This window comes from Carettochelys insculpta, chromosome 8, assembly GCF_033958435.1.
Source record: "Carettochelys insculpta isolate YL-2023 chromosome 8, ASM3395843v1, whole genome shotgun sequence".
Taxonomy (NCBI): Eukaryota; Metazoa; Chordata; order Testudines; family Carettochelyidae; genus Carettochelys; species Carettochelys insculpta.
The window spans coordinates 31917934-31990022 of record NC_134144.1 but is presented as its reverse complement, the minus strand read 5'-3'; the positions used below and the strand labels follow the sequence as shown (position 1 = coordinate 31990022).

At 44.1% G+C, this 72089-nt stretch overlaps 1 protein-coding gene across 1 annotated transcript; it reads right to left on the bottom strand.

Moving 5' to 3' along the window:
- Window positions 1–12502: 12502 nt before the first annotated feature.
- Window positions 12503–62350, bottom strand: NFE2L2 (NFE2 like bZIP transcription factor 2). The gene is made up of 5 exons (XM_075001310.1): window positions 61951–62350; window positions 18324–18590; window positions 18055–18150; window positions 17561–17743; window positions 12503–15269 (listed from the first exon to the last, which is right to left on the bottom strand). Exons 1-5 carry the CDS (start codon window positions 62320–62322, stop codon window positions 14079–14081), a joined length of 2109 nt encoding a protein of 702 aa, XP_074857411.1. The 5' UTR covers window positions 62323–62350; the 3' UTR covers window positions 12503–14078.
- Between the last annotated feature and the right edge of the window lie 9739 nt (window positions 62351–72089).

The following is a 72089-nucleotide window of genomic DNA, read 5'->3' as shown; positions in this document are numbered from 1 at the left end:
GGCAGAGGTGTCACCTGCCAGTTGTAGCCCCAGGGTCATCCTTAGCCACTGGGAGCTGCTGCTTGCCTCAGACATCCAGCCTAACTCACACAGGCACTCCCCCCACTCCATTACATCATAGGAAAACTTCAACTGCTGCTGACTGCAACTTAAATTACCCGAACTCTCCCCTTGGGGAGAAGGGGCTTTGCATGGTCAGACTGCCTAGTATTTTCCTGTGCCCTGATACCACTTTTAAACTGGAAAGGTGGTGGGATTTTGTGGCTCTCTGAGCTCAGCTGTTAATGGTTGTATGTGGAAATGTTTTTTGGAGAGATGAGGTAGAAGGCATTAGAACTCTAACAGGCAGGGTTTCTTAGGTTTAACACAAGACCTTAACATGCTGGAAAACCTTCAAAATTTCTTCCATAAATCATGTGATATACCCCCCTCCTCCTACCCCCCCCCGCATCTATGGTCTGAGCCTGACCATCTCTCTGCTAACCAGTTGATAATAGAAATTATGATCACACCTGAGGTGGGGCAGGAGAGAAGAATTAGCCCAAGCAGCTGTGGATTGGATTGTAACGGGGGGGTGATGAGGACCCTCTCTTCTGTGAAAATGCAGAGAGCTTTGTAGGTGTGATGATTTAAGTGCTGAGCAAATGAACGTACATTGTGATCCCATAGAGAAGTCTACACAGATACAGTTGTAATCAGCACAGTTAGTGTAGTTAAAACACTATCTCCAAATAGCCTTAAACTCCTAAACTACAGCTTCAGTATCTGAAGCTGTTCTGAGTTTTTTCCATAGAAATGTTAATTTAGTATGTGGTGGTTAATAATGAACTTGGGTGAATTTAGCACTAGAAACAAACCAGTTAGAAAGTAATCAACTTTACTGTCTATAAAATGGTTCTCAGTTGTGTTTTTGTTGCCAAACACTATTACAAATTTTCTGTAACTTCTCATAATCATTCACATTGAGCTTCTAATATGCGCCCATGAGAATGTCCCTGGCTGAAGTGCCTTTTATTTTTTGCATGAAGTTGCATTGTAGCTGTGCTACTCCCATCATAATATATGAATTGGATGGGATAATATCTTAATGACTAAACAGGTGAGAGTGCCAAGCTTTTGAGCTACACAGAGCTCTTCCAGTCTGGAAAGCGGTACTGTCACCACTGAAAGACTAGACACAGTGATTCCAAGCTTCTTGGCATCACGCAGGCCCCCCCCTTTTTTTTTTTTGGTTTTTGAGAAACCCTCATGCCCTTACCCCTTTTAATAAAAAATTTAATTCATAATCCCTATATGTCAAAAGGCAAAAATTGCATTTTGTGGTTTGAAATTTAAAAAACCTTTTACTGGCAGTGGTCTCCAGTCTTTTTACAACCAAGAGCACTTGTCAAATGTCAGGGCAACCCCTAAAACCCCACCCCTTTCTTGAGGCCCTGTCCTGTCTATTCTCATCCTCCATCATTTGTTGTCCCTAGTCCTCAGTCTCACTTGGCTGAGACAGGTGCTTTCTCTTAGCTGGGAATGAGGGATTTGGGTGTGGGAAGGGGTGAAAGGTGCAAGCTTTGGGAGGGAATTTGGGTGCAGGAAGAGGTGGAGAAGGGGCTGCTGGCTCAGGAAGAAGCCTCCAGGCTGGAGAGTGTTGCAGTCAGGTGGAGTGTTGGGCTGATGGATGTGAGGGTGCAGCAGTTCAGGTTGTGGTGTATGAGGGGCTCAGGGCAGGGGGGTTGGATGTATGATGGGCTCAGGACACAGATTTGCAGCATGTGGATTGTGCAGTAGTGGCAGAAAGGGGATGTGAGAGGCTCAGGATGGGGGTCTGGTGTATTACAGGCTCAGGATTGAGGTGTGTGGGAATGCAGCAGTGTTGTGATGTGGCTTGGTGGTGGCTTGGCTCTGACTGGGGGCTTCTTGACCAGGCTTCATTTGTAAATAAAATACGTCCAGCACAAATGTTTCAGCATTGTCTTTATTTATGAGAGGGGCAGGAAACCTGCTTTGGGTTAGGGACCACTGACCCACAGAAAAATAAGTCGGGGACCATGCAAGTTAGATTGCCCACCCCAAAAAAAAACCTTTTGAGCCCCCCCTTCTACCCCCAAGAAAAAGCCCTCCTGAAGTGGCACCAACTGAGCAGTTGGAGCTGGTGCGGACCTGCGACTCCTACTCCCACCGCCCACTGCATGGGAAAGCAGCAGGCAGAAGGAAGTTGCCAGCGGGCAACAGACCTAGCTTTTCAGCAAATGCGCTGGCTGTTTGGGGAGGAGAAACAGTGCACACGCTTGCCAGCTCTGGCATGCAGCTGCAGGACTTGCTGAACACCCGCCTCCCCACAACACGCATACACACTGCATCAAGCTTGCAATACCTCCATTTTTGCAGGAGGTAACACCAGTGTGGGTGCTTTCTTGGGATGGGGGAGTGGATGGGAGGGTCTGGGTTGCCTCATGGTCCCCCTGGAATTTGTTCACACCTTCCCAGGGTGGTGCACTCCCCAGCTGGGGAATCGTACAGACTAGATGGAACAGACTGTTTAGCATAAGCACTTGGTGTGCATTCTGAGAGGACATCTAGGTTGGTGAAATGGGAAGCACTATGTTCTTGAAAGAAAAACAACGTAAAACAGCCACACTTTATCACGTTGATGCAGATGCCAAAAAGGAGGGTTTCTATGTTAGCTTGAATTCAGTGATCTCTTCAGTACCTTTGAAATCAATGAGCTGGATTTCAGTGCTGGAGTTGGTCAAGTCTGCACCACTTGGCTATGAGAATATTGGAAGTCAGAACTTAAATGGCACTGTCTTCAAACTTGTGTACAGCATGAGCTTACTATTGGAAGCACATTTTTCCAGCAGGCAAAGAAAACAACTTGGATGCGCCCTTGGTGGAAGCATTGGCATATGATTGACCAGTTCATCACCAAACAGATCTGATGACAAGTTGACTCATGCAATGTGTGGTACTGGCTCCTGGTCTGACAACTACATGGTATGCAGTGTTGTCTTGAGCCTTTGTCCACTAAAAGGTCTTCATTCTGCTGTATGCCAGAAAAAGCTGGCTGTAGATAAACTTGAATTAACTGAGACACAAGTGCTGTTTCAGCACAGTCTTGATGCTTGTTTAATCATTGACAGTGAAAGTTCAGAACGGTCAACATCTGTTGAGGATGATTGGATTACCATCAAAGAAACACCCTACAGAACTGTTGTGAAGGTCCTTGGTTTCCAAAAATGCAGGCACAGGGACTGGTTTGACACCAAGGACAGAGATGCCCAAGCTCTTCTTGATAAGATAAGATCCACATGACACACTTGGCTTGGATCAATGATTAAGAGACTTCCTCCAGGAAATCAGCATATATTCGAGCTAAACAGGAGGCATGAATCAAATTATGGAAAATCAAAGAGGAGTGGTGGAAATATCAAGCAGTTAAATTCCAAGATGCAGCTGATAGACATGATTTTAGAGCATTCTATGATGTGCTGAAAGTAGTCTTTGGGCCACATATACCAGTGTATTGTGCTGATGGCCTCACATTGATCACAGTGCTAAAATCCTTGACTGCTGGGCTGAACAGTTTCACGAATTATTAAACCAGACCTGAACTTTTGATAGCAACATTTTTGAAGACATTCCTCAGAGGGCTAATGATTTGCATCTGGTCATACCACCAACTCTTGATGAGGTAGAAAAAGCTGTTAAATGTGAAATCTGGAAAGGCACCTGCCAAAGATGCAGTTCCATCAGAAACTATAAAGCTGGTGGTGGCCAGCTGATGTACTGTCTCACCCATTTATTTGGTGCTATTTGGGAGAAGCAGCTAGACCCCAGGACTTCAGAGTTGCCCTGATAGTGTACACATAAAAGAGAAAAGGTGACCATGTATGTTGTGATGACTATTGAGGCATCTCTCTGCTCTCTATGGCTAGTAAAATCCTGGCCTGCATCCTTTACAACCGGCTTCCACTACATGCGTTCAAAACTGGTATTATTTCTGAAAGCCGGTGCAGATTTCGTACTGGTTGAGGCACTGCTGACATATTTACAGCTAGACAGATACAAAAGAAATGCAGAGAGCAACATCAGGACCTTTATGTGATTTTTGTCGACTTGACCAAGGCATTTGACACAGTCAACAGAAATGGGCTCTGGAAAATTGGCTTTCCTGAATAATTTATCAACATTGTTTAGTCTTTTCATGATGGCATGCTTGGTCGTGTCCTTAACAATGGAGAGACATCAGCACCTTTTGAAATACCAAAAGGTACAAAGCAAGGATGTGTCCTTGCTCTTCTCCTGTTCAACATCTCTTTTTTCAGTGATGCTGTTAAGTTGCTTTTAAGGACTGCGTGCTGGGCAAACCTATTCGGTTCCAAATACATGGCAGTGTTCTCAGTCTTTGGAGACTTCAGGCTCACTAAAGTGGTACAACTATCTGTGACCTTCTGTTTGCTGATGACTGTGCACTGTTGGCTCAGTGAAGAAGCTAAAGGAGCTTTTTGATCGCTTTGTTTACTTCTGCTTACCACTTTGGACTCACAGGGAGCTTCAAGAAGACAGAAGTTGCATCAGCCTGTTTGGAAAAAGCCCAGCACTCCAGTGATCTCTGCTGCTGGTACCATCCTTAAGGCTGTTGACAGGTTCTGCTACCTTGGAAGTGTACTGTCCTCTGGCATAAACATGGATCATGATGTATCTGCTTGATTAGTCAAAGCCAGTACTGCCTTTCGTAAATTGACCAAGCACCTATGGAATGACCAAGGTATTAAACTGCTACCTTAGTATGGAGTTTATCAGGCAGTTGTCCTGAATATTCTGCTTATGGTCAGAGTCAAGGACAATGTCATCGCCGTGTTTTGAAACTGTTTCATATGTGCTGTCTGAGGAAGATTTGTCACACTAATTCATGTGGGCAATCATTTTACATGCTCTTAATTGTTCTGCAAATCAGTTTATCCAGTCGCTACAGGAAAAGCGTAGGATCTGAAAAAAACGTACAGTGCCCACAGTTGGCAGTTTGTGACATTTGTAATAGGCTGTGCTGATCAAGGATTGTTTGTCACCCACGGCATCATAGAACATGAGATCCATTGATCAACATGTCAGATCAAGAAGAATTTGTTCCATCAGGTATTTAGCTGACATACTGCAAGTACATTTCCCAGCCTTGAGAAAAAGCTCTATGTAAGCTTAAAAGCTTTCACCAATACACCTTTGTATTTGTCATCTTTGAAGTCCTCTGTTTGGTCCAATACAAAATAAGAGATGTAATATCTTTTGTCTTCACATTCTGGGAATAACAGTGCCAGAAAACACTTCATAAAAGCTCCTAGTTAATTAAGAAGGCAAACCTATTCTGTATCTAGTAGGCTGTCTGATCGCTGTTCTAACTTCAATTGTATATTCTCAGTTAGGCTGAAGAAATGTAGGCAGTGAAATGTTGCAGTGGCAGTACAAAGGGATAAACTCAGCCATATGCTACCTTTGTGGGATTTTGTTTTGTTCCATATTGTTAGGGGTAAGAAAAAGACCAAGTTAAGTACAAGGTAAAAACTATGACAAGTAGCTTATATAGAAGTCTCTCTTTCCCTATGTAAAAATATATGCTGCATCTTTCCATACATGGTAAATGTTCCACCCTTACAGGATTTTCTGATAAGTAAATTATGTAAACTAATTGAATTGAAAATAGGTTCTTCAGGAGACTGTCAGAATTCTTGTCTTTAATGATTAATGCTTTTAAACTTTCCATAGTTCACTACATTCAGGTATACCAATCTTCAGTTTTCCACCATTCTCCTGTTTTGTTTTTACATAAGATTAATTCAGGTTTAAATCTGCTAACTTTGGGAGGTCTGTAAAGTGCTGAGAGAAAATGAATAAGGAGGTGTTTTACTCCTTCACATAACACAAAAACTAGGGGTCAGCCATTGAACTTGGCAGGCATAAACACAAGGAAGTACTTCACATACTGCAGCTAAGCTTGGGTTTGCTTCCAGGGATATTCTAAAGGTCAAAACTATAATGGGATTCAAAAAGAACTGGATAAGCTTATGGAGCACTGGTGCTCTTTTTTCTAGCTTCTGGTTGCTAGAGGTACAGCATGGATAATGGAATCTATGTTCAATTGCACATCCTGTTTCTTTCCCTCTGAAGCATGTGGCGGGGGCCCCTCTCAGAAAGTAGAATATAGGACTATGTGGACTGTAGGTCTGACGCACTGTCCCCTGTGCGTGTGTGTGTACAGATGTCATTTCCACACATTAGCATTGCAGCAGTTGGAGGTAACAGATTTAAGTTCTATTGAGGGTCTGAGAAGGCAAACTAGTAATTTTTGGGGAGGGGGGTTGGGGTGCTGTTGGATTCACAAGCCATATGTTGGGCTCCAGCCCCCTTTTTGGACTCTGTTAACACATACTTGAATATCTAGAGTATGCCATCTGGTTCCACATGGGGTAGTCAGAATACAATGTGCAGTTTGTGTCTTAGACTGTGAATCTAGCACTCCTCTTCCCCCTCACTCTGACCCCACAATTAATTTGGCTTGATTCATTGTGCTCCCTGCAGTGGAGGAGAAGCCAGATATGGCAATGGTGAAGGAATATGTCAGCAGAAGGAAGGTTAGTCCATCTGTGCACCTGCTAAGGTAAGTAAGAGTTCTAGGCACATGAGGGCAGCTTTCCTAAGTCAATCCATCTCTTTTTGGGGTCTGGGAGGAAGGGAAAGGCTGATCCCTTTTCAACAGAAGAGCATTTTCTGGGGGTAAGGTGGAGGTTGAAGTAACCTGGAAGTGCCAGAACAAAGTTGGCATTTTTGCTAAATCTTGGGACCAGATGACCACCGAAGAAAATTTTGGGATTAAATGTATGCCTTAGCAAGACTAGCATATACAATTTAGTCTTTCAAAATGAACCATCATCCCTGTTTTATGGGAGAGTGAGACCCCCCCCCCAAGCATAGATTTCTTGCAGCCTGGCATTCGATGCAGCATGAGAAGGGTGCTAAACTGGACTAGTTGGGTAATGACAATTTTGACTTCTAGCTGTGGGGATTCAGTTAGTTAAGGTTGGTCAGAAAGGCTGATCCTAGAAAGAACATTTTGAAACTTCATTTTTACAGACATATTTTACACACTCCCTTAGAGTTTATGGACCTTCAGGGACCCAGGCTGATTACCACTGTGCTAGGTCCTGTGTTGCTGCTGCACCTCCACTTGACAGGGAAGTACAGAAGAAATGTTTCCTACTGATCATTGAGGTCCTACTACCCTGCCATGCAACTCACACCCTTTAGGAGCAGAATCCTCTCATTCATAATTGGCAAAGGGCTTTCTCAAAATTTGGTTCGAACTAATATCAACTCTAAAACCAATAGAGCAGAAATCTGTATTTTTGTCCTATCCCCACCACTCTTCTAAAAAACTCACAATTTGTTAGGGTATAAGTAAAGACTCCACAGGGCACATCTAGCGTTTATATTTTCCATACCAGAAATCCATCACCAGCAACAAGTAACTAAGGAAATACACAATCCTTGATCTCTCGGCCCAGGACTTCTTGAATTTTTTGTTTGGGTACAATCTAAGGCATGTGATCCAGTAAAACTGCATGCTTGGTTCCCTCTTACTTCTGAGCAGGGAATACTTTAGTATAGCCCCTTTCAGGGCACAATCTATGGGCCAGTCAGTTCTGCCTCATTTGCTCTGAGTGGCCAGGGAATATGATGCATGAGAACCTTGTTCTTCCACAGCTGGAGCTGTAATAGGTTTGTCTTAAGGTAAAACAAATCCTGTGTACCTGGTAACCTTACTCCCCTAAAGGTGTAGTTTGTGAGAAACATACCTTCATTTTACTTTCTCCACAACCCAAGTCCAAAGGCACCTGGGCCCCTCACCATAACTGTAATCCACACATTAAACAAGGCAGCATCATGCCGCTGAAAGACAACAAGATGGCAAACCTATGTTAACACAAATACACAAGCTACTGGGCTTGACTGTTCATGTACATGGGGGAGAGATGCTGGAGGGTGGACTTCATGACTATAATGGTCCCTTTGTGGTCTTAAAATTAGATATTTAATAGTGAATCATCCAGTGGTGCTTTAAAGAACATATCACATGGAAACCTCATTTCTTACCTATGTGTTCTCTTAGGGCCACTGATTTCATCAGTCTCAGTTGTCATAAGGGAATCAGCTGCCTCTTAACTGCTCCTAATATGGTTTCATTCCAAAAGCTGAAACTTGAGGTGTGCTTATAGTTGACTCAGTACCCACAACAATGTATGTTTATCAGAGTCCATGGACAAGGGCCATTGTATGCTGAATTTATGAGCAGGGTTGACGAGTCTCATAATAGTTAGTGGTTCTTTTCAGCACAGTTCCTGGAGTCAGGTGAATAAAGTCCATTTCTAACCCTCACAGTTGCAGAGAAAAGTTCAAAAATATGACCTGAATGTTTTCCAAAAGATCAGAAACCAGAAGGAAAGTAAAAACCCAAAAGCTATTACTAAAAGTCTTGTAATATGGGGGTGGAAAGACATGAATACTGAGATCCTAATCTCTGTTCTGGCTGTCGTAACACAAGTAAAGGAACTGATGTATCGCAAACAGTTCCAGTTCCAGGTGGCAAAGGATTCTCCCAAAGCAGGCTCTGTCTGAAGAGGAACACAGAAAGCTGCCTTTCATGGCTACCTTGCAAGCTGTGGTGTAGAAGGTGTGCTGGAATAGAGGCTTTGTCAAAAGCACTGTGGAAATTTCAGGTAGGTCTGACCTACTGGGGCAGTCTAAGGTGGCTTTGCCATTTAAGTTGCATCAATGCCTCTACAGCCCTGGGAGCGGCCTAGAATTAAGAGTGAACAAAAAAAAATGGCTGGAAATTACCATCACAGCTTAGGTTTATTGTTGTCTATCATGCACATTATAACAAATCTCACCCTTTGCTTTTTAGGAAGTGTGCTCAGCACTTTACAAACCAACATAAAGAAAAGGCCCACTTTCAAGGAGCTTATAATTTACATAGGTATAGGCTACCTCAGTGCTTGCCACATTCTGAATGCAAGTCCTTTGCGGGCTAGCCTGAGATTTTCTACGGTGCACAGTCATAGTGTTCACCAAGAGTAAGGGTTTACAATATTGCCCACTATCCTGTTGTTATTTCAGCTAAGCCTGGGGCAGTATTGCCAATTTCAAGCAATCAAGAATTACAACATTAAAAAAAAAAACGTTTAGTCTTGTCCGGTGACTTTTTAATGCCCCTCTATTCTGCCAATGTATGTGATGTTTCCAGATTGTAAAGTCAATCTCTAATGCCCACCAAAATCCACCTCTCTGCCTGGTTGCTCAGGTAGAGATTCCATTTACCCTCTCTTCAACCCTAAAATAGGGAAATTACTTTCCTAATACTGGCCTAATTCTCCCCTTTCAGGTTGTTGTTCCTGCTTGAAAGCATCATGATTCACACTGTCGCAGAAGTTAACATGATAGGAGTTACAGATGAGCATATTAAAGAATGTCAAACATCTCACTCATTCAGCTAAGTGATGGCACAGTAAAAATAGTATGGGATTGGTTTAGCCTTTAGCAAATAACACTTCCCTGCCCTTGACCCACACATGTCCTGCCTCTCTGGGCTCCTCAGTTCTGCCTCAGTCACTCCAGCCCCACGCCCTGCTCAGACCTTGCCTCGTCCTATGCCAGTCCCCTGCCCTGCCCTGCCCGCAACTAGAGCTGCCAACATTCTAATCACATCAAACCGAACAGCCCTGCCCGGACCCTTCTCCCGAGGCCCTGCTACTGCACCACCCCTTCTCCAAGGCCCTGCCCCCACTGCTACTTCCAGACCTTTGTCCCCACTTTGCTCACCTCCCCCACTGCCTCGCTCACAGTCACTGCATGGCACAGGGGAGTACATTGTGGTAGGTGTGGCAGGACTCCTGCTATAGATACAGGTTGTAGGCTGGGGGTGGAGATGAGGGGGCTGGCATGCATGAAGGGCTTGGCCAGGTGTTGGAGTGTGTGTGGCGGGGGGGGGTGAGGGATTCAGCTGGGGGGGGCAGGAATGCAGCATTTGGGGGTGCAGGAGGGGGCTCAGGGCTGGGTAGTGAGGTGGGGGGGGTGCATGTTCCAGGATACCAGGTGCATATGAGCGAGGACTCCAGGTTGCAGCAGAGGGCTGGGGGGGGGGGGGGTCAGGGTCCTGGTGACACATCACAGCTCCCAGGTAGTGGCCACCAGCTTACTGAGCCCCGCCCCCCTATCATATGGGTGGCCAGGGAGGCTTCATGAACTGCCACAGTGGCCCCAGGTTACCACTCTCCCCCATGCAGCCCCCACTGATGATGGCTCCCAGCCAATAGGTGCTGCAGAGCCAACACACGGCAGGCCTGGCCTTAAGGCAAGCCAGGCGGTTGTTTAGGGCCCTGGGCCTTCAGGGCACCGCACACCCTAAGGCAGGGCTCTGTTGTCAGCATGCCACCTTGGGCCACACAAACTCTTTGGCCAGGCCTGGTGCTTGGGGTGGAAGCAATGCATAGCGCCTCCCTGTGCCTAGTGCCTAGTGCCAGGGAGCGGCACTGAGCCAGGGCTAGTAGGGAGCCTCCCTTAGACCCAGGCCTCCTTGCTGTGCCACTGACAGGGGGCTGACAGAATTGCTGGATCCCTCCCAGGGCAATGTGGGGTGACGACTCCATGCTCCTAGAAATGGTGGGGCCTTGAGTGGAAGGGGTGGGGCTCAGGCAGCCAGCCCTCAGAACCATCTAGATTTCCCCTGCCCCTCCCCCGTCCTAGCCCTGTGCCCTGGGGCAGTTGCCCCACCCCATCTGGCCACAGATTTAATGGCCCGGTTGGCATTGCCGATTGGATCCACCTGGCTTTTTTTTTTGAGTGTTCTGCTTGAAAACCAGATGCCCGGCAATACTACCACCCACTTCACCCCTGCTCTGCTCTGCTGCTCCAAGCCCCTGCCTTCATTTCCATCCCCACTGCATCCACATCCCCCTGCAACTCCTAAAACTTCCTTCTGCCCCCACGTCACCTCTCATAGTGCCTCTGCTGCTCCTACCAGTCCCCATGTCATATCTAGCCTCCATCAGCCTTAGCGGCACCCATTTTGCCTATAGGGATAGCTTCAGTCTCACTGAAAATTGAGCAAGGCGGTAGCCAACATAATGGCCCATTATGAAGGGCAGCCATTTTGTGGCTTTCAACCCATTTATGATAATAGGAGATGGCGTCCATTTTGAGTAAGGGAAAATTCAGGAGTTGTCACTTTTCATCAGGCATTTGTGAGACATTGCAAGAGTTCGCAACACAGCAGTAGATCCCAGTCTGCCAAGGCGCTGAGCCCTTCCAGGGGCAGGAGGGCAGCTCCCTGCCCCCATTGCCTGGATGCCCCACTTACCCACCTGCTGGTATTGAGCAGCCCAATCAGAACCAAAGGAAGGGGACAGTGGCTCTCTCGCCTCCCCCACTCCCATAGCAACTCAAGGCTCTCTCTTTGTGGAGCCAAGGAGTCCTCCGCTCCCACTCCTGTCCTGTGAGCAACAGAACAGTTCCTCTGCTCTTCGGCCCACTGGCCTGGACAGGGCAGGAAGCTGTCTTCATTGCTTGGTGGGGAAGAGGAGGTCCCACTCTAGCCCCGCATGCCTGCAGTGGGTGAAGAGCCCAGTAGAGGCACAGGAGAGCTGACCAGAGGGCAGAGAGTGATCAAAGCAGTTGCGTGGGATGGCCTGATGGACTGACAAGGGGACAGCTGTGGGTTGGAGATGGGGGCACAGAATTAATTGGTGTTCAAGGGATGGGCAAATGTGAGGTGAGAGCTCCTGTACTGGCAACCAAAATCATTTTACCCAATGAATCTTGCAGAGTGAAGATAACTCTCCTCCCCTCCCTACACTTCCTCCATCCCTGATGAGTTCAAAAATCAACAGGCCAACTCCCTCTCTCACCTCCATGGTCTTCGTTTAAAAACACTCAGGACTTTTTGCACAGGCTCTCGCTTTTTGATCCTGGAGATCGACAATAATGGAATTGTATTCTGGCTGGTTGTGCATGTGTATGGCACACCCACAGACCACCTCAGAGGGGACCTAGTAGTGGAAGTAACGTTGCAAAGTGGAGCAAGCAATAGCAGCAGCAAGAAGGGAGCTGCCTGTGTACACTCTTCTAGTAATAAATGTGTAATGTTATTGAGCTTGTGCGAGGATCGTTATTCCAAGGACTCTGCCAGCCACTCCTAACCCACTAGAAGATGACCATGAGGTCATGCCATAGTAAACCCCTTGCCTTCCACTTTTTTAGTGTCTGTATAAAAGCAGTCTGACCCATTGCAAAATCCATAAAGAATTTGACTTTGCAAGGAGTTAGCTTATGGTGCCAATAACAATTTGCATTTTATGAAAAGTGCCGAAAGACAAATGTTTAGTACTGGATGTGATTCAAGAAGAGTTAAAACTTGAATCTATGCTAAGATTATCTTCAAAATGTTAAACTTACCAGTGCCACTTTACAATCAAACTAAATTAAAAAATGGACTTTTCTCCTCAAAGATGCAGAGTGAATGATAATAGATAACTGTTCAGACCTGTACTTGTCACAGTAAAGAAAGAAATAGTACAGATGTGTTTCAAAATACAGATGATGTATTTTGTGTATTTACCACTGCTGAGTCCCAGATGTAACTGTTGCAGTATAATCAAACAATATTACTTATTTGCCCATTTTTTTTCTCTCTGTAAACCATGCTTTCAAACTCTAGAGTGCTCTCTATCGGAGTTCAAAGCAGTGCTCTGATTAGTGTGCTACAATCTTCTGTGATGATGTGAAGTAACAGCAGTGACAAATGATGATTATTGACTCTCAAATCAGGAAATGTACAGCACAGTAATTGACCAAGCATTGTAAACTTTACAAAATTTGTGGACTGAAAACTTTGCAATGTAGACAAAGCTTTAATTAAATGGATTAAAATACCTATAACTAATGATTTCAAGAATTTGTTTAATAAGTACTGTTCAAAGGATGGAATACGGTATAAACGCAGAATGTTGGATTTTTAAAGAAAAAAGTTTCCAGTAAATTTTAAAGAGCACTTATGTAGTTCAAATGTACTAAACTTAGTTTTAAAAATGGTAACCATGTGACGGAGAGAATAAGAGTGAACCTATAGTTGTGGGGAGAATGGGCAGGAAAGGAAGAACAATATCTAATATGAATGAGTGTTTTTAGGAGGTGAAATTTAATGACCATGAAAAAAAGAAAATGCTCTTCTGTCAATACAGCACCCTCTGCACAGGGGGTTTGGTCAGTATAGTTAAGTTGCTCAGAGGGTGTGGAATTTTTAACATCTATTAACAATGTAGTTATATCCCCAAAGGTCTGTAGTGTGCTCCTGGCCTTAAGAATATTGACAATGTTGTATACTGCATTTTAAGTGAATAATTACAAAGCTTGTTTATATGACACCTCACCTTTGTAAGAAAAGTGTAAAAGCATTACGTTAGTAAATATATTTAGGGGAAGTAAACATGAATGATGTGCAGGAAAAACAGGTTTAATCTATTAAGACAAATCAAAATAATATACTTTATTAAGTATCAATTTTTAAGTATCAACTTTTATACTCAATTAAGTTTTCTTTTAAGTGTAAAGCAAATTAAAATATATAAGAAAAGTGGCAAACGTTCAATTTATATTTATAAAAAGTTATCTGAAGTCATATACCTGGTCTTGCAACAAATTGCATTTTGCCAGCTAAAATTATATATATGGATATAACAAATGGGACAGAACAGTATATAAATAAGTTGTCTTTAAATATTTACAGTCCTATAGAAACTAACCAAAGTGGTGCTATAAAGAAGGAAATATTGACTGCTAGAAAAATGAGATTACAGATTTTGCCTACATATGCATTACACTCAGTTTTTTAACTTGTGTATTTTATATACTAACTTTAGATATATATTTGCATAGAATCACTGTAAAATATGACAATTCTGCATTTCACGTCACAGTAAAAGCTATTAGAATACAAATACCGAAGTACCAGCTCTGTCAGAGCCAGTTAGCGTCCTTGCTTGTCAAAATTTAGTCTCTGTCTTCTTGCTTTTAGGGACAAGGAAAATGCTGCCATCTTTTGTTTGCTGCAGTGAGTATTCACTGGGAGAGTAAGGTTTTCCATTTTCATCATGTAGCATGTTGAAGACCTCAAGATATAGGTTGGTAAGCTGTTTTTTCATTAGACGGATGCTTTTGTCATTCTCTCCTTTTTCTTTAAGCAATTTCTCTTTTTCATCCTTTAAATGACCCAAGTCTTGCTCCAGTTCCACTATGGTTTCCAGTTTCCTTTTACGGCAGTTTTGAGCAGCCACTTTGTTCTTGCCTCTCCTTCGTATATCTCGAATGAGTGCAAGCTGAGCCTCACTGAACTGCTCCTTAGACATCATTTCATTGAAGTCATCCACAGGGAGGTTGATGATTTTTTCTACAGGGAAAGGGATGTGCAGAGCTTTTGCTCTTTGCTCATCTCTTGTGAAATGAGCTTCCAGGGAGCGTGAAGTTTTATCTCTTGTAAATGGAGCTTTGGGGTGGCCTGGACTGGCAGGCAGTTCTCTTTTTGTTGTGTTTACACTTTGCAAATCAGACTTTTGAGTGCTTGGCTGCAGGGATGGAGAGACTGGATCATGGAACTTTAATGAATACATTTCAGCACTGCTCTGTTGCAGACTTCCTGGGGCACTCTCCATTTCATCCATTTCAGAATCACTGTTCCCAAAAGCCATATCTCCAAAGACAGAAGATTCAATTGAGTGCTCAGGTGATGTTGTACTGGAATGTGTGTTCAGTGAAATACCAGAGTCAGAATCATTACATTCTGGCGCAGTTCCTTGATGATCACCATTAAAAGCTTTACACAGTGAGAAATCAGAAATATCAATAGGTTCATATGGAATTTCAGCAAATGATTGGTTGTCAATGTTTGGTGCTGTTATGTCATCGTTCATCTTTGTATCAACAAAGGAGGAGTAGAAATCTTCACAAAAGTTGGAGCTTAAACATGAAGAGGTATCTAAAGAGTCCACTCTCAGCTGGCTGAGGTCTTCTGGTGGTAGGATGCTGGAAAAGGAATCCTCAAAAGTGTTGAGGAAATCTGAATTACAACTAATGGTGATGGATGAGTTGTAGAAGTTATTGTGACCCTCTGATGGCTTGGTTTCTGAGCTTGCAATAGTGGTTACTTCAGCCAAGTTATCATTTTCAATGTTAAGACACTATATAAAGAAATGTTAAAAAGAAAAGTTGACCAATAATAAATTAACAAAATGTTTTGACATCTAGCTGCTAGATTCCACAAATTTAAAATTGCTCTTCTGAGAGCAATATACGCATAAAATTGCATTAAAGACAGCTGTATAGCTTAGGTGCTTACAGCACAGCCCACTGCTGTGCTTATTTTATTACTAAGGGGCAATCTCTCTCGGGACTGCAGGCCCTAGCAGAGGGTGAATTTTCTTCTCAGCAGGGTCACCAGGAAGATAACATAGCATTTTGTTACCTGTAGCATCCCAAAATCATATCCATAAAGACTTGCTGCCATATGCTCCTCATTATGTGGAGGCTAGATGCATCTCTCCTGCTCTCAAACTACCAATATGGATCCTGGCACTGCCAAATCTGAGTACACCTTAAGCAGCACCATAGTATAAATTAAACATTAAAGCCACTGAAAATGCTAACATCATATATTTTGAACAACTTTCCCTTAAATTCCACTCTGTAGGATAGTTTTTTAAACATCTTTGGTCTGTTGAGGTGGTACTCAATGAAGCAGCTGTTTGATTCAGAGAAATTTAATTTACCTTGTAATAAAAAACAGTACTAACATGGGGCTTTACAAACATTAAATCAACCAAGATACTTTTAGTTAAGTTGGTTAACATCTGTTTAAGGGTTGATGATTATTTTAATAGTCCTGACTGGCTACAAAAACAATACACTTTCCTGCAGGGCAGTAGGCATAATGTTTATGGAAGGAAGCTGATATCCAAGTATGCCTAATTCTAAAAGGATAGAAGGCAATTAAACAACTGATTCTGGTCCTCTTAAACCAGGCCACACACTGATTGTTTAATCACAAATAAAATCATACTTAAAATAGGATTTACCAGATGAGAGAGGTTTTGGTTCTTTTTTTTCCCCCCCCTTAATCTAATACTTTTGAAGGGATACCCTCAACTTAAATCTCTATTTTCTTTCTATTAGTTGAAATTACAATCAGAATTATAATAGTAGAAATATTTACATGTTTTTTTCACGTTTACTTTCTATATTGTCAGTTTCATTGTTGCCTCAGTATAGTCAGTCACTCAATTCCTTGTTTTGTTTATGTGGGTCTTTCACACAAAAAAAATATTTTTAAAAAGCAAAATTAATTGTCAGACGGGGTTCCCACGGCCAGAAATCCCTTCTGGCAGCCTTGGCAAGACGTGCCCTTAAAGGCCCCGTCTGAGGTGCCCATTCCCTGCCCATGCTGAGGCATGTCCACTTCTATGAGGGACAGCACAGCTGCTAGAGCAGGGCTTTGCTGCTTTCTGGGAGACACAGCTCTTTCCAGAGAGCCATGGTGCCAGAGCAGTCCCTGGACTTGTGCTGGCCCCATGCAGAGGTGCTTCAGCACAGGCTGCACCTCCTCCTGGCCATCCTCCTTTTCTTCAGCAAGGGTGAGTCAGACACCACTTTGAAGGAACTCATTGTGGTCACACCTGCACCCAGCCCCTGGCTGCACAGGCAGATCTGGAGGCACGGCACCAGTTCCAACTAGTGGAACTAGCCGGTCATGAGGCAGTGGGATGAGCAGCAGTGGCTCCAGAGCTTCCGCATGCAAAAGACCACCTTCCTGGAGCTCTGTGCCTCTTCTGTCAATAGGAGCCCCCTTGGAGCATCCAGACCACAGTGCTTTTGACAGATCTCCGTCGACAGAGGCATTATTCCTCATGGGGAGCAGGATATGGCTGTCGACAGAAATGCTGCATTCTGTCCATTTACTGTCAGCAGAACACCTTGGTAATCTGGACACTCCCCAGGTTTTATCGACAAAATGCCAGTTTTGTCAACAAAACCCTCTAGCGTAGACACAGCCTTAGAGTAGTTCTTCGGGCTAGACTAATGGTTGCTGCAGGAACCATATTTTAGAAGTTCTTTGCATTGCTTCAGGTACAATTCAAATATGACAGTGCAGTAACAGAGTCCCGTTCAAGAATCAATAAAAATATAAACATTCTGGCCAGAAAAAAGCATACATTTTCTTACAGTATTAGATAAATAGCTCTCTTCTCTTGAAGTCTCCCCTCTTACCCTGCTTTTGATTAACTAGATTTTAGATTCTCAATATATTTCTTATTAAAAAGCATGCACTGATTTACAAAAACTCTGCAGCTATTAGTCTCACGAGGTTGTTACCATTCCTTAACAAAGAGTGCCCAGTTATTGTTCTGAATTCTTTACAGATGCTCTCCAAGAATACTGTGTCAGTCTTTCAGCTGCTGCTTACATTAACCCTTACCTGTAGTTCTGGAATGGACAGTAATTCTTCCCAAACTTGCTCTATGTTTTGCATGTTATCTACATCACCAATTGGAGATGGTAGGACTGGTGCTTCAGGTGGCTGAGTCTGATTAGAAGTAATGAAGATAGGGTCGCTATCTATATGAGCAGGTACTGGCAACTGAAATGCAGCCAAAGAAACCTGGAATTTCATAAATACACATAACTCAATAAGGCATCAAGCAAAAGCCATTCTTAGTGCTTTCTGTATTATTCTCATATAACAGATCCACAGGGTCCCCTGGAAAAGGTATTAATTCCATATAAATCACTGTCTTTTGCCTAACATATAGTACACTAATGTTAAAATATCCCATAAAAATGCTCATCCTCACAACAGAAATAAAAAACCTGTAAATAAGTTGTCTAAAAGCAGATGTTATCATCCCACACCCCTCCCCCCAAAATACCCCTCAAAAGCCCATTGTACAAAGAGTTAGGTAGATATTTTACCTCACTGTCATCCACAAATGAGAACGTTTCTCCCAAAAGCTGCATGCACTCATCAAATGACAAGGCCTCTGCTTCTTGTTTTGAAATATGTGTCGTCTATACAGGACAGATAAAGAACAATGTACGTTTCTTTTTGGAGGCCTGTGAAGATTCCTCCTTTATGAATACAGACTAAGTTTAGGTAACCAACAGTTTTATCATCTTATTCACAAAAAGGTGAAATCAAGACACACTTACAGCAGAATAAGAGAAAAGTTACTGTTTTTTACCTGTGAAAAACTGGAAGTGCCTGTGTTTTCTGACTCAATGTGCTGGGTAGGCTGAATGGGAACAAATTCACCCGTTTCTTCATCCAGCTGCAGCTGGGCCATTAAAGCTTTTTCTTGCTCTTTTTGGAGCTGTTCTTGTCTCTCCTTTTCAAGTTTCTTCTGCTTTTCAAGTTCATACTCCTTCTGTCGTTGACTAAAATCAAAAACTTCACGTCTTGCCCCAAGATCTATATCTTGCCTCCAAAGAATGTCAATCAAGTTCATGTCCTATATATAGAGAAGAAGGTAATTGTTAAAAGAAGGTCCCCTCTGCAGCAAAATTGTTTTAAAACAATAAAGAGGCAGTGGAGTGGGGTGGGGGGGTGCTGGGAGCTGCAGCCTGACCCAGCCTCTCCCTTCTCCCCTGAGGAGAGGCAGGAAGCTGTGACTTGACCTGTCTTCCCCCCAAACATCGCCAGGGACAGGTTGGGGGTCGGGAGCCAAACTGGGAACAGATGAGCGGGGCTGGCAGCGGTGGCCCAAACCACGCGCTCCCAGGACTGGCGAGGTGGTGGGGGTGGGGACGACAGAAGCTGCTGACTGACCTTTCCCCTGGTACCACCATGGGAGGACAGGCAGGGAGGCCAGGAGCCTCAGTCCACACTGCCCCAAATCCCCACCAAAAAACAGGCAGGTTGGGGCTGGGAGCAGAAAAAGTACCTGAGCAATGCCACGTACATCTGCTAGTTAACAATAATTGTAATAGATTTGCAGTTTAAAAGGTTGCACCAAGTCAACCATACCAACAGTATTCCAGAGCTCAACTAGCAGTTTGTATAAATTAATAGATCACTCTCAGAGTCGCAGTTCTAACTCATTGCTTACTAGACAATGTTTATAAAGAGGCAACTACCGTTGAAGTCAAATATCCCCATGCATATTTAATTTGGAAAGTACAACTCTGATTGTGTCTCAGGACATAACTAAATTAAGTTTCTCCATTTAGAAAATGCCACTTGCTCAGTGAATTTTGTTTGGTTATGTACTTTCCCTTTTTATTTAATGAACGTTATCTCAATATGCATTTTTTTCTAGTGTTCAGAGTTTCTAAAGGCTGAAATGTTACGTGTATTTTAATGTAAACAAAATCTAATAGCCCAAGAAATCATCAACCAAGAAATTAGTTGAGATGATGGAACATAGCTTATGGACATACAGTGCTAATGTCTCTGATATAATGAAGATTGTATTTTATTATGGAAAAGATACAGCAACTGTGTGTTTCATGAATTTCTTTAACTACACTTTCATAGTAGACACAGCCATGTGTGCTGACTACGTGCTTAGTCCTGAGCATTATGCCAACCTGGTGCAAAAGTAATATATGTTAGCATTTATTTAATTGAATCAAAATTGCACCAATTCAGATAGCAATTCCAGACAGGGATAATTTACCTTGTCAAAATAGTAAACCAATAACTTTCTCTTATCTTTATAAACTAGCTTCAACTAGAGCACAGCAAACAAACTTTGTCTTTCAAAACCAGGGCTTCTGATCAAGTGTAATGAAAAATCTTTAACAAACGAGTCCATTTTGAATTATGGATCTCTGATTTCTTCACTGAAAACTTCACTGTACCATTATCAGCAAAATTTTGGGTTAGAAGGAATTATGATTTCTACCAATAATTAAAAATAATCAGTGCCTTAATAAATTTATTTATGTTTGCAATATGGGATATGCACTGCCATTTTCAGATTGTACCTCCCTCATCCGACATACTCAGGATCTGACAGGTCCCGAACAAGAGAATTTTTTGGCTAAGGGAAGGTGCAGGTCTGTGCTCAGGTACCAGCCTCCAGCCTTCCTCCTCTGGTGCTCTGGCCCCAACCCAGACTCCCAGGGGCTGCCACAGGGATCCAGCCAGCCCCCACCCTCTTCACCCTGCCTCCCCACCACAGGGCAGGTGGAGGCTCCAACTCCTGCCCACAGCAGCCTCCTGGCTCCTGCTACTGTGAGGCATGTAGCGACTTGGGCTCCAGCTTCATGCTGCTGTGGGCAGACGGGGGCTCCAACTCCCAGCCTCTGGCTGTGATTTCCAGTCATAGAATCATAGAACAACAGACGTGGAAGAGACCTAAAAAAGCCATCAAGTCCTGCCTCCTGCCCGAGGCAGGACCGAACCCATCACATCAACCCAGCCAGGGCTTTGTTGAGGCGAGACTTAAACACCTCCAGGGATGGAGACTTCACTACTTCCCTGGGTAGACCACTCCAATGCTTCACCACCCCCCTAGAGAAAAAGTTTTTCCTAATGTTCAACCTGGACCTTCCCAACCTCAACTTCAGACCATTGTTCCCTGTTCTGCCATCCGTGACCACTGCGAACAGCCTCTCTCCAGCCTCTTTGCAACCTCCCTTCAGTAAGTTGAAGACTGTTATCAAGTCCCCCCTCAGTCTTCTCTTCTGCAGACTAAACAGTCCCAATTCCCTCAACCTTTCTTCATAAGTCATATGCTCCAGCCCCCTAATTGTTTTGGTCGCCCTCCGCTGGACCCTCTCCAGTGTGTCCACATCCTTCCCATAATTGGGGGCCCAGAACTGGACACAGTACTCCAGATGCAGCCTCACCAAAGCTGGATCTACTGGCAACACTCCTCTTGATGCAACCTAATATGCCATTAGCCTTCTTGGCTACAATGGCACACTGTTGACTCATGTCCAGCTTCTCGTCCACTACAACTCCCAGGTCCTTTTCTGCAGAACTACTACTAAGCCAGTTGGACCCCAGCCTGTAACAATGCTTGGGATTCTTCCGGCCCAAGTGCAGGACTCTGCACTTGTCCTCATTGAACCTCATCAGATTTCTTGCAGCCCAGTCTTCCAATTTGTCTAAGTCACTCTGGACCCTGTCCCTACCCTCCAGTGTATCTCCTTCTCCCCATGGGAGCATTCCAACCCCTGCTGCTGTGGGACAAGCAGGAGCTCAGGGTCCTGGCTCCACACTGCCCCAGTGCAGACAGGGGCTCTAACTCCTGGCCCCCTGCTGCCAGGGAGCGCTGGTTCCCAACCCGCAGCAGCCTCCTGCCCCACACTTATGAGGCAGGTGGGGGCTCTGGCTCCCAGCCTGGCTGGGGCTCCTGTACCTGCCAGCTACTCTCTCATCTGGCAACTTCCTTGGTCATTCCAGTTGGCGGATGTTGCCGGACAAGAGTGCTAGATTTGAGAGGTGCAACCTGTATTTACATGTTAATAAACCTAACAGTAAGAGACCAAATTCTGCTTTAGGGCCAGCAGTGATGAAGCTGACGTTATTACAATGGATGTCCAAGACTCTGTTTGGTCTCTCTGGATTGACAGGGTAAACAGAACTAAGTAAATTGTGCAGTAGCAGAAGGTATTGTAATATGGTATGGCTTCATTAATGGCCAGTAGTTTACCAGCTGCTCATCCTCCTTTCTTATTTGCAATATGTTCTGGGTAAAACTGCAGGATATGTATTTTGGGGCAAGTTTCTGAATTGGTTTACAAGGCACCATGACATATTGTGACTCAAAATATTTTTCATATGACATGTGGGAATGACATGTATCAACAGAACTCTATTTCCCCAGGTCTCCAATGGACTAGACCACTGGAATTACAGAACTCTTTATACATTTCCATTTAAATTTCAACAACAAAACTGATCATAAAAACAGACGTTGGGAGGCATTAGCTTGTTCTCTTCAGAGGAGAAAACCATGGCTTTAATATGAAAGGCACCTACTAAATCAGTGTTTTTCAACCCTTTTTTTCTTTTTCTTCAGTTGTGGACCTCTAAAAATTTTAAATGGATATGCAGACCCCTTTGGAAATTACTTTGGAATTAACAACTTGAGGTTTGCGGATGATATCGGTATCACTGAGGAAGATGAGGAGAACCTAGCGAAAATGGTGCAGATGCTGAACGAGGAAGGGAAGCAGTATGGACTGATTATATCAATAAAACAAAATCAAAGGTATTTGGACATTAGGAAATAGGAAGGAAGGTCAGTGTAGATAGGATTGAACTAGAGAACGTAGAGAAGTTCCCGTATCTGGGGAGCAACATAACGTATGATCTAGACTGTACGAAGGAAATAGTGACTAGAATAGGGAAAACAACAGCAAATCTGAAGGTGATGATAAGATCTGGAAAAGCAAAGCAATTAGCTTAGGAATGAAGCTGAGCATCTTGAAAACATGTATTCAGCAGCATGTTGTATGGATGTGAGACACACGTGATAACGAAAGATTCAAAGAGAAGAATGTTGGCGTTCCAAAGGAGTTGTTATAGAAGATCCTGAGAATAGGATGGGGCAGAAGGTCACCTATAAGGAATTATATAGGAAGATACAGCCAAAAGAAGGTTATACAACGCAAGTTACAGCTATTCGGGCATATTTGCAGAATGAATGACGAATGAAATATCAGACCCTTATATTCGGCATAATGGAGGGTTCAAATAGGAGAGGCAGACCCCACTAGATGATATAGTAGATTGGCGTGGAGCTAGGCTACAGAAACTGAGCCAGCTCGCACTGGTCAGGGAAAGAAATAGTTGGAGAGGCATCAGACACCAAAGTGCACTGAGCCCATGGTTGCTGTTGTTGATGATGATGATGATGACGACCTCTAAAAATTTTAAACAGATATACAGACCCCTGTTGTCCATGAACTCCTACCATATGAAACTTAGACTGAAAACTAACTCAACAGAATTCAGTTCTACATACCGCCTGTGTTTGGCGCAACATTTGACACAGCATGAGAAAGTGTGCTAAACTGGGGGCTTATATGGTAACAACATTCTCAGGTTTTGATCTGTAGGTACGGGTATTCACATAGTTTTGATTGATCAGAAAACATGAATGCTTTTCCTAGGATTTGAATCTTTATTTTCATCGTCTCTTTTCATTGACCCCTTAGACATAGTCTGCAGAAACCCAGACCTGCACAACCCACAGGTTAAAAACCACTGTCTTAAAAGCCATCAACTGTACCAGGCTGTGGGCTTTTATCTCAAAATAAGCAATGCTTGTCTGAATCAGTACATGGATTGGAGACCTCCATATGAACGCCAGATGCTTGAAGAAGCAGTTTTGGCTTCTTAATAAGCAATATTCCTCTTCTGAATAATTTAGAAGGAATGCACTAGCACAACAGTAGAAGCTGATTGCTGATGTCTGTTGGACAAGCAATTCAGAGAGCTGACATTCAAAGATCACTATCTACCACTTTTCATAAGAGGGCATTTAGTCCCCCCATTCTGACTATATTCCAAATATTAGTTACACTCCCCACATGTACATTTTTGCTAGCTAGAGCAGTCTCACGCTATTTTGTTACACTGTTGCTGTGTTCCCCTCTGGAAGTGACTGCTGAGATACCTTTCTTACACAAGCTGCACCTATAATAAAAAGTGCTTTTGAAGAGCTTCAGGAGTCAAAATTAATTCTATATAGGATAGTCTATGAAAAAGGAAATGGCTTTGGGGTTCATTGTCAAGAAAGGTGCCATAAACTAAGATAATTATAATCTTTAACACTAGTAAAAATTCAAATTCTGTTCACGAGCAAGGGTCATGATCTACTCAAGATACTATTTTAGGTGTCAAATTTCCACTAGAAAGCTATTTAAATAAAGATGTCATTTTAATATGCTATCTGTATTTTAACATTGTAAACGAGTAACTTTAGTAACAGTGCTGTAATCAACAAAATGTACAGAATATTGGACATTATTCCAAAGCATCTGGTCAAAATATAGGAAACCATGAATAGTCTATCTAAAGTGGGTTAAAGCTATGTTTTAAAATAAGGTATTTTAATATATGTATTTGACTCTTAATAGTTACTTTCTGTAGCCAGCCAGCCAGCCCCCTCTCAGACCAGCATTGCTGGGAACACAAGGGAGCCAAAACAACAGGGCACTTAACATAAATTCCAGCACAGCCTTTGAAGCTGTGAGAAGCACAGGTGTGCTGCTACAAGGTGCCTCTGGGAACATATACAACGATTAGGCTCACAGCAGACAGAGAAGCTGTGACAGACATGGCTCTTAGCCCCTACTAAATAACGTGATGCACACACCCCCACATCCTAGGTGGGAAAATATTTACCCTAATAAAAGAATGTCCAGTAGTCGAAACTTATTGTTTCTCTCCCTTGCAAGTGTAAACTACTCTTGCGAGAGCTGGCGTCGCCCAGACAGATCAGCCCCAATTTGGCATAAGAAAGGAGAAAGAGAATAAAGGAGTACAGAGGTATAAGTATGGGACCTACAGCACCATGATTTTTGAGTGCTTTTCACTATCTATCTGCTGGTCAGATAAGTGACAGCCTCCCAAGGCTTCTGCAGATAAGAGGGTCCCTGAGCCTTGTCCCTTATTCGTCTTTCCGCGGAATTGAGTGACCGATCCTGGCTTGGCACCGCTGGAATCGAGAGATGCAAGGAGGGTAAGAAGCACCCACACCTGATCTCCTATCTTTAGTGTACACATATTTTGAAATAGAGCTCTATACTTTGTTGTCTTTCTTTGGGATTGTGGCTTCAGCTTTGTAACTTGTTTGTGTGTGTAACATCTATACATTTAAATAAGTAGGCACTAGCAATTTTGTAACCACATGATTAGAATCTAGTTTAATAAATTTTGGTAACCATTTGTGCATAAGCCTGACTTGTTTCTCTGGTTTACTGTAAAGCAGCCAACACAATTAAAGAACCTCAGCCTTTTTGGCTATAAAGCCTGGCCATTAGGTGAGAGTACTAAGAGCCTAGCGTTGAGTTGTGCCGCCTCCACGGTGCAAACTCTTGGGGTGCCTGTCAGTCAATCCTGACTGCCCACTGGGAAGGAGCTCTGAGCTCTAGCAGTTAAAGTCACGGGTGTGGAAAGGCTCTTAGTGCTGCCATTGGGGCACCTGTCAGTCAGTGTTGACTGCCCACTGCGAAGGAGCTCTGAGCTCTAGCAGTTAAAGTCACGGGTGGTTAGGACCTTGGGGCATCCGTCAGCCTAGCCCGGGCTGCCCGCCACGAAGGGACAGTGCGTCCTAGCGGTTAAAGTCACGGATGGTATAAAACGGGCATAGCTGGCACCTCACCAAACATCCTTGGCCATCGGCTAACACTTTCTAACTAACATATATTTTCCACAAACTTGTATGGACAATGTTAAGCCAAGAAGCTCAAGTGAAAGTGCTGATGTGAACAGGAAGTGCACATGAATGTCCAAACTAAATTAAATGCACTAAGAATTCCATATCAGATTTATAAATGGTACATGAATACACATGTCACTGCTATTTTTTCAGAGCTCTGCTTACCACATCCTTCATACAGAAGGCATTTACTGTAAGTGCTCTAGTGGTTCATCATGTGACTTGCTTCACAAATGGCTGTTTGTTCTTTCTTCAGTTGTGTAAGTAGCTCTTGCATCATGTCAGAGGAAATAATTGTTCTGGCAAAAGCTAAAGAGAGGAATCCGGCAGGAAGCGGCTTAGCCATTTCAGTACAGTGTTAGAAAAATAATCTGTTAGCTGAACTAGTTTTTCATCAAGGGTATTTTTCCCTAGTTTAAGTGAATATCTCAATCCTGCTCTCCCTTAAAGCCAATGGCAAAACTTCCACTGATTACAGATTTTTTTCTAGAGGCCTAATCCTGCACCCTTTTAAAATAAAGAAAATCCCCACACCTCAAAAATATGCCTTGCCCCTCGGTATCAAAGTCCACGTATTTCATGCTTCAAACAGAGCGCTGTGTGTGCGTGCTCATTGCCTTCAAAAATTAGGCTAACATATTTAGGGGCTTTTTCTCTTCCTACTGGTAAATGAAGAACTACCCCTGCAATCAGACATTGATCTGCTTTTCTCTCCCATGGTCCGTGAAGCAAATGGTGCCTTCCACTCTGCTTATTTAGTTATTGGTTCCTTTAGTAATATGCTGTTCCAGAGTCTTTTCCAAACCACACTGCTAACTTATACAGCTTTGGCCTCATAAAGGCAGTTTTAACAAGATAAGCATAAATGTTAAACAGTTCATATTAAGCCGCCATCTGGCCCCCAGTGGAAATTTCATGTTTTAGATTTACATATCAGCTTTGCCATCTGGGTTGTCTGTTATACGTTTTATGAGAATCTCTGGATTGCAAAGTTTGACTATTAACTCTTATTGTTCTTTAAGCAAATATATTTGCAGTAGGTTAAACAAAAGGAGACTGATTCTAAATACATACCTATGTTGTATTTGTTATTTTCATGGACTGGAAGGCCTTTGTGATGAAAGCAGTAATTTTAAAAACTGCTCACTATGTTGAGTTTGAATTTTTAATTTAATTTTTGGAGCACAAGACATTTACACAGATGATAAACTGGAAACATCTGAGATGGCATAAGTGTCACTCTGGCAAACAATCCACCCTCTCACATGGATTTTTCACCCACTTTTATTATCTAGTTTCTTCTGACAGGACTCTATTGCCTTTTTTTTTTTTTTTTAAAATGAATCACATTCTTTGTCACAAAGAACCCTGCACAAATTGGGACAGCTTTAGCAACAGAGATTCCAAATAGAAGTGATATAGCAAATAGTTACGGAATGTTACATGAGTAAAATGTTCAGATAAAATTTCACACACGCACAATAAGTAAAAGGTTGGAGCACCAGCATCTGAAAAGATCCCCAGCTTTGGATGATATCCCACAATAAGAGGAGAGAACTGCCACTGTAACAGGAGACGAGTGACCAAAGCAGCTCAAGAATTGCTACCAGGGGGGTGGTGAGTTGTTCTGTTTTTGGGGAAGTTTTGTTTATTTTTTCAGGAAGTGAGAAGAGTGGACAGGGAGCATCTAGAGCTGCAATTGCATTCACAAGAGAGGAACAGAAGTGACAAATAGGGCAGTTTCTGAGCTACTTATCCTTAGGTACGAGGTGGGAGGGAGCAAAGAGCACAGGGCGAAGTGCAAGAGAAGGATCTGGAAGCGTTTTGCTTATCCAGGAAAGGGGAACAGGAAGGGCAACATCAGTAGCAGCTGAGTCCCACCCCACCACTTTTTGCAGGACATGACTGATTTCTTTGAGCAGTATAAGAAGCATGTCAACAAGTCGCATGACTTTATCACAAGCCTCAAAACATTTGGTTGTCTGATTTTATTTTTAAACACTTGGACCCTGGAATCTTATGATTAGAAGAAATCATCCTCTTTTATAAGAAAGTTCTGGCCTTTGTGATTGCAGATAAAAGCTTGAGAACGTGGAGGATCCCAACGGGCAGAAAAAAAATAAAAGAAAACTTTAATTTTTTAAGTATCAGAGGCGAGCCGTGTTAGTCTGGATCTGCAAAAGCAACGCAGGGTCCTGTGGCACCTTATAGGCAAGCAGAAATGTATGAGCATAAGCTTTTGTGGGCAAAGACCCACTTCATCAGATGACCTGCATCTGACGAAGTGGGTCTTTGCCCACAAAAGCTTATGCTCATACATTTCTGTTGGTTTATAAGGTGCCACAGGACCCCTTGTTGCTTTTAATTTTTTAAAATTGTGATTTTTGAGACAATCTCATAGTTTGTGTGAGTTTTAAACATCTGGGGCTGGCAGTATCAGAGGTGTGGGGGGGTGAGAAAAATGGAACAAAGATTTATTGGGGAGGGTACAAGAATGGATTAGGAGACCAGAAATAATGTATTTTAGAAGAATGAAGAGATGGCAGTGGAAACAGGCATGGATTTGACTCAGTGGAAATACAGGTAATCCAATTACAGACCATGGGAAGAGTGAGTAGAACAAGCTACAGTAGGAAGGTCAAATTCTGACCCAGCCTATTATGGACCTGGCTACGGGCCCACATTGAAAGCCAAGACATAACATCCTCATCATCTATCATACTTGTTTTATGACCCAGCTATTACAGATGCTTTGGGTGAGGCTGAATCAACACCACTTGACAACTGCACTGGCTTCTGGATGAGCTCTTATACCACCTGAACTCCATTTACCTGTCCCTTCCATTATATCCTCTCAAAAATTTTAAGCATAGGAGGAGGTTTGAATTATTACATCAGAGGGGCCCCCCAATATGCCTGGTTCTACAGAAAGGGTGTTCCTCTTTACATTAGGCAAATTCCACTTTCTGTCCAGGTGACTTCTCCTGCTGCAGATATTGGCCATATATATCTCCCAACACTTACTTCATCCCCAATCTAGTGAGCAGAGATAAGCTCATCTCTTAATATTTCCATGTTTGTTTAGAAACAAACAAATTTAACATTGGGAGAGAAATATCTTTTTATTCCACAGTTTGTGAATTTACCACAGTTACCTAGACCTGTTTTTAGCTTATGTCACCTAAGACAGATATAAACTGCTTGACGAAGTCTAAATCTCCTTGATACCTTCATGCCTTCTGACCCTTTCATTAACTAAAAATTTAGTCTCCTACTGCTTATCCAAGAATAATGGCTATATTCAATACACTGTAGCTCGAGGGAGGCCATTCAAGGTTCTGGGGCAGGTTAAATTAAAAAAATAAATCTGTGAGGGATCGTAATAGGACCTGCTGTAAGTGCAAGGGACAGGACTTGATGACCTACTGAGGTCCTTCCAGTTCTATCAGATATGTTTCATTCCATCAGTATGCTCTACTACAAATGCATAATTATTAGTATGTCCTGTTACAAACACATAGTTGTCTTGTCTGGATTGCCCTGTTTTAAATAAGTGTGCTAGAAATGTTATTTTGGGCTAATCTATGCATGAGAGGAGAGAGACATATTGATTAACTGACTTTATCCTCTGGATAAAATACTCCACTAAAATCCTCCCTATGAACACCACTATTCCAGGAACATGAATTTTGTAAAGTAAATGATTAATGTATTTTGCTAGCACTAATCTTTCAAGAAAAAATTCAACTCATTCAGGGTGTAAGTGGAAGAACTATACTCACTTGCTCACAATCTGATACTCTTGCATAACAATATACATTAGTTTATGTAATAGTCTCTGTCACACCCAAACAAAATACAGGAGTCCTGATAAGTTTCAATATTTCCAACAACACTAGAAATGAGCAACATTTCACATGGACCCCAAAAGAAGGTAGTGGGATGGGATGTAAACCCCATATTGGCTCCGACATGGTTAAGAAGCACTAAAGAGCTAAATTAGTGCACTGGTGTTTCTGGAGGATGAGCTAAGATCAATTTAGGATGAAACCCAGATGGGGAGAAGTTGGATAGCTACTTTATGTGGGGGAGGGGGATGCTTCTAGAAGCTTGGGAGAGAATAGACCTTGGGATCCTCACTTCAGAAGGAGGTCTGACCAAAGGTAAGGAAAGACATGGAGCAGGCTTCCATGATAAGCCCTGATTAAAAGATCTAGACTTCCTGAGAGACCCCAGAAGGTATTCAAGAGAGGAATGTCAGGGCAAGCATAACTGTATCTTCATCTGGGATTTTTAAGAGGATTCTGAAGAGATCCCACCAACCCTTGGACCAATGGGGAACCTAGAAGCTGTGGCTCTGGGAAGTTGTGAGAAAGGCCTGCTGACAGGCTGAACTAGAAAGAAATCCCAGGAAATAATAAAGGCGGGTCTAAATAGACTAGAAAGCTCTTGCCTGCTCACTACAAGGTCCTTGGTTTGGAACCTAGAGGAGAGGGAGATCCCAGGTTCCCCTGGAAGCCACCAGGGAAGGTGACAAGACCAGACCTGATACAAAGGGATAAATACTTTTGAAAGTCATTAAATTAGTTTAAATAACAGAGGGTCTACAGCTAGCAGCCTAAGACATAAGGTCATGGGCCAATTTCTGGTGGGACTGAAAGTCTTCTCCCCTACTTCTTTCCCCGCTACCCTTATTTCTCATGCCAACTGTTGCAGTCTCTGAGAACCATGCAAGAATTAAACATAGTTGGTGAGGCTAATGAACACAAGTAGGGAATTCTGCCACTCTCTGTAGACTGTCTTTATAAGTTTAGTGAATTTGTATCTAGTAGTTTTTAAATTAACTTCTGTTTTACGAAGTCCTACCATATAGCATGGAATTTCAAGGGGCCAAGCAAAGTGACAGTTCCTAGAATTATCTCCCCACGTGCTAATTAATTCAGGGATGGGGAAAATCAGGCCTCATTTCTGAGGCCTATACTTCACTAACAGAATAAACAGTGATTGCAAGTATCTGCCTTTTCAATGATCAGTTCTAGCATTCAGTGCCATAATTGTGTCACACTCAACCTCTGTAGCCATATCTGTAGCCAAATTGCATAAGGTTATTTTGAGGGAACTTATTTCAAATTCGATGTAAGTGCCTATTTCTAACTTCTCGCTACTTCTCTCAAAATGAGGGGTACTGAGACAGAAATACATGCTTGAAATAGCCATGATATTTTGAGAGCAGTGTTTCACCACAGGGTTTTTACTTCGGTATACACTTGTAACCCAAAATAGAAAGCACAGTGTAACCATAGTCCGTGAGTCTTGATTTAGTTTGGGAGTAAACGCTCACTATTTTCGCCCTTGAACAAATCCAGGTTAAAAGTCCTACTCCTGGCTGGTTACCAAGGTCTCTCGGGGTTTTGAAACTGCAGTCCTAAGTCACATGACATTCACTTTCTCAGACCTTCAGTGTACGGTAGAAGATAATAATCAGACTTGATCTTTAAATCTTAATTATATTGTTTATACAGGTTAATCTAAGATCCACTCACTATGCAAAATATTAATCAAATCTCCTTGGCTATTTCAAAAACCCATCTCTGGTCTCCATTTTCATAAAAGAATTTGTCCAAAATCCTCCTACAGTAGTTGCATCTTTTATTGGTGTACAAGTTCTTCACCTCCAGCTATACCAGCAAAAGTGCTTTTATGGTAGTTTAAGCATATGTATGCGAGGTCTTATAACAGCAGAGCTCCATTGGTATACATTTTATGGTAGTGTAAGCGTATGTATGCGAGGTCTTATAACAGCAGGGCTCCATTGGTATACATTTTAAACCTAAGCCAGACCTTAGTGAATTAACATCATTTCCAAATAACATCCATGCACTGAGCTTAAGTTCCCTTTGATTTAAAAAAAAATCCATATTTATATATCTACAGACACACATTCACAAAGATACAGTTCAAGTAAGATTTTAATATTTATTCCAAATTCAGAATCCCTCTCTCAGCTGAACAGATAAACTAGTCTTGTTATTTCGGTACTGTGCATTTCACTGGCAGTATTTAAAAAAAAAAAAAAATTGGTCAATGAGCTAATAGAACGAGCATACATAGAGTTACCATAAATTAAACAAGCTGCATAAGGAAATTGAGTGGACCAGGCAAAAGGACTTGTTAAGGAGTAGATTTGGCTTCATTAGTTTTTACGTTTGGCACAGCAACATAAACCTGCTCTGTTGCAACAGCAAGTGGACCGAGCAGTTCTGTTGTGGCTCACTTTTGTAACTATTATTTAATTGTTATGTACAGTACACAATTCCATTCAGAAAGGTGTTTAAATAGCAGCCATCTCAGTGGGAGACCTACTGTATTTCAGGAAAGTGAATATTAATGAAGTTTTCTTTCCAAATTAAACTCAGTACAAGCCTACATCACACTAAAGTCAATGAATGCCAACTCTACTTACATCATTAGGTACACAAAAAGCAGGCACTAAGATAGACACTATACAACACACATTTTAATTCACAAGCATCTAAAACAATTGTTGCCATCTCAACCATAGCAACACAGAAGCACTTGTTTGCATGTCAATCCAGTTTACACACTAAGTTTACATTACCTGGAAAATAATTACCTGATAAATGATGTCTTCTAGCTATCCTGCTATACCTAGGCATGTCCTGCATGGACATTGCCATGGGCTACTGATTAGTTCATCTGAGAGGGAGTTTTATGATAATGATCCAGTCACCTAGGAAGCATGATCCAGCCAGTCTACAGAACACTTTTTGTCCTAGAACTGTTTTACTGAATGTAAAATGGATGAACACATAACCAGATGATAAACCTAATGAACTGCAAAGAATTTGCCATCTGTGGTTTCATCAGGATTATCTAAATTTTGCATAAACCTGTTTTGACCCAAACTTAAGAATACATTTATCCTTATGGATATTCTAAATAAATATATGAAAAAATTAAGTCTAAATATATACTTTCAACCATCTAGCACAAAATTACTACTTATATTATTTGAGCCTCAGTTGAATCCCCTTCCTCCCCCATTCTCCATGTTAAAGACAGACAATACATGGTTGCTACAGTTATATCTTGCTGTCAGCATGAAAGTTGTGAGGTCTAGTAGTAAAAGCAGCATCTATAACCATGCTTTGTCTCATCCCTTTTTGTTTGTACCATAGGTGATTTTTAACCAGAAAAGCAAGGAAATTACTCTCTCTTAGTAAGTTAAATCCTACAGGGGAGTCAGATAAGCCATGCAGTTTACCAGATGTTGTACTAGCACAGGGGTTTGCAACCTGTAGCTCCAGAGATGCATGCAGCTCTTTAAGGACTTCTTTGTGGTTCTCGACGCTATAATTGCAAAGTAAAAAAAAAAAACAAAAAAAAACCAACCTCTCATATTTTCAATATTTCAGTGAACATCTAAAAGCTGAACAACGAATTGTCTTGTATTCACATACTCTGTGGCTCTTGAATTATTGAGTTTTTTACTGAATTCGAAAAAATGGCTCTTCTGGCTCTCTTGGTTGCCATCGCACCTGCACTAGCACAAATAACTTTATCACATCGTCCCCCATTCTTAGTCATGTGAATCTAGTCTACAAACTTTAATCAAATTGTAACATTATGCAATTCTTCTGTTTTCAAACTGGGTTCATGGTCACTAAAGCCAACCATATACACATGCAGCCAACTCTGGAGCAAAAGAGAACTTACAATAAAGTTAGGCTTGTGGCAACTCTGTTCACTTATGCGCTACAATAGTCTCTTTACATCTCAAGTAGAACTAGAGCAGTGCTCTCAGCATCTCAGCAAATTGACATTTTTTCCTGGTGGCTGTTAGCCTGTACTACAGAAGCTAAGGTTCCCTTTGAAAACAAAGCAATCCTAGCCCTGATCACTAAAAAGATAACCTTCAAAGTGTTAAATGTAATATGATGCACTGTTATTTTGAGGCTTCCAACAGCCCGAAGTAGTAGCACTGATAGAAGAATTATTGCCAATTCCCTGAATGAGAAGTCATCTTTGGAGACAGTACCACCACTCATTTTTAATCCCAATCTGAAACCCACAGGTGCTGAAACTAGTCGTGCTGCCACATGCCCTGGTTTGAAGTGGTTTGCATCATGTAAAGGGTTTAAAGTCTGGGTCAATAGCTCTCAGTGTCCCCACAATAAAATCTCTTACAGCACCCCTGCTGAAACCCACTATACGAAGACATGATCATGCATTATTTCTTAATTAGTACATCATAATATTTGTTATAATCTTAAATCCACATGTAACATCTCCTCAGGATATTTAATTTTGTTCATGTTCCTTTCAACAATACAGCATTCCTTAGATGTAATCCAGACAAGTCAATGAGCTGCAAAGTTAATTTTCAAGGATACATATGTATACAGAAACTTTCCTAAGGCGCAGTTCAGGTGACATAGTTATGTAGAGAGAGAGCTGCAACAGATGGGCAAATTTTAATTATTATTAGGCTATTAAACTTATTCTGTAACATACACAGAGTTTTTGTGTACTTTTCATAATCCCTGAGTCTTCTTTATGAATGTGTGGAATATGTGATACTTTAAATATTGAAATACAATACTTCAAAGTGTTCATTTGCAGTATCTAAAGTTATAGAAAAAGTATGATATTGCATTTGAGAAATAGTGTACATAGTAGCAGTAATATGCATTTTTGTATCTGAATGCATGCATACATGAACAGAGTTGAGGACTGTGTGCCAGTCTTTCCTGTCATTCATAACTTTGGAGTCCTTAAAAATGCAGGTTAATACACTCTTAGAAAAGTTCTTTGCTTTCTATGAAAAATGAAAAAAATCCACAGCATGGAGCTATTTGGATAGGCACCAGTGAAATGCCTGAGTTATTTGTAGAGCTCTGGTGTACACAAAATTTGTATCCACATTTGCATCTGCAAAAATGAGCTGTGGCTACCGACGAATATAAAGCAGACGTCTGCAGATTTGCAGGGTTCTAAATACAAAATTTGTATCTGCAAAAATGAGGCACGGATGTCCACAGTGACATCACTGAATGTCGATACCCATGGATATAAAGCAGATATGCGCAGATTTGCAGGTCTAGCTATTTAATCTTAGCAGGCCAACAGGAGGATCGATGTTCCAAGCCTACACATATTTGGCACTGTGCCAGTATTACATCACAAAACACACCCCTATATAGAGCAAGTTAGCCATTCAATCACACATAGTGCAGCCTTCTTTGACACCACACTTCCCAGGCTTCAAGATGGCATCCTTAATCCCTCATGGCACAATCTTGTACCCAGCGTAGTCACGGTCTTCACCATGAGCAGGGTCAAGTCTTTACTACGCTTCCTTGGCATGCAGTTTTTTCCTTCAGCCACGCATAACTTTGGCAGATCGAACAAGTTTTCACTGAAATGGCACTTCTGACAGATGGAACTTTTCTATTCCAAAATTCAGCCTCATACCTACAGACATTGGTATAACCACACCAAAAGGTGGGAAGGGGTGTTGGAAATCACAGGAGGGATTTCATCATAACAGGAAAAGAGTATAGCTCCTTTCTTCTTTTCATGGTCTTAGACCGATTATTTTGCTTAAACTTTCCACAAATTAAATAATCTTCCATGACAACAATTACAAATATATATCTTTTGCCCCAAAGCAGAAAGTTTCAAAAAGCGATGAAAAGATGGATTTGGAAAGGAAGCAGTTGTGTAACCATAACCTTTGCCATTTTCTCGCTTCGTGCTCTCACTTACACGTATTCTAAAATTACCCAGATATAATAAACTAAACACCCACCCTAAATATTAATGACATAATTAAAACTAAGTCAATATTCAAAGTACAAATACTTCACCACTCTGCACAATAATGGGAGTCGTGCAGAAAAAGATTAGTCCAGTTATGCCACATAACTGTACTTTATAAAAGAATGAGTCTTTATGTCCTCCTCACTTCTTAAAGGTTCTGCACAGTGTTCAATTGTTATTGTTCCAGTATATTTATGCATTCTAAAACAGATTCTTACACCATTCACTCAAATCAATTCTTTACTCCTCGTAAAAAAAAAAAAAAAAAAAAAAAAAAAAAAAAGGCTGCCTCTCAAACTGATTCTGTCCCCTATTTCTTTGCAAATCTCCTATTCTGCTGCCATCCTTGTATGTTAGAGTCTCTGCCTCCTACCTTCGCCTATAGCTATCTGCTCTCACACTGCTACCCCTTCCTAAAAGGCAACTAGTGCCTCTGTTACCTGCCTTCTCACAGAGGGCCAGAGCTACTGAATGAGCCAGGCCCTACACAAAGCTGTACTTGCCAAAACAAAGTGATTGGCAACTATGAATAGGATTATATTAGTGTATCTTTCTTACCTCCCAAGATGTAGATCTGTCCCATTCAGAGTAAGATATTTTAAACTATTCAAAAAAGATAATGGAATCATTAGACTTTAAACCCAAGGTCACACAACCCAGTATGGGTTAAACATTTATTAGTTTTATGTAAGAAAGAATTGTATTGCTTATCTTAGCAGAAACTGATTGTTTGTACATTTATAATCCACATATTTATAGGATAAATAAGGTAAAGGTGACCTGCAGCTTTGTTTTAAGGTACAACCTTAAACTCAAATGCTGGCTGAGTGCTGCAAACAATGTAAGAGGACATTTCTGCATACTTTACACTAGGGCTGCAACATGTTATTTCCCACAACTGCTGACTGCAGTTCGATAAAATTCTCCCAATACACATTGTATGGGGGAGGCTGTGCTCAGTGTTGAATGATGATCGAGAATACAGGCTGTCTGTAGGATAAAGAAAGTCTATTTCTTCACTAAATCAGTATTGCAAAGCTCTAAGTTTTCAGTGTTATTCTGTATACAAACAGGACAGAAACGACAAGTCCTTTTTTTAGAGTAGAAGAATGGCACTTGAAAAGAAGACCAGTTTTCATGGTAGCTCGGAACCACAGTTCATTTCATACAGCCTTTCCCCCCCGAGGATTCACCAAAAGAAGTCTCAGGGTTCACTAAAGAAGTCTTACTTCCCTGCAAAGTCAAGCTCTCTGTCATCACAGCATAAGTCAGCTCAGTGAAGAAACAGGCTGAGCTGGTAAACCAAGCAAGTCTCTTGGATGGTAGTAATAGAAGGTTAGCGCCAGATACAGCAACTTGGCTTGTCATCCTCGCTCCCTCTCTTGCTCTGTCCACCTATTTCTCCCTCTCTGGGTCATCCAATGATCTTACCTTTGTTCCTTCTCCCCCTTATGTGTGGTATGCTAAACAGGCAGGGTATGAGGTAACCCATACTGACTGCCACCACAGGATGACCTTCCTAGTTTACATGGTTAGAACAGGGTGAAAGACAGCTTTACAAAAAGTACTTTGGGGGCAGCAGCAGCAGAAGAAACATACTTATCTTGCTTTCACTGTAGAAAGCTTGCATTCCCTGAAACGTGCCAACGTTACCAACAGCACCATGAACGCTGGGGCACATTATTCAAGAGACGAATGATAGCAATTTATTGACTACAGAACGGAAGAAGCACAACTATCCTGAATATCTGCTGAAAAATTATGGTCTGTGTGCTGAATGTTCCAAGTCAAGAAGATAATTTTTTATTTAGTAGATCACTTCTGTAAGTACCTGCATTCATTTTTCAGTAGAAGATGCTATGGAAAAAAGGAAGCAATTTAACTTTTCAACTAAAATTAGAAGCAACTTGAAATGCAAAGGAATAGGATTGTAAGATGTAGGTCATGGCTTCAGAAAAAATATAGTAGAAGGAGGATCCCAAATTTTAATTCTGGCTGTATCATTCTATCCCCTTGGGCAAGTTACCTGACCTCCTTGTATGAGAGTAAACAATAGGAAAATTAGATTAAAAATAGGTTGTTGTTAAAAACATGAGCTAAAATGGTCTGAGCAGCACGGTGAATTCCCATAACAAAGGATTAGTAATAATACAACATATTTTAAAATAAATCTTTGCTGGAGTCCAATGGTAAAGCATATTCACATTTCATAAGGATTTTTTTTTTTTTTTTAATCCTTGGCCACAACATACGTTATTTATTAAAAACTGTATTTCAGACAATCACTTCTCTTTGCATTTACAATAGTTCTATGTCTCCCATGTAATCCACACTGAGATCTTACTGAATGATCTGGAGTGTCTATTAATTACTTAAATGTGGGATGGCCAGACGTCCTGTTTTTAAAAGGACAGTTTTGTATTTAAGCCCTCCTGCAGGTGTCACAACTTTAAAAAAAAATAGGTCAGTTGTCACATATTTTCTGTCTCCCCCTCCCATCAGTACTGGTGGGTCCTACTGTTGGCTGGATCCTTGCTCACTAGCTGCCCACCCACAGTGGCGAGTGGGAGGTATCCAGCGGCTGGTGATGGGAGTGCAAGGTGGGTGGTTGGGCAAAGGTGCAGCAGGCTGGGCTGACTGCTCCTTTTGCTGGTCTGTGAATGCAGTCCCTGCTGTGTGATGGCTCCTGGCCAACAGGTTCCTGTCCCTCCCCACCCTGGTTTCCAGCCACCACTGGCTGCTTGCTGCAGTGGCAGAGGCTGGTTACATGTTACCTCTGTTACCCACCCACTGGCCCTTTACATGCTTCCCCTCCCCCTCCCCCTCTCTCTCTCCGCTCCCCCTGCTCATCTCCCTGGCAGGGGGTGTCCCACTTCTGATGCTGTGTGGAGAACCAGCTGTTGTCAGATCATTCAGATCACCAACATTCTAGCTGCCTGGCTCCTTCCTCCCCAACTCCCTTTAGCTGGGCTGGCACCCAGGGAAAGCTCAAGCCCTTATGGTTCAGGTCAGTGCCCAGGAGAAGCCAAACCCTCTATGTGCCTATGGCCTTGCACTGCTCTGGCCTGGGGAAACTTCTCAATTCCTCTGCTAAACTCTGCAGTGGTGGGGAGGAAGCTATTTTCAGTCCCTGCACGCCAACCCTACAGTCTTTGCAGCAGCCCTCCATACAAGGCCATAGCACCCTCTTCAGATACTGCCCCGTCCTATGTCCTGCCCCCTGGGCGTATGGAACTGCTCTGCCCAGTAGGCAGCCTCTCCTGCTTAGCCATCTCACTGGCTGGGTTCACTAAGACACCTTCAGGCAGATTCTCTGAGCCCTGGAGCACAAGACATCCTTAGGGATAAACTCCCTCCTGTTCGTGCTTTAGGCAGGGGACAGAAGGTGGTTGGATTATCAGGTCTGTGGACAGCAGCAGCTTTCAACACTGCACTGGCAGGCAGGGACAAGCTGCATTCAGCCACAGGGGAGCACGGAGTGGGAGGGAAGAGAATACTTCTCTGTTACATGGGTCAGGTCATTCCAATCCCCCATCCCCTGCCCCTTGTATGTGGAAAGAGCTCCCATCCCTTCCTTCCCACACAGTGCTGAAAGGCTGCTGCTAGCCATGCTCTGGTGTGACCCTTGACATAAATCTGGAGAGAGGACCCTGTGATCCTGCATGTCCCTCACATGTTCCCTTTACAAGATGCAGTGCCAGGTACGAAGAGAGGCAGGTCCATCCTGGGGGGCCAGCCAAGCAAGGAGGGTGAAGAGCACTGGGCTTGGAGGGTTGGATCAAGTCTGTATGAGAGAGGTGTATGGGAATATATGGGTGTCACTTCTCCCAGGCAAACCTTAAGGATAAGAAAGTAAATAAAAAGATGCCAGCTGCACAGTATTTCTTTTTAACAGGTGCTCAGTCAACTTGATATAATTTTAACATTTGTACAGCATAGTTCTGATTGACTGCCATTGAACTGACTTGAATAGCAGTAATTCTACAAGGTGTATTTAGCACAGGGAAATATGGTCACTATTTTTCCCCCTTTGTCTTTGAAAACATGCAAAGATAAACTTAGTACTGTTAACCCGTTGAGTGTAAATGTGCCAATTTGTGAATTATTTACAATAATTGCATTGGCTGAAGCTTAGCAGAGCACAAGTCTCAACTGTTACCCCATTGGTGTGAATTAAATATTAATCCCTTGCTGCTGTGTTTGAATTGCAGCCATCAAAGAAACCTCCAATGTCACGAGGTTAATCACCTAGTTAAAGTTTGTTTTGGACTCAAAAGCATCACATTCCAAACCTTAAAAAAAAAGGACTTACTTTACTTTAGCAGATTTAAAAAAACAAACAGAAACAATTTTGGTTTTAATATCTGTTCTTTCTTGGAAAATTTTCTCTGTCAAAACTTTACAAAATTGCATAGACAGTATGTTCCAAAAAGCAAATTTATTTAAAGGGAAAGTCAGAACAAACTGCACAGATTCTCCCTCTGTAGTAATCCAGCTTAACAGGTTTGGGGAGAAAGGTCAACTACCGCTTAGGCAATCTTTTTACTTAAAGCAAAAAAAAAGAGTCAAGAGTAGTTGAACTCATGAAATTGTAAACTTGGCATTTTCAAAAGCAGGCTGATTTACAGTCAAGTTTTAATAAGGATCAGTCACAGTCAATCTGATAACTTTATGACATGTTTGCTTTACTAAGCTACACAGTTAAATCTACCAATAAGATATGTGGTCAATGGAACTATCAGTAGTACACAACTACCTTAAAACATAAAAGCCTAGTCTGAAGATAAAGTGAGCAAAGGTACTGGGAGTTAAAAGTACTCAATGTGCTTGTATTAATTATTATTATTATTATTATTATTATTATTATTATTAGAGTTGGAGCTTGGACAGGAGAAAGCAATGGCAGCAACAGTCACTCCTTATCTGTTGGTAATATATTTACTAACCATAAACATGGGTATTGCTGAAGTCTGAGAAGAGCAGGTTACTTTGCACAATACAATATTGAGGAATACCATAACTTTGGATTTTTAAATTAATGTTTAAAATATTTATAAAAATAAAAAGGTAAAATGAAAAAAACATCGGAATAAAAGGAAAACAAATTCCCAAAAGAGTGTACTGTTTTACCTGTTTTGTTTTAGCTTGTGTCCTTGTGACCCAGAAGTATGTATTTTAAACAAAGCCCTTTCCAAGCATGTAAACGTATGAAGCTCTAATTAGAGACATGAATTTGGATAGCTGAGCGCAGTGCTTTTTGTCTAGGAAAAAAAAGTACTAGAACTCTCCCCCTAGCCAGAATTAACACCCACATCCCTGGCACAACCCCAACCCACCTCAGCCTTAGCCCCCTGCCCCCACATCCTGCCACCAGGCTTTAACCCCACACACCCACCCCTCGGCCAGCCTTATCCACCCACCCTCACCCCCAGCTTTTACCCCACAACTCCCTCCAGCCCCAACCCACTGCCAGGCTTTAACCCAATCCACCCTGCGGTCCCAACCCACCACCCGCTTTATCCCCCACCCCCTGCCACCAGGCTTTAACTCCACACACCCCCCGCAGCCCCAACCTGCTGCCAGTCTTAAACCTCCATGTCCCCCCCCACTGCAGCCAGGCTTTAACTCCCCCCTGACAGACATTGACGTGCTCCACCACCCCCCTGTGGCCCCAGCTCACTGCCAGCCTTTAACCCTCCCTCCCACGGCCCCAAACGTCCCCAGACTTTAACCCCTCCAACCGCCTCTCCCCAAAACCAGGGTTCACTTACATTTCAAAAGGAGCGCCACACACTGCTGCTCCTTTGCCAGCTGCCAAGTCCCCTTCCACGCAGCTCCCCCTACCATGTGGTGGAGCAGCTGCTTGAGCTGCCGCGCTGAAGAGCAGGGCTCAGTGTAATTGGTCTAACAGCCGGCGCCAGCCGCTAAATCAACTGAGTATTGCTCTTTCATCAGCAGGCAAAGACCTGAAGGAGCCAGAGTGGCAGGAGCCACAAGTGGCTGCAAAAAGAGCGACATGCAGCTCAGAGCTGTCCAGCCATCTTTATTAAAATGGCAGCCCTGGCAAAAAAAGGAGGTGGAACACAGTTCCACTGTGTTCCGCTGGAAAAAAGCCCTGGCTGAGAAATTTGCTGCCATCAAATGTGGAGAAAAATGGTTGCGTAGCGACCCCTGGGGTGATGAACAATTTTTCTTCTTTTAAATGAAGCCTCTTTTGTTTCCCATCTCCAACCATTCTGAATTTTTTTTTTAAATATTTACTCAGATTGTGTAACACACGTTTTACTGTCACCACAGCATCGATAAACCAAAACAGTGTTTGAATATGTTTTAATACCTGCTTTGTATTTTGGCTTTCTGTTACATACTGTCACTATACTGTCTTTAAGTTCATTTCATCACAATCAAGACAAAAATGACAAGCTGATGCATCAGAGTCAGACCATAGAAATGTTAGTAAGTGGGTCTTTATATTATATATATATATATATATAAAAATAATCTTAATTTTGGTAACAGTGTACTGCTCCTCAATTATTTTTAATCCCTAACACAGATATTGATGTGACAGTAAGTAAAATTCAGATGTTAAATGTAGGTTGGAGGTATGCTGCAGAGCTGGATGAAGATGTAAATTAGACCAATTTAGAATGAATTTGTCTCAGTGTAAAATTAGTCATCTGGTTGGAATATGTATTCAAGTTATTTTTAGAAATCTTACTGTGTAAATACAGTAGTGGCTATACCTCTTAGCAGTGTCCCATTAATGAGACCCTACCTTTGACGAACAGCGGTATTTATTGCTTTATTTAAAAAACTGCCCTCATGATATTTAAAGGCAAAATGCCAATCCTCCAAAACAACTTCATCCTAGATCAGGGTGTCCTGTGGGCTGGATGCTGTTCCTGGCCAATGGGAGCTGCAGGAAGTGGTGCAGACCAGGCCACAGCTTCCTACGGACTCCATGGCTGGGAACAGTGAACTGCGGCCAATGGGATCTGCAAGCGGCCAGAGCTGTGGACATGCAGATACTTCATGTATCTGGTGGACCATCAGGTGCTACCTCTGGTGAACTGTGTTCAACCTGTCCTAGAGGACATCCCTCTAAAAAGTTATGCAACATCCATGAGAGTACTGTGCTCTCCTGACCTACTTAATTCTTATCAGTGGGCAGGGAGTAAAATGAAATCTACTTTCTGAAACCCTCTGGGACCAGGCCTTTTCTGAATGTCAATTCTCTACTGCCTCAGAAGCATGGAGAAAACCGGTAAAACGGCATGATAAAATAACAGTGGCTATGTACACACTGGCAATTATTGTTAACCAGTTTCCTATGGTCATACACATGAAATTTTAGGATTTTAACAATGTTGCAACCTTTACTTAAAAGGCTAGCAACATATTCAGTAATGTGAAGATCATGAGTTCTTGCTACACTCCTTATCTTTTAATTTCTGTTAAACACGGTTTCCAATTTAACGTTCATTCACAACAACCAGTCATTTCTGGTGCTATTTGAGAATATTTTCAGCAGTTTTAAAGGAGTCAGTACTGAAATAAGCATTCTTCTTTGAGTGTCCCCGTGGGTGCTCCACAATAGGTGACGGGCTTGCCCGGCGCTGCAGATCGGATCTTCCAAGCAGTTTCTGCCGGACCGCGCATGCGCCGGCGCGCGCCGCTCCCTTGCGCGCTCCTGGCCATGTGCGCGATCCGGTCCCCGCCAGTTCCTCTTAACTGCCGTCGGCTGCAGATGGAATCCGACTAGGCTAAGGCCAAATAGCGTATTAAACGACTTTATCTGTTTTTCTTTGAAGTTTTTTCAGATACTTAGGCTACTACAAGTTAGCCGGTTGTTATTTTGCAAAAAAAAAAAACAAACAACAAACTACGAGCGGGACAGCTTCAGTCCAGTCCCAGTAACAAGCGCCGGAGGCCAGGAGCTAGGGCCATCAGCCCTCCTGCTGAGGCAGGCCATCGGACGGGGAAAATGGCACAAAGAAGGTGCTAAGTACCTGCCGAGAGGCAATGCCAGCGTCCGATGGGCACAGTCTGTGCATAAGGTGCCTGGGGGAGTCCCATGTGGCACAGAAATGCGCCTTCTGTGCTAAATTAACGACCAGAGCACGGAGAGACAGGGAGATGCGGATTAAAATGCTGCTTCTTGATAAGGCCCTCCAGCCAGACGTGCCGGAGCGGCCGCAGCAGGAGGGACCCTCCGGGGCCCTTAGAAGGAAAGCTGCCTCCCTCACTCCATCAGCGCAAAAACGGAGGAAAGTCTCTCCAGCCCAATCCCTGCCGGCAGCAACAGTGAGCGGGACGGGAGGAGCAAGCAGCCCCCAGCCGCAGCAACAGCTGATCGGCGGCGGCACGGAGAGCCACGTGGAAGCAGCTCAGCCTCCGATAATCAGCCAGCCGCCCCGCACCGCAGGCAGGGCGGCGGCTAAACAAGCGCCGGTACCGGCGGCACCGCAGGCAGCGGCACCGACCCCCAGGGAACCGGCGGTGCAGAGCGCGCAGGCACGTAGCCTGCAGGCGCAGGAGGACACCGCACGTGCGGCACCGCCTTCCAGCGTGCCTAGCACAGTGCCGACGGGGCCGGGATCCCCCGCGCGTCAGGGGGCAGAGTTACCTCCTCCAGGGAGGGGGAAGGGCTGCACACAAGAGGAGGCATTGCAGCCCCTCTCCGGACAGGGCTGTGGAGCTGCTTTCTCACAGCCCTCCCCTCATGTTGCAGACTCCAACCAGAAGGCAGGGGTCCCCCCTAGCCTACCCGGAGCCCCCTTCTCCATTTTTACAACCAGCCTCACCATGGCTGGCACCACCTTCACCCTTCCTGGGGTTTGAACCGCTGGACTATTATGCGAAATCGCTCTCTCCAGTGTCTCGACGATCTCCCTCCCCCAGACGCAGAGGATACGCACCAAGGGAGTGGTCTAGGTCACCTTCCCAAGAACAGTGCCTATACTGCCATGGTCGCCCCTACCACGCTGGGCATAGACACCATCGGCAATCTACTAGGGAAAGATCCCCACAGACTATCTCGTACCCCCGAGGGCAATTGCGACCGGGGACAGAGACTCAAGCATCTCAGGGGGGACTGGTCATGAAACCCCGAGATTTTCCCTCACAAACCTCCAGCGAGAGGGTGTACCATCACCAGCGGGAACCGGAAGGGTCCAGAGAGACGTACCCCAGCAGTTCCTCGCTCTCCTCCCCGGACGAGGCTACGGCCCTGGGGGACGTCCATCCTACGGACGATCTCAAACAGTTTCAGGAGCTGTTTAAGAGGGTGGCCTTCACGCAAGGCATCCAGACAGCAGAGGTGCAAGAGAAACACCATAAGCTCCTCAAAAATTTGAGACCTCCGGCCTCCTCCAGAGTAGCAATACCGCTTGATGAAGCGATCTTAGAGTCCGCCACTACGATATGGCAGACCCCTGCAACTATTCCGCCTGTCCAAAAGAGAGCGGATAAGAAATACTTCGTGCCGGCGAAGGGCATGGAGTTCCTGTTTAGCCACCCACAGCCAAACTCCTTGGTGGTGGAGTCCTTGCAACAAAGATCAAAAACATCTCAATTTAAAACAGGGGGAACAGACAAAGATGCCAAGAAGCTAGAGCTGTTCGGCAGAAAGGTCTACTCCTCCTCCACTTTAACGCTGCGAATGGCAAATTACGCAGCGCACTTAGCGAACCATAATTTTGACAACTATTCCAGGTTAACCTCCCTCATGGACTCGCTTCCAGAGGACAAAAAGCCGGTCCTCAAGGCCACAGTGCAAGAAGGCTACGCGGCTGCGAGGACGGGAGTTCAGATTGCTTTGGACGTTGCGGATACAGCAGCACGTTCCACCGCAACCGCAGTGGTGATGCGAAGGGAGTCCTGGCTCCAGACCTCGGGTATACCGAGGGATCTGCAGGCGAAGATAGTTGACCTTCCCTTCGACTCGCAGAAGCTGTTTGCTGAATCAACTGACTCGGTCCTTCATTCCAGTAAAGATTCAAGAGCCACACTCAGGACCCTGGGGATTTACACCCCTCCATACACAAAGAAAAGGTACTATCCTCAGCAAAGGCGGTACCAGTACCGGCAACAGCACCCCCAGTATCACAGGGGTTACGAGCAAGGGCGACATCAACAGCACCAGCAGTACAGACCTCCCAGGTGACGCTCACAACAGATCCGTGCGTCCTTGGGGCGGGGCCAAAGGCCACAAGTTTGACATACAGATCCAGGGCTGCGCCATCACTACCATCACACAAGGTCATCCGAAGCGGCTATTCCACCATCGCCTCCGACCATTCTACGACCAGTGGCAAAGGATCACCACAGACAAATGGGTGATGGAGATCATAGCCAGGGGGTACGCCATCCCCTTCCAGTCGCTCCCACTGTCGCAACCTCCACCCAAGCCCCACCTCCAGGAGGCCTCCCATGTAGCCAGGCTCAGGCAGGAGGTGGCCCATCTCGTGCTCATAGGGGCGGTGGAAAGGGTGCCGGAGCAACTGCAAGGAAAAGGGTTCTACTCCCGGTATTTCCTCACGGAGAAAAAGACAGGAGGCTGGAGGCCCATCTTAGACCTTCGCGGCCTCAACAGGTACCTGCGCAAGCAGCGTTTTCGGATGACCACGATCGCCTCCATCCTTACAGCACTGGACGATGGAGACTGGTTTGCAGCCCTCGATTTACAAGACGCGTACTTCCACATAACCATCCATCCGGCTCACCGGCGATTCCTCCGGTTCATGGTAGGCAACGAACACTTCCAATACAAGGTCCTACCGTTTGGCCTCTCCTCGGCCCCCAGAGTCTTCACCAAGACCTTGGCAGTGGTGTCAGCCTACCTGCACAGACAGGGGGTATTCATTTTCCCGTATCTGGACGACTGCCTGCTCAAAGGGGCCTCGAAAGGGGAGGTTCTGCACATGATACGCGTCACAGCAAACACGTTCTCCTCACTTGGCCTGGTTATCAATCTGGCAAAATCAAAAATAGACCCCACACAGGACATAGAGTTCATAGGGGCTCGCATAAACTCGGTTACAGCGAGAGTATACCTACCAGAGGCTCGCTTTCGGGCCATCGGTTCCCTCGTGCAAGTCATCACCTTCAGCCCTACGGTGCCGGTCTTGACGTGCTTGCAGCTGCTGGGCCACATGGCAGCGGCGACGTTTGTAGTGCAGAACGCCAGGTTACACATGCGCAGCATGCAGCACTGGCTGGCGAGTGTATACAAACCGGCAGTACACACCATTCACAGGGTGGTGTCGCCCACAGCCGGGGTGCGCAAATCCCTGCAATGGTGGGTAAACCCCAGGAACTTGCTAACAGGGGTACCCTTCCACCAGCCGCAAATATCGGTTTTTCTCACTACAGATGCCTCCCTCATAGGGTGGGGAGCGCACATGGGCGAAGAGGTGACTCAAGGACTGTGGTCACCCACGGAACAGTCACTACACATCAATGTACTGGAGCTCAGAGCAGTGTTCAACGCCTGCAAACACTTTCGAGACCACATACAAGGCAAAGTCGTCGGGATCAGTACAGACAATACCTCCACCATGTTTTATATAAACAGGCAAGGAGGAGCTCGATCCCGTGCCTTATGCGCGGAAGCAATCCGCTTATGGAACTGGTGCATCGCCCACGATATAATCTTGAAAGCCTCATACTTGCTGGGTGCGCACAACGTGAAGGCAGACCAGCTGAGCAGGCATTTTGCGCTCACACACGAATGGCAGATCCGTCCCGATCTGCTACGGCCGATTTTCCACGCATGGGGTTTTCCCCAAATAGATCTGTTTGCCACTCAGCACAACAAGCAGTGCCCACGATTCTGCTCCAGGGTAGGACTGGGATGGGGGTCCCTGGGGGACGCGTTCGCGATCCCGTGGGGGGGCCCCCTGCTTTATGCGTTTCCTCCCACAGTGCTGATCCACAAAGTTTTGCAAAAAGCCAGGAGGGAAAGGGCCCGGATAATCCTGATAGTCCCAACGTGGGATCGCCAACAATGGTTCCCCCTACTCCTGCGCATGTCGGACCGTCCACCGATGCCTCTTCCGGTGGCGCCGGATCTGCTCACGCAAGCCCAGGGGTCCATAGTGCATCCGCACCCCCAAAGCCTGCGACTGCAAGCGTGGTTAATCCATGGCTCAGCTCCCTAGAGAGCACATGCACAGTGGGAGTATAGCAAGTCCTAGAAAGTAGCAGGAGGACTTCCACTAGGAAGACCTACAAACAAAAATGGACTCGCTTCACGGCTTGGTGTTCTACCAAACAGCTGGCCCCCCTTTCGGTGCCTATACCTACAATTCTAGAGTATTTACTGGACCTCAAGAGAGGAGGACTCTCGCTATCCTCGTTAAAGGTCCACCTTGCCGCCATCTCGGCGTTCAGACATGAGGAGGAAGGGCACACGGTGTTCGCCCACCCTATGTTTACCAGGTTCCTCAAAGGGATGGTAAACCTCTACCCCCCTCAGAAACCGATTCCACCTTCGTGGAACTTGGACCTGGTGCTTACCACACTGATGGGACCACCGTTTGAGCCCTTGGCCACGGTTCCCCTCCGCCTCCTTACAATAAAGACGACCTTTCTTCTTGCAATTACGTCAGCTCGTAGGGTGAGCGAGCTCGCGGCAGTCATGGCAACGCCACCCTGCACTGTTTTTTCCAAGGAGGCGGTAACCATACGGCTGCATCCAGCCTTTGGTCCCAAAGTTTCTTCCGAGTTTCACATCAACGAACCTATTGTTCTACCCTCGCTTTATCCAAAGCCTCATAACTCCAACGAAGAGGCGCGCCTACACCTCCTGGACGTGAGGAGGGCGCTAGCCTTCTACGTAGACAGGACCAAGTCCTTCCGGAAAACGGATAGACTCCTAGTCTCCCTCGCTCCCAAATCGAAAGGAGAGGGTCTCTCCTCGCAGAGAATCTCGAAGCACATTGTATCCTGCATAAAAATGTGCTACGAGCTCAAAAAGACTCCTTTATCGGCCACTCCCAGGGCTCATTCCACCAGGGCGGTGGCGGCATCAACAGCCTTTTTCAAGGGCGTTGTGTTAAAAGACATTTGCAGAGCGGCGACCTGGTCGTCCTACGACACCTTCGCCTAACATTACGCCCTTCACAGGGTATTCCAAGAGGATACCCGTCTCTCTGCAGCGGTCCTCTCGGGGACAAGCTGCACATAATCCGATTACCCACCTCCTATCTTGGGTTACTGCTGGGTAGTCACCTATTGTGGAGCACCCACGGGGACACTCGAAGAAGAAAGACAAGTTACTCACCGTAGTAACGGTGGTTCTTCGAGATGTGTCCCCGTGGGTGCTCCACTACCCGCCCATCCTCCCCGCTTCGGATCTCTGTTAGTGTTTTGCAGGGGCACCCGAGGCGGTTGGTCGAGGAACTGGCGGGGACCGGATCGCGCACATGGCCAGGAGCGCGCAAGGGAGCGGCGCGCGCCGGCGCATGCACGGTCCGGCAGAAACTGCTTGGAAGATCCGATCTGCGGCGCCAGGCAAGCCCGTCACCTATTGTGGAGCACCCACGGGGACACATCTCGAAGAACCACCGTTACTACGGTGAGTAACTTCTCTTTTTGTCTTGAAGTGGTTCCTTCAGGTCAGGACTGAGACACATTAGTAGAGGGAAACATACATTGTCCAACCATTCTATACCTGGTTTATAGACAGAGGACATCGTTCTCCAAGACAAACTTTGTTTTTAAATGAGCAATTAAACTATAAAAGCCAAAGCCAAAGAAATCTCGGTTCAATTTAACGGCATCCCGTGGTATCCTTGTGGTATGTAGTCAGACTGAAAATATCGAATTTCCAGGATTTAAAACTGTGGCTGAAAATTAAACTCTTTCTAACCTTTTAAGGAAAAGTCTTCTTTATTGGTGTGTGTCACCAAAAAAGATAACCACCTGCTGTTTAAAATTTGTATTACTATTTATTGTAGTGGTATTGCATGCTGTATTTTTTAAGTATGATATAATCCAGAGAGAACCTCTTGCAAAAAATGGTTTATATACTTGACAAGATGACTGTGTTTGTGTGTTAATCTGTCCAGACAGCCTTTTAAAAAAGAAATCACAGTTTTTGTTTCATTCTTGAGGGTTTACCCATTTGCTGCATTTGAAATCAATACTCCATTATGATAATCTGAAAAATCTTCACATAACTGGTCTAAACAAAAGTTGCTATGATGGAATGAAGCTCTTCAATCTTTTCAGGGCTGCTTGGTCATAAGCAGCTAAGTTAGGAAACTCCTTTTGTTTTTTTAAATGTGGTAGTTTCCTGCTCGCCACTGCAATTAGAACGGAACGGCTACTGTACCACTGGAATGGATTGTATTTGAAGTATCCTGCTCAAAAATTTTAATCAGCATGGCATAAAGTGGTCCCTAGATGCTTTTGGCATTCCACATCTCAACAGCTGCATCTACACTACCCCTCCCTTTCGGAATGGGCATGTAAATGCAGCTGATCAAAATGCAAATAAGGTGTTAATTTGCATATCCATTGCCTCATTTGTGCAATGCCAGCTACTCACTGTTCCAGAAGAGCTGCTTTGGAAATGCAAATGGCCATGTAGACAGGGTTCCTTCAAAAGGAAGCTCTGCTTTCAAAAGCACCCTTTTTCCCAAAAAAAAGGAGAAAGAAGGGTGCTTTCAAAAGTGGGGCTTCCTTTTGAAGGAACTCCATCTACATGGCCATTTGCATTTCCAAACCAGCTCTTCTGGAACAGCGAGTAGCTGGCATCATGCAAATGAGGCAATGGATTACAGCGATCAGGAAGAAGGGGTTGTGGATTCATGTGCATCACGAGCTAAGGTTGGTGCAGTTCAGTTTCTACAAGTGACAGGATTCTGGGAAAACTTGATCTCAGTCAAGCAAAGTACACAAGAGAGGCTACCCTAGGAGTGACGGATACACTCTGGCACAGTGTTAAGTGGGCAGATTTTCCTTTGCAACTAGTGCTTGTCCTCTAGTCATCTACATTGATGCTGTACTCATAAAGATTGACGTGTTGGTGGATGATATGGTGGTTAGACTTCTTTAGAGCAAGTGTAGTTCAGACATTGGTGTGATCACTTGTGCACTGTTTGAAATTCTGTATTATCATGTCTTAAAGTCCACTTTGGGGTCCAAGTACTGCCTGTTAAAGTTTACAAGGGTAGATAAAGCCACAAGCATGGTAATTCTGAATCTCGGAATTAAGAAACTCTGCTCAGCTCCTAAGATTCTGTTAGCCAAAGATCTCCAATTCAAGGAATTTCCATGGGTACTTTTAGCCTCTTTGAGGAAAATAGCTATTTATATGTCAATCTATACAGATTTTCTGTGGTAACTCCTCAGTGGAATAGCTATGCACTCAAAATTGGTAAGAGGTTTAAATTTACAGACTCAAGTGTTGCATCACTAGTCAAATTCAATTTGAAGCAAAAATAAATTCACTTGATTTTATTGAAAAGTATAAATTATCTTCATGATATTTTTTAGATTCCTAACTAAATGTCCAAATTGTCACTAAAGACTGAAAGCAGAAATACTTTAAAAATAATCTCATTACAATGCTGAAATTTGAAAACGAGATTAAAAGTCAGGAAGTTCAGAATCAAACTTCTGATAGAGTCTGAATTTCTAATTTGGCCACTTAAAGTACAACTCCTGCATTTAGAAATACACAGCATGGTGTTCTGTGTTTTATGCTTGCATAACATAATGACAGACGTTTTAATAAAAATGAACGAACAATAGTTTCTCTCGTGTTCCATAATTCTCAAATTCTGTTCGGGAATATAATTTAGATGTAGGAACCTTGGCTAAATTCCTCAACTGATGTAAATTACTGTAACAACTGAATAGAGTGGCACTACAAAGGTGTACACCAAATGAAGTACTGGCCCCTCTCCTGTCCACTTTGGGGAGTTATTGCTCATCTTTTAGTTTTTCCTGATGTTTACAGATATTCCTCAATATTTATTTTGCTGCTAGAAAGGAAAAATGGCAGCCATTTAAGTAGGCTGACCCTATTTCCCTATGCTGAGGTTACGCCTACATTAGGCAAAGTAAGTCAAACACAGATGTACAATCCTAGCAACGGCAACTGCACAGCTAAAATCGACATATCTGTGCTCGGCTAACTTGGCTGACTATACTGGGGATGGTCAACAGGCGAGTTTCTCCCATCAACCTCCCTTACTCCTTGTGTCTTACAAGGAGTACAGGGGTCAACTGTGACCCCTTAGAGGTCAGTTTTTCACATTCATACTAGTCATGTGAAATCATACCCCAAAAGATCCAACCTGAGCAGGTCGATCTTCCGGGGTTGTGCAGACATAGCCTGAGTTCGGGACACCTGGTAAAATTACTCTTATTCAAGTGAGTACAATGGCAATCAATCAGAATGAATGCAGTACACATTTTCAAATTAACATCAAGTTGACTGAGCCCATGTTAAAAATAATATTATGTAGCTGGAGTCTTTTTATTTACCTTCTGAATTTTAAGGTTTCCATGGGGAGAAGTGATACACAAACATTCCCATACACCCCTCTCACACAGGGATGGGGTAACTAACCGGCCTGACCCAACTCTCCCTGCCCAGAGTTCTCCACTCTCCATTCCTGGCTGGACCCCCATGATGGATCTGCCTCTCCTACTACCTGGTGCCAAATTTTCTCAAGGCAACATGTAGGGAGCATGCAGGGTTGCAGAGTCCATGTCTCCAGATTGATGTCAAGGGTCACACCACAGTACAACCAGCAGCAGCCTCTTAGCACAGTTCAGAAGAGAAGGGATGAGTTACTTCCAGCCACAGGGGACAGGGGATTGGGGCGTAGGCATGACCTGGGCCACATATTGGAAGGGTCATCTCTTCCTCACACCCCTGCCATCTCCGCTCCCCTGTGGCTGAATGCAGCTTGTTTCTGCCTATCTGCATAATGTCAACATGCAGCTAACACCTCCAAGCTGCTGCTGGCCAAGAACATATCCCAACCACCTCCTGTCCTCTGCCTAATGCATGGGCAGGAAGGGGTTAAGCCCTAAAGATGCCTTGTGTCCTGGGGACTCGGAGAACCCATCTGCAAGGGGCTTCAGAGAACCCAGACAGAGAGGTGGCTCAATAGGTGATGTTATTAACAAACACAAATCTGTATATTAAACTGAAAAACTAGGGGTGTTAGGAAAGGTTTAGTTATGTAAAAATGACTCTGGGTCAAGGCTGAGATTCAATTTACCAGTTTGACTTTTTCTAGGTTGGCCAGATGTTCAATTTTTAAAGGGAGTACCCTATACGTATGCATTCCTGCAGGAGGTTAACATAAAATATCTTTATTTCCTCCCTTTCCATTAAAAAGATTGCATAGGTCTCATCTCATAAGAGTCTTATCCACTGGAGAGGCATCCTTCCTTCCTAGGTATGTCAGTTCACCATGTTTCCGTATTCAGAGACTCACATTGTTTTAATAAGACAGTTTTCATACCAGTGCTCTCTTGGCGCTTTCAATAAGTTCCTACAACTTCTTGCTGAAGGACCAAAGTTTATACTAAATTTAGTAATCATCACTAGAAAAATGGTACAGTTCAGAAATAGATAATTGACATATAATGTGTTCATTATTTTCTTCTTCCACTTCCAGTATTTCTCAAACCTGGGGGTCCTGTCTATTCCAGAGAGGTTCCATGCGACTTAAGAAAACAGATACCCTTCCCCATCTTGGCTTTCTAAATTGATTTTGGTCAGGACCATGAAGGCAGCACCATCCACCAAATAGTAAATATGCTGGCTTTGGTGAGTTCTAAAGGGAAGTGACCCAACAGAAAAGAACAGATCTGTAGATAGGGGAAATGGTACAGCTTGCAAGTATTTTAATTTAACCAGTCGTACATTTTCAGTTACATATTTTGGCCTTTATGGTTGAGCAAGCGAGGAATATTTCTGCTGCTGATTGAGAGCCAGTGTAGACGTTCCCCAATTTTTTGAAAAAATGACGGGATAAGGAGCCAAAGTTATTCTTCCCACTGAAACATTAGTGTGAAACGTACACAAGCCTCCCACGCAGCAGCATACAAATGGCTGTGCTTCTTCCATGCATGTGAGATAATCCAGCTGCTCCTTGCCTACAGGGAAGCCTTATCTACACTAACAGCCACCATTGATTGGTTTTAGCTAAGCAAACAGCACAGATGAAGTCTACATATTCACCTCAATGTCTCGCATATGGTAAGATCAGAGAGGCTGCTTTCCCATCGATGCCAGCAACTCTTCTTATTTTGGTGGAGTACTGGTGCTTACAGGAGAGCACTCTGAGATCACTGCAGAGTCAGTGGAGACAATTCCTTAACGTTCTTTTCTTCTGAGTTTGTTCTCTTGAAAACATTTTTCAAATGAGTAATTGAATCTGAACATTTCTAACTTTAGGTGCTAAACCTGAATTTTTTATAACCTGATTTTGAAGAGATTTTCAGACTTCTATTCATTTTAACTGTAGTTGTAGAGTCTGAGCAGGGTCCAGGGCTGTGTACTCATTTTGGATATTTATAAAAAAATCCTACCTATGTGAACTGATCAGCGCTGTAACAGTCATAAAGCTCTGGCAGCTTCTGGTATTTTACCACCATTATACTTAAACATGCAGAAACAGTCAAACTTATCAGAAACGCGTGGAGTCTTGTCTACACTACATATTCCCCGGAATTCACTGAATGAGTGAGTTGTTTGTTCTATAAATTTTCCTAGTGTAAATGAAAGCTTCATCTCAAGTTGAACACAGTAAAATGGGAACATCCACAGCAAATGGATATTTTCTTAAGTCTGGGTACTTTTTTTCTTTTTTAAGTAATTGTGTTTTCTTCCTTCCTCTAATCCTCTGTTACATTTTGTCCTTATTCTTAGATACATAGCTTTGTTTAGATTTTGTCACTTATCCTCACTTGATATAGAGGTAAAGGTTTCCACTCCCAAGGGATAACGGTGAGACCCATTTGCACCGATTCAGAAGTGTGACAAATGGGGTTTCTGTCTATATCACTTCTGAAATATGGATGATTTTACGAAAACTATCATGAAATTCCTATGTCATGTATGGATCTCTTCAGAGAGAACAGAGTTGCCTCTGCCAGGCCACAGATTATCATGTGTGATCAGCATGCAATGGATTATTTAAAAGCAAAACACCTTGGAACAACTGTTGATTCTATCTGAGAGAAAAGACTTCCTCTGCTCATCTGAAAGGAACAGGTTTGGGGAGTAATGGAAAATTACCAAAAGACAGAACAAAGAAGAGAAGTTTGTAAAAGAGCTCACATGGCGGAACGCAGATATCCCATAGAAACTCCCACATACAGATACGATTGCAAAGCAATCATAGGGGGTTGCACATGGGGATACCTGATATACCCCTATTAAAAACCCCCCTTTCAGCAATGAAACCCATGCATCTGGTTACCCTCCGTCTCTCACACACAGATACTTAAGAACATCTGACACACCCACACCTACACACAGAGAATGTCTCTCTCCTCCAGGCCTTTCTGCACCAAGCTTAGCTCAGCTGCAACCAGTCTGTCATTTGCCCATTTAAAACTTGGAAGCAGCATGGGACTTCTCCCCACCACACACCTCTCTCTGGGCTTCCTTCTCAGAGCAGACATGATTAGTCACGATAATCTGTGGAAAGCTGCAGTTAAAGGGTCCACACCTCAGCACCTGGCACACTGTGGGTGTTCCCCAAAGCAAATACTGAACAATGACGGTAGGGCCTTGTGCAGTTGGGAAGCCACTCTTCAGCCTCCCAACTCGGGGGGGAAAGGAAATATCATCCACACACACAATACTCCAAAGGTTTCTGTGCAGTCTCTGAACCCCGGAGCTGCAGCCATAAACATTCTGGAGCAAGAAACCCAGCAGTAAAGAATGAAAGGAAACAGAACTGTCCTGTTACTGTGAAGTTGGGTCTGGGGGAAAAACAAGTGGTGTGGCCTGGCCTTTCTACACAAGAGACCACTGGATCCAACACAGACCCAACACAGGGAATGGGATACAGGACCTTTTTCTCCTCTTGGAGACACCAGCACCTGCTGGGGACTTGGGCTGTTCTGCATATGATGTGCACTGTGCCTTCTGAGCAGAGCCTGGATCCATTTCTGTACAGAACACCAGGCACCAAACCTCTCCATCTCTTCCGCCAAAACCACTGCCCCTTGAGTTCATTCTCTTATTTTCTCTATTTAAAGAACAGAGTTGCCAGGAACTCAACACTCCTGAGCAACCCTACAATAACAAACCATTGAGCACAAGTGACCCTACAACAAAAAACCAGCGTGGACACCGCAGCAGCAAGCACAGTCTCAGAATGACAAAACCAGCATATAGAACAGTTGTTTATAAGTAACCCTACGAGAACAAACTGGCATGCTCAACCCTGCTTTCAACACTAATTCATTGCAGCGTAGCCCAGCACTCCCACTAGCAAAAACAAGCCCAGTGGTAACAATAAGTTCTGTAACAACAAACTAGTATGCACAGTCCAGCACTGCAGAGCAACCCCCTAATCACAAAGCAGCACAGGCACACCAAGGGAGGGAAAAGCATTAGCTGGGGAAATACATTTCTGTAACAAGTTCCTGCTTCCTTTCTGTCCCCACCTCCTAAACAAATGTGAAGTAAACAGGGAGCCAACAAGGGACTCGGAGCAGCCAGACCGGAGCACCCAGCCCAGGACAACAGGTTGGGCATGATACTTATCTGCAGCAGGGCACATCTGGGAGGGGGACAACAAATAGGAGTTGGGGTGAAAGGGAACAGACAAGCGGGAGGATGAAAATCAAGGAGGGGGTGACAAACAGAATCAAGGGAATGGGAGGGACAAGAAGACGACACAGGGGTGGAAGTGGTCTTACTGGGATAAAAGAAGTAAGAAGGTGAGTGGCTGTTTGGGCCAGGAAGTCCCCAACTCCCTAGTGCTTTGCTCTGAAGCCTAGCACAAATACAGGTTGTGTAGCTGGAACAGAACCATTTTGTACCAGATTCAGATGATTGAGGCTGCTGCAGGGAAGGCGTAAGGATGGAGGATCCTGCCTGATGAACACAGATAACCCCCCTGCTGTGACTCCCCAGAGAAGGGTGAGCTAGTGAGGGACACTGCATTTCGACTGGTTTAATAGTCTGTATGATCTTTACTTTCCATAATTAAATAAAAAAAATATAAAAAGACATTAGACTGAACAAAATGAGTGTACTGACTACCTGAAAACTTCTGCATCCCTCACAGAACGCTGAATCTTAAATCAAAGCTTCACACCTTTTGGATGGAGTTCTGGGAGAAAGACCTGGTTAAATACTAGGGAGTCTGAAGGGCCACTAGTGCATCCAACAACTGGAGAGCAGGTTCTGACATTCGGAGATGGGCACCAGAGAAGATCTACACCCTCAGAATGAACCAGGAACCCAGGTATGGGGGCAACGGCTGGACTCTCTTTGGATTCCAGGAGCCCGAAAAACCCTGGGTATCCAGAACACAGATGCTTGGTTCCCCTCAGAGTGGTCCTAGTGAACTCTTTGGAAGAAGTGCTCACTATCATCTGACAGTTGGTGAATGCTATACAGGGCTGCAGGATATATTTGTCTTCTCTTGAAGCCTCTCTCTTTTCGAAAGCGATTGAGTATGAAAATCTCAAAATTTAGAAATAAAGGCATTTACTTGGCAAGCTAAAATCCAACAGTCTGACAAGAACTTTGCTTAATAAAAAGTTTCTGTACTACAGTATGATAGCAGATCCATATTCTTCAGAATATTTTGCCAGGGAAGAAAACCAATCAATTGCCCTATGCAGTCAGAGGTGGAAAAAGTACCCAAAACGTTACCTGAGCAAGTACAGCTGCAGGGCTGGGGGGTGGAGGGGTACTTAAGTACAAGTCACCAGCGTGCCTCTGGAAAACTACTTGAGTAAAAGTACACACGCATGCATACACAAACATGTGCTCATCACATCTTTACTGTACTCAAGTACTCAGAGGGATAGCTCCGTGGTTTGAGCATTGGCCTGCTAAACCCAGTGTTGTGAGTTTAATCCTTGAGGGGGTGCTATTTGGGGGTCTGGGGCAAACCGATTTAAAAAAAAAAAAAAAAAGATGGTGCTTCATCCTGCCAAGAGGGCAGGGGACTGGATTCCATGACCTCCTGAGGTCCCATCCAGCTCTATGAGATGTGTATCTCCATATAGTTAAAAAGAAGTGAAAGCAGCTGCACATTTACTCAAAAAATATGAGAATTTACATCAGAGATGGAAAAAAATACCCAAAAAGTTACTTGAGACAATTTAGCAGTTTTTGCTATTGGTCTCACTCCAATCTAAACTGTTAAGTACACAGCTTTCACTTCCCCCACAATTTTAATCATATGAGGAAGATACTCATTTTCCACTCTTCTCATCGTGATGCTCAAAAGTCAGTAATATTTGTTAAGCTCACCTGGATACCTTACAAAGCTACAAGTGGTAAAGCTCTCCCTCCATTTAGTTCAGTGTTGTCTGTCATTCAACATGACCTTTAAAGGAAGGCTATTTTCCTGTATCTTATCTTTCAGAAGTGACGCACCTGACACTTATTTCATTGTGTTATTATCTACAGTAAGCATTCTCAGCCACCTGTTAGTGTTTACTAACAAAAAAGGCATTTGTACTATCCTAAAATAAAAACAAACAGCAGTCATGTAGCACTTTAACAACTAACAAAATAATTTGTTAGGTGATGTGCTTTCATGGCGCAGATCCACTTCTTCAGATCTGGCTATTTCCAGATCTGAAAAGTGGGTCTGCCACACAAAAGCTCATCACCTAATAAGCTATTGTGTTAGTCTTTAAAGTGCTACATGATTGCTGTTTTGTTTTATGAAGATACAGATTGACACAGCTACCTCTCTGTGACTAAACAAAAATAAAATTCACCCAAAGCTCATGCAGAGAATACTATTGTCACTGCTTCCCCTCAGATGTATATGGGCAGAAAGCAACTTAAAATTTTATTTGGGGCTCCATTCCCCTCCTGGGTCACTCACAGAATTCACTCTTTAGAACCGTCATCTGTCTACAGGCCCTTTATGGAGCAAGGGTTGATGGCTTCTTGGTCAGCAGCCTTATCCCTCCCCAAACAAGTAGGCATACTGCCTTCAAGGGCCCACACATCAGGTTCTGCTGGCTCACAGAAATGAAGGGATTACACAGACCACGCTTCTGAAATAACATCCTTTTCCATAATATACTTCAATTTGTAACAAGGGATGTGGAAGGTAAAAATTTCCATTTAATAAGTTTAAGGATTGTCTTGTTTTATATTGTAATAAACCCAACGTATTAGAATAGCTAAACAAAGAGTGAGTCTTCAGGAAGAGAGGATGTGTGGGTCTGCAGACCAGCTTGAGAAAGGTATTACATGCATAAGGACCCACATGGAACAAAGGATGACAGAAGTTACGCACAGAAGCGCCTGAGCACACAGGCAATGAAAGTACACATTGGCAGAAAAAAAAAAAAAGTTATACAAGAAAATAAAAGAGTACATAAGTATAGAGAGGAATAGCCCTTTTCTATACTACAAATGTATGTGAGTTTGCCCAGAATTGTGGAATTTCCACACCACAGAATGAAGCAGTTATATCAACTTAACTACTGATGTAGACAGCCTGATAGGGCTATTCCCATCCACACATCTACATCTTCTCTGGGGTGAAGTGCCAATGCGACATGCTCTCCCATTGGCATAGCTTGCGTTTTCAGTAAATACTGATACAGCTGTGTCTCTGCACCACTGTAGCTTTATATAAGCCCATAGTTGATAAAGGCCTTAAAGATTAAAACAAAAAAAAGCTTGAATTTGAGGCACTGCATAAAGTGGTGCCGACACAAATTCAGAGGGGAACTGGCACAGTCGAATACACCAAGAAAATGACGGGCAGCAACATTTTGAAAGGTACTGATGGAGATCAAGAATGAGGCCAGACACATGGCAACTGTAGTAGTGAATCTAAGAAATGATGAAAGCCCAGGTGGAACTTTTAGTGATAAGAACAAAGAGAAAAGAAGGAGTGTTGGATAGAGGGAGGCAGGTCAAGAGTAGGGAGGGTGGATTTCTGTGATACTTCAGGTGTAGCTGAAACCTTTGTGAATGGATTCTGTCCCCCAAAAGAGTGGCTGGCAACCTTTTCAGACTACTGTACCCCGTTCAGGAGTGTGATTTGTCTTACATACCTCCAAGTTTCACCCCACTTGAGAAATTATTTGTGTATAAAATAAACATAAAAATACAAGTTTGACAGCATACTATTACTGAAAAATTGCTTCTCCCTCTCATTTTACCATACAATTATAAAATAAGTCAATTGGAATATAAATATTGTACTTACATGTCAGTGTACTGTACATAGAGCTCTATAAACAAGTCATTTTCTGTATGAAATTTCAGTTTGTACAGACATTGTTAGTGCTTTTTATGTGGCCTGTTATAAAATTAGGCAAATATGTAGAGGAGTCTATGTATTCACTGAAAGTCCTCTGCGTACCCACAGTGGTACACATATTATTGCTTGAGAACCATTGTCCTAAATCAATCAGGTAGGATATTTAGCCCTTGAGAAACAACTATACACAAGCAGGGGGGAAATAAACACATCTGTATACTAAAATTGGAGAGTAAACTGGTTTACTTTTCAACTATTACCTCCATCCTTTGAAAACTATAATTTTTATTAAAGGAGGGGAATAACTTTATCTAAAAGCAGATGACATTTGCCTACTGATAAATTTGATAGCATGATATTATGAAACAGAATGTGCCATTATATGCTCCTGAAAAAACTTGTTATGGGGCTATATCATTATATTTTATGCAGACACATGAGATAAAGACACTATCATAAAAGATTTGAAAAAATGTTTAATATTTAAAATTGTTATGTTCAGATAACACAACAGAGATTATAGCACCAGTTAGCCAAGGCAAGACATAACTATATATGCTGTTTTACACAATTTGAAGCTGCACTTGCAAGGCTAAATCCAAAAACATAACAGCCCTGGGAAAATAAATGATTGTGCAACAGCTTCAACTTGGGCCTGGCTCCCAGCACTAAAGATCTCACGCTATAGAGAGGAAAGGGCCCTTTTAGGGAAATTGCGACATACGATAAACTTTCAACGAAAGCCAAAAGCCACTCACACTCTTCTCATAATTCATCCAAATTAGGAATATGATAAGGGCATTAAACACTGACATGTAATGACACTTGTCTATTATTTTGTGTGAACTAAATACCACATAGACCTATGGGGTCTCCAGAGAAGCGTTGCTGGAATAATTGTACAGTAGAAGTGCTGAGAGCCATTGAACTACACTGTAAACGCAGGCCTGTAACACCTTAAAGACTAGCAATTTAGTAGGTAATGACCTTTTGTGGGTAAGACCCACTTGTTCAGCTTTATGGAGCAAAACTGAGAAATCAGGGAAACACAAAGCAAGCAGGAGAGAAAGAAGGAGGGGATGAAAAAAGAGAAAAAGTAAAAAAAAAAGGCGGGGAGATGAGGGACTCGATCATTAAGAGGACATCTGGGAGAGTAAATTAAGTTGGATGTCTGCAATTCCTGCCAATATCAAAAGTGGGGAAATTGTCCTTGTAATGTGTAAGATAATTGATATACTTGTTGAGTGCAAGGTTAAATACATCAAACTTGCAAATGAATTCCAGTTCTGACAGCTCCCTATGCAATCTGTAAAACCCTGTACATAAGAGAAACCACTTCAAGCCAGTGCCAGTATTTATGGGAATGGCTACCCAGAATCAGCCTTGCAGCCTGTCTTAGTTACACTAGTTGTCTTACATCTTACCAGGTACTGCAGTGACGTAGGTAAGATCTCCAGGGCAGACTTAGCGACATCTGTTGATGGTAAAGAGCCTGTCCTGGAAGCTAATGCTGGCTAGGGCTACAACTGCCCCTTACAGCTAAAACTGAAACCCTTGACTCCTATGGTCTCTCCTAGCCGCGGTGGGGGGGGGGGGGGCGTTGATCTCGCCCTAGCTTCCTCAGGGGACAGATTTTCAGGAAATCAGGGGTATCTGGTCTACAGCTGGGGGAGGTCAGGCTCAGGGGGAGGGGGAGGCTGCCCGAGGCCTGTGCTTGACCTGTCCCCGGACTTCTGCACTCGGGGCGGCGGGCAGGATGTGCGAGCCCCGCAGACCTGGCTCACCCCCCACGTCTGTTGCTGCTCCTGCCTGAGCCGCACATCGGGCCTCCTCCAAGGGGCAACTGAGTCACTCAGGGGTACGGCCCAAGCTCGCAGAAGGGGCCACTAGGTTGGGGTGCCCACCCCAGGCGCCAGCAATCGGGGACGGCTCGGGGCCGGGCCGGGCCGGGCCGGGCCCGCCTCGCCCAGCCCAGGCCAGGCCCAGCGCGCACCCCGCCGACCCCACTGACTCATCAAGCTGCCGGGGCTGGGGAGGCCGAGCCGGTCCCGTGAGCAGGGCGGGGCCGCAGCCCCCCGCCGCCCTGCGCGTGGCCACAAGCGGGGCCGCGCAGGGGGGTTCGCGGCGCCCGGCGGAGGGCCCGGGGTCAGACCCCTCACCTGCGGGGCGGGCAGCACCTCCATCTCCATCGTGCTGGCGGCAAGAGGCCCAGGCAGCCCTGCGCGGGACGCTCGCTCGCTCCCTGTGCCCAGCCCGGCTCGCTCCGACGCTGCCTGCGGGGGAGTGAAGTGAGCGGCCCGGACGCGAACAGCTGGGACAGCGCCGGCCGCCCCGCCCTCCCCCGCCCAGCCACTCAGGGCCGCGGGAGCCGGGGGCGGCCCTTGTCCCAGTGCCTCGGCAACAGCGGCCGCCCAGCCCCGGCCTCGGCCTCGGCCTCGGCCCTCCCTCGGGAGCAACCTCTGGAGCCGGCGGGGGGCTGCTGCCTCGCCCTGTTCCCGGGACCGGCTCGGCCTCCCCAGCCCCGGCAGCATGATGAGTCGGCGGGCCCAGCCCGGCGCCTCCGCGGTCAGTCCCGGGGCTGGGCCCCAGACCTAGCGGCTGTACAGACAGGCCCCGCCGCCTCCCGCCCCGCAAACTACCCTGACCCGGCCGAGTCCCCAGGACCTAAAAGGCGCGTCCCCCCCGCGCCTGTCTCCCTCTGTCCTCTCCCAGCTCCCCAGGAGCGCCCCCTTCCTGTGCCCTCCTCCTCCTCCTCTGTCCCCCTCACCCGCCCACCCCCTCAGCGCTCCCAGACACAGCCCCCCCCACCCTTATCCTGTCCTCTCCCATCACACCCCTAGGTGCCCTCCCGTCCCGTCCCGTCCCGTCCCTGCCGCACACCATCCCCCCTCCCATCTTATCCTCTCCCGACCCCCCACAGTCCAGGGCTGGATTTATGCCTTACATGCCATTGGCGTTGCCAGAAAGGGCTGTGTGAGTGGGCCCTGATTTCAAATGTGTGGGCAATGGTGAAGGGAGGCAGGAGAAATTGGGCTACCTCCCACCAACAAACCTTGGAGAGGGTGGAAGGGGATGGACACGCTGGTCAGGGGACATCAAGGAACATAGCTGAAGAGTGAGATGGGGTATGGGGCTTACCCTGCTCTGCCAGGCACACCTACCAGGAAGCTGGGTCTCTGGAGTGGGGTCTGGATGCATCCTGCCATCACTCCTACCTGGGTGGTGGGGGTCCCTGGAGCAGGGTCAGAGCATTTGGCCCACTGTGCTGACCTGCCACTGCTACTGGGGAGCACAGGATCTGAGCAGTTGGCTCTCTGCCCCACTGACATTCCTACCTGGTGGGGGAAATCCCTGAAGCAGGGTTGAGGTACTTGACCTGCTGCTCCCAGCATGGCTGTCCCAGGAGCAGGCTTGGAGGCTTATAAGCCTCATGCACCAAAGCTGGTCTCCAGCAAGCAAGCCAGGTGGGAGAACCAGGGCAAGACTCCAACTGGGCTCGGTGGCTGGAGTGCTGGAAGGGAGGAGTGGGGCAAGCCCTGCACCCTGACCCTGGACTTCAGCAAGAGCATCAGACTGGATGAGCAGGGCAGGGGGTGCTGGAGCAGGAGCAGAGCTGAGAGAGGGTGAATGCACATGGATCATAAGTGGGTGGGCCACAAGGCACTAAAGCCCACCCATAGCTACATCTCTTTTATGTACTCCTAGGTCCAGCATCTTCAGAGCTCACCTTTACCTGCAGCTGGCATGTGTGTTTTCCCTAAAAAATGGAACTTGTAAACCACTTCTAACTTTTAGGTGCCCATAGAACTCCAGCATTACTAGGCACATGCCTGCTGTGCTTAACTGGAAATTTGGCCCAGCGCACACTCTCAGACTCTATCCTCTCACATTTCTCCTCAAAACTAACCATCTCATCAGATCCCATCATTTCCCCAACCATCCAGTTATTTCCAGATTCCTCTCTATTCCAACAGATCTCTCCTCAAACTATTCCAATTCACCAGATTCCTCTCCATGCCTACCACATCCTTTCCCATCAGTTCCTTTCTCAACCTATCCCCACCAAGTCCTGCCACAAATTAAGCCTTCCTTCCTCAATTTACTGTAACTCATGCCGTCTCCAGGTCTGATAGATCCCTGCCTCCCTAATCTCAGCACATTCTAATATACTACATCCATTTCACCCATCCCAATATATCTCAAGTTAGCAGAGGCATCAGATATTTTTCCAGCAGATCTTGCCACATTCCAAATGATCAACTCCTTTACAGATCATACTAGATCCTTCCCCATGCATTTCACCACATTCCTTCACCATCAGACCCCACTAGATTATTCCATATCACATCATACTCCTCCTCACATCTCTTGAGCTAATTTAGCAACCCTCCCAGGAGTATCTAAATGAATTGCAGACGAAAAGGAAGCTTTCATTCGGAATAGATCTCACCCACAGTTGTTACCTAATATGGCAGCTACCACAGAAGTACCAGCCTTAATAATAGGAGAGGAGGGTCTGTGGAAATTTCAACATGTTTCTCAAAACTCTTAGGCTGGGTCTACATGGAACTGTAGTGCTGGCAGTTTCATGGAAATGAGCAGTCTCACAATTGCAAATGGCTGCTCATTAGCATAATTGTGTTGCTAATTAACATAGCCATGCGAGATCTCCCTTCCGCAGAGGCTGCTGCCGACAGTAAATGGGCCGTGTAAATGTGCCTTGGCAGGCAAAAACCCCTCCATCGCCAGCGTAAAGAGATGCCTGTGGTACATCCCTATCAAATGGCAAGACTTTGTCACAAATGAGGAGCTTTGGAATAGAGCAGGACAAGAACTACTTGATGTCCAAATCAAGAGCAAAAAGTGGGGATGCTTAGGCCACACCTTCAGAAAACCATCATCCAGCATAGTCCCTCAAGCTCTCAGATGGAATCTGCAAGGAAAAGGCAAAAGAGGAAGACCTTGGACAACGTGGAGAAGGTCTGTTGAGATCGAGGGACAGCAACTGGGGTACTCCTGCAGCCAGCTAGAACTTTTGGCCTGAGACAGAGTGAAGTGGAGGAGACTTGTCAATGACCTAAGTTCCACTCAGAGTACAAGCTTTGAAGTCAAGTACAGTCATACATTATTAAGCAGTATTGCAAGTGTTGTTCTATTTGTCTTGGTGAAATAAATATGACCCACTCACTACAATATTGACCTACTGTGGTTTGGCAAATTCCCTGGTTCGTCACTGGTCAGGTTCCAAGGCTGCTGGACTAGAGAGGTTCAACCTGTAGTCCTAAAACTGCCCCAGCATAGGATGCTGTTTTGGCAGAGGTGCCATCTTTCTTATGAGGTTCTAACTGCTTTTGATAATTAAAGATCCCACAACACTGTAGAAGAATAGGAGCATTAATTCTGGTGTACTCACTAGATTCCAACTGAGATAAGTACATTCTTCCTGTTTTAGTTCCTGATGAAATTTAAATCTGACAGTATTCTTCACTTCTTGGTCTCAAACATTGCTGTATTCTGTTAAACAGCTGCTATGTATCCTCATAGAAGTTTGTGCATTTCAGCAGTGGGTGAAAGTAAATTTTATATTGTTAAATTTGTGATCCTTTGGGGGTGAAAGTCACTATAAAAAAGGAAGCTGTTGTGTTTATGAACTTATAATAGCGTCCATAATGTATTCATGGTGGTGGAACTAATGGTGGTTTTAGGTGTATGTGTGGCTCCTTTTAAAGCTATTAAATATAATTATAGATGGCACCATTAATGACCCCTGCCCTGCTCTGCCAATGCTGAAACTGTGGCTCTATTTTTCTGCATATACTTTTCTAAATGATCTAGCTCACTGTGCTATTTAATCCTCTCACATGTACTATAATAAAGGGTGTTGTTCTGTTGGGGCAAAACTTACACATGAATGTACACAGTGCCAGACTTCCAAATTGGAGACCATGGACAGAGAAAAGAGATTGAATTTCCTGTTCATCATTTAAATCTGGAACAGCTGAAAATATTTTCTTTCTATGTATGTATATTTTTTCCTTCCTGGGCGACAGAATGACATCATCACACAACTGCATCTGTCTGCTGCCCAGGAAGGCATAAGGGAGGTTGCTGTGGAGAACTCAGTGGGATGGTAAGGGAGGAGCTTGGGTCTGACCAGTACCTTCCCTCCCTGCAGAGGTGATGGCAGGGTTGCTCAGAGCCAAGCTCCAGCTACTGCTACTGATGAGAGCCACATCCTGCTGCCCAGCCCCAGGGCTGGAGGGAGGGAGTAGCAACAGAGAGAGCTCAGTTCTGAGAGGCACCTTGCCTCCCTACCGTGGGCTGGCCACACAGCTCCCCAACCCTCCTGGGATGATGGAGGGTTGGCTAGCTTAGCAAGCAGAGGGTGAATCATACATATAATTAATACAGTAAATTTCTTTTTCAAAGCACTTTACAAGCATTAATTAAGGCATGTAAATTTCTCACACAGATGTGCTGCACAAGTAGACTGCTGCCACTTCCCTGGTTTCAAACCAAGGTAAGCCACACGAGTGCAAAGTAAGTTTTTACACCAATGCAAAGTGTCTTCATCACTTTACCTCACCAGTGCAAAACTTGTCACTGTGCAGATCCTCCTCCTCACGTTACCTCTGCAAGGCGCAAGAGTTTAACTGTGATGGTTTGCGCACAAAATAGTAATGATACTGCATTTGATAAAACTGAAAGAAGAGACACAAAAATGTTAATGTGTCTCACCATAAGACCTGAGTATTTTCATTGTTTAATATGAGACTTATATAAACTGCAGGAGTTTGGTCTTATGCAGGGGTCAACAACCCCCGGCACAGGTGCCAAGAGTGGCATGTAAGTCGATTTTCATTGGCACATGAGGGGGGGAACTCAGCCCCGCCTCTCTTCTCCCATGTAGCCCAGAGCTTGCTCAAAGCCTTGCTGCCTGTGGATTAACAAAAGACCAGCGAATGCTACCAACCACCATCTAAATGGTAAAGCCCTGCATCTTAATTTATTTATTAATGAAGCTGTTGTAAGTAGGATTCTTAGTGACTTTAAAAAGCATCACTGGCAAGACTAACATACACAGAGGTCAAAAGGTCAAATTTTGGCACTCCTCCTCAGATAGGTTGCTGACCCCTGCTCTTGTGTCTCTTTAGTATTATTGTGTTTGGTGTATTTACACCACTCCTGTTGTTATTATCATCAGATGTTTGACATTGTAATCACTCCAGAAAGTATAATTCAATGTTTCACTTGTTTTTGTCATTAGTATGTTTCTGGTGTGTGTTTACTACAAATATAGAAAGCCTTCAATGTAATTATATACAAAACACATATACATCCAATTGAAGCATACAAACTATCATTAGAATGTCTTAATTACATGACTCGTTTGTTAAATGTTCCAGAATACACCTGCTCTGCTATGGAAATTCAGGTAGAACATATTGCAGTGTCTCTTTATTAGGTACCTATAAGGAGAATACATATGTTCTGTCACTGAATGAAAAGTATATATATGTTAACGGTAGCTGCATTGGTGACAGGGTATTAGAAAGACAGGGTATATTAGATATCTTTCATTGGACCAACTTTAGTGCTGAGGAAGACAAGTTTTATACCCTGTCCTTGATTTCAAGGAGAAATATTGCATGACAGTATTGCAGCAATTGTGATGGAGGAGCAAAAAACTTAGTCACTCTTTTCCTTTCACTGGTCGATTCCAGTTTACTCTAATCCAAGAATGACCCCACTGGCAGCTGAAGTCATATTGAATGTTGGAAACCCTGGAGAAACAGAGCTTTTACAAAAGGAAAGGCCAGTCAGTGCCAAAAAACCAAAACAAAAACCAAAACATTTTGAGTCCAACTGCTCCAGTTCCAGCCTGTCTCCTTGAAAATCTTAGTTTTACTGAATAGCATTTATCAAGTTTTTCAATAAAATTAAAGAACAGTACCCAGAAGACATGGAGCATTAGCACAAAACAAATAATGTGAAGTCTCTGTGCATGAAAAATTGCCATAAGGTTGGGAGGTTGTCTGTAGTATTAAAGACCTACAACCTATCCTTAAATCAGGATGCCACACTCCAGAAGGCCTTGGGTGACAGGCCTGGTCTGTCTCTACAGACAACCTCCCAACATTATGAGGACTCTCACCAACAGCCACAGTCTATACCACAGGAACACCAGTCCTGGGACTTTTCCTTGCAAGAAAGCCTGCTGCCAGCTTTGACCATGTATCTATTCTGGAGATACCATTACTGGACCTAACCAGGTTAGTCACAGAATCACGGGCACATTCTCATGTTCCTCAACTAACATCATGTATGCCATCATGTGCCAACAATGTCCAGGTGCTTTGTATATTGGACAGACTTCAAACTCTCTCAGACAAAGAGTTAATGCGCACAAAACACACATCAAAACACTCCTGATCCACAAACCAGTTAGTCTACATTTTAATGAAGTAGGCCATTCTGTTAAAGATTTAAGAGTTTGTCTCTTATTGAAGAAGAATTTTCACGCTGCCTTGGAAAGAGAGACTGCTGAACTCTCTTTTATATTCAAATTCGACACATTAACACGTGGTTTGAACCGGGATGCAAATTTTCTGGGATACTATAGAGTCTCTTTTGCATACTTGGCTTAATCTAATTCTTGACTTCCCCCCCCACCCCGCCCCTCTGCTCTCTGATTTGCTCACCTTGATAATTTTTTTCTGATTTGTCGATGTTGATTACTATTTTTGGTTCTCTATGCCTTAAATATTGAGTCTGTTCTGGTATGGCTATGGTCTGAAGAAGTGGATCTGTCCCATGAAGGCTCACCTAATAAATTACTTTGTTAGTCTTTAAAGTGCTACTTTACTGCTTTTTTGTTTTATTAAATTTATTACTGTTATTTTCATTTTATTAGATTAAGTAATTTGAGGCATTTGGGCAGGGGATTCATCTGGTTTGCTTGTTAGTTGACCCTCAGCATTTTTCTTTTCTTCAAATTAAAACATTTTCAAGGAAGTGTTTCTTTGTGATTCTTCTTCACTCCCAGAAATAATCCTTAAGTCACATTTAGCTCTTTTTGTGATAAAATAACATATATGTAGGCTTCCGCTTGCAGGTATGAAATTTTATTGATACACAAAAACATATGTGCACCTTTACCCCTCATCAACTACCATACGTGCTTGGAGATAAACCATTTTTTTTGGTAAAAAACTGAATCATCAAAGAAGGGAGATTGGCAAAACTTTGGCTCCCAGTGTGTCTGGGCACACCAGCACATTTTGTGTACCTGGAGCATTGACATGCACATAACCCCTTAGCTCCCTGTGACTGCAATTTGCTGTTCCCAGCCAATGGGAGCTGCGGGAAGTGGCATAGTGTGAGGGACATGCTGGCCCCCACTTCTTGTCACTCCTGTTGGCCTGGAATGGTGAATTGCAGACACATATAGCTGAAGGGCTTCAGGCCTGCTGATACTGTAGGTAAACAAAACATCACTGTGCACCTACTTGCTTTGATGGGCTGGGAAGTGAAGCTTATGAAAGAGTCAGTGTGTTTTGCCATTTTTTGCACATCTTGGATGGGGTGGGTCACCTTATTAATGAATGGGGTAATAAATGAGTATATACAGTTTTTGTAGATAGGCATGTAGCTAGGAAAATCTACGTGTATAAAACTCATCTACATGTGCTGATATTCATTTTTGAGCTCTATGATAGTATATGCGGTTTTTTAACATCAAGCATTAATAAAAAATACATAATTTTAAATTTTCTCCATTGTCTCCTTTTATTCATTCTGAATAATTTTATTCTGGCATTATATCTTTCCCAACCATGTATAATTTCAATTTAATAAGTTTTTTATAATTTATGTAGTATTTTTAAAAATAAAATACTTTGTTCTTTTAATTGGAACATGTTTGCAGATATTGCCTCTGATTTTAAGACAAGATTAGCAGTTATAAAATGAAAATGTTTGTTCTTGAATATTTCTGCATTAATTTAATAACATAGGAAGGCTGTGGTGAAACTGTTTTCAGAAAGGCCTGACTAACCTTCACATATATTACAATATAGAAACAATATTATTGTGACAGTAGAAACCACCAGTGCCACCTACTGCTTAAAACATGCAACTAAAAGCAAGTCTTGTGAATTTGTATTTTTTCAAATAAAAGACTATTAGAAGAAATTGACTTTGCTCAAAATTATTTCAAGCTACTGAAAAATGCTTCAGAGAGATCCTGTAATCCTTACTGGGACTTCCTAGTTTTGTTATGAGTTAATTTGAGGTCTGATTTTGTGCTGGAATTCCTTACTGAGGCTGTATTTTTAACAAACATGAACTTTCAAATTGGTCTTCATAACAACACTGGGAAAATACAGGAGGGAAAAAGACGTTCAGTGTAGTAAGATTTATGTGAACTCCACCATGGGACAAAGTTCTATCTTTAATTGAATTGATCTGGAAGACGAGGCTGAGGAGAGTCAGGCCAAATATGCATGTGATACAATAGCCATCCAGCTGTTCAAGGCAGAATCACACAGATGTGTCTAGTCAGCAGCTGACCACAATTTAGCTTGATGTGCTCCATAACTGACAGACAGACCAGGCCCTTATGTGGCTGATATGAAGTAGGTGCTTCCTTTTCTTAACCCCTTGGGAAAGACCCTATTTTGCTAGTAATGGGACTGGGTGATTGCTCCTTTTCCAAATTTGGTAGCAGCACAGGACAGTATTTCACGCAAAGTGTGGCACCATGATGCCATTACGCTTTATGACACAAAAGAGTTAGGGCTTCATTCACACCTCTCTGTATTAATATATACCTCCAATACTTGACACCATGCAGGGCACTGCATTTAGCCACATGGAATGGAAATCTATCAACCTCACAAGGAAGCTTGCACAAACTCAGACAGACATAATTTTTCTCTCCAAATGCAAACAAATGGACATCATACCAAATGCACTAAAGGTGAAAAATCCTTTGCAATCTACATACTGCACAGACTACAGTGAGAGATTATGCCATACACTCTTGAAGAAACTGAGGAACCGCCTAATCAGCATCCTGTACAACAAACAGGAGAACATCTAAAATCTGGAGTCTTTCATAAAAAAACAACCTTCAACACAAACTTCCACACCGCTGAACTTTATTAAAATAAGACAGGAGATTTACATTAGACACTTCACTACTCTACAGAGGAAAAAGGACTGCAAGCTGTCTAAACTCCTGACTGCCACACAGAGCCACAGCAGTGATACCACTAACTCAGCCAGCAATATCATCAATCTGTCCAGCTACACACTCAGCTCAGCAGAAGAGTCTTTCTTGGGGACCCTCTTTTTGCCCCACCACCTGCACAAACATAATACAGTTCTGCGGTGATCTGGAAGCCTACTTTCGCCGTCTCAGACTCAAAGAATACTTTCAACACAACACTGACCAGCACACCATTACACAGACACCCTCCCAGCAGCACAAGAAGAATAACTCCATGTGGACTCCTCCTGAGGGTAGAAATAACAGTCTGGACCTATAAGCTACATCTACATGTTGTATGCTACATTGAAATAGCTTATTTTGATGTAGTGACATTGAAATAAGCTATTCGATGAATAGCGTCTACACATTCTCCAGGGCTGGTGCCGTCGACATTCAATGTCGACGTTGGGCAGCGCTACTTCGAAGTAGGCGCTGCAGGGGAGCGTCTACACGCCAAAGCGGCCCACACCGCAATAAGGGTGCCAGGAACATCTGCAGACAGGGTCACAGGGTAGACTAGCACTTCCGGGGCAACAGCTAGCCTCTCCCCTAAAAGGGCCCCTCCCAGACACACTCAGCCTGCACAGCACGCGGTCTGCAGAGCGACAGGCACTCACACCCCATCGAGGCAGTATGGACCCCCAGCGGCAGCAGCAGCAGCAGCAGCAGCAGCAGCCAGAGGTCCACCCACCCGCCCCTGCAGGAGCAGTGCTTGCCCTGCTCAATGCTATGCAGGAGGCAGCTGACCACTTTCTATTTGCAGAAGAGGAGCTGCCCCCAGGGGAAGAGGAAGCAGCCCCAGACCTTGCAGCCCTCCGACCCGCCCCCCGCCGCACACACCGCCGGCTGTGGAGCTACCCCACGAGCACAGACTGGTGGGAGCGGCTGGTGCTCAGCAAGCGGGACAATGAGCGCTGGCTCCAGAACTTTCGCATGAGCCGGCAGACACTCCTGGAGCTCTGCCAGTGGCTCACCCCCGCACTGAGGCACCAGGACACCTCCATGCGGTGTGCCCTCACGGTC

What these genes read in the sequence shown, in the direction of transcription:
- NFE2L2 (XM_075001310.1), bottom strand. Translation starts at nt 62,322, where the DNA reads ATGCTGCCGGGGCTGGGGAGGCCGAGCCGGTCCCGGGAACAGGGCGAG. An exon ending in AGGTGCTGCCCGCCCCGCAG is followed by an intron (nt 18,591 to 61,950) that starts GTGAGGGGTCTG and finishes CTCTATATATAG; the next exon opens with GACATGAACTTGATTGACAT. An exon ending in GCACTTCCAGTTTTTCACAG is followed by an intron (nt 18,151 to 18,323) that starts GTAAAAAACAGT and finishes TGTCCTGTATAG; the next exon opens with ACGACACATATTTCAAAACA.